General features: G+C 39.8%; 1 long non-coding RNA gene across 1 annotated transcript; it reads left to right on the top strand.

Annotated features, from left to right (window-relative positions):
• The first annotated feature begins 37,293 nt into the window (after positions 1 to 37,293).
• LOC309686060 lies at positions 37,294 to 48,121 on the top strand. Its single transcript, XR_014270511.1, has 3 exons — positions 37,294 to 37,631; positions 46,303 to 46,354; positions 47,794 to 48,121. It is a non-coding gene; the product is annotated as an uncharacterized lncRNA (long non-coding RNA).
• Positions 48,122 to 72,089: the final 23,968 nt, after the last annotated feature.

The following is a 72,089-nucleotide window of genomic DNA, read 5'->3' as shown; positions in this document are numbered from 1 at the left end:
TTAAAATAAGTTTAGCTTAAGCCACTCTCCCCACGCTATTTATCAGGCACTGATTTTTTTTTTTTTTTGGACTTTCTAAAAGATAAAAGTGTTTCTTTTTATTTCAGCTGTTCTGAAAGTCATCGGAGAAAAACTACACCCATTACTACCGGTGACAGTATGGAGCAGGGGCAGATCTGCCGGCTCACATTGAGGAAGTTGTTGATAGCTGTCGCACAAGAAGTCACTTGATGCTGACAACTGGACAATAATGGCCCACAAACTGAACTTCCACTTTGCGACAAAATTACTGAGAATGCTGTCAGGTTCAAGTATCTGAACAGAATAGCTCTATTTGCCCAAGCTGATCAAAGGACAGACATGGAGAGATCACAGTGCTCTGTTATTATTACCCAGGTATCCTCCTGAGGATTTGTAATGGTCAGGTACTATGTGATCGCAGCACATCTATAACCTTTACACCTTTACACACTGGTCATCAGGAGACACTGCAGACGCTGTCCTGTCCTCTACAAATCTTAGAGTTTCTAGCTTACTTTTTCTTTTCTAGAAATCTCAAAAAAAAAAAAAAAAAATCTGCTATTCCCTTTGACAAGTTTTGGTGATGTTTTGCTTCTCCTCCTGCTCAGTATGTCCGGAAGGTAATGAGGGAGGTTCATGTCCAGTGGGCATTTATGTGGAGGATGCTCAGTCCCTTTCAATCCAAACATGTCTGTCAAATACCTTAGCCATACCTGGAAGAGAAACAGGCTATGAACGAAGGCTATACCTGCTGCGACTCAACCTCACTAAAAAGGAGGTGGGTTGGTTGTAGAAACTCAAAAGTTAATCGTGACCATGACAGCTGCTGTCCCCAGGGTTTTTTCTGAGCGTGTGTATGTTGCCAAGGTGTCAAGCATGTGTGTACATGTCATAGTATTTTTTTTTTTTTCACTTGTTTGGTAAATTTGTGTTTCCCTTGGTACAAGAGAATTTGTTACAACTACATTCAGGAATCTTGACTTAAATCATCACCAGAATACAGTTCCCATTAATATGGGATAAAAGGGAAAATTCTATGGCCAACATTATGGACAAAATCATGCTAGATTATGTCCCCCAGTTGCCTTAATTTGTGGAAGAAATTCAAAGCTGATCAACAATTCAGCTGATTTCCATGGAAACAGGATTTCAACTCTTGAATCAAAATTGCATGAGGGCCAAAAATGCCAAACACAGATTATAAAAATATTTTTCCACATTGGGACCCTCAAAATAAAAGGCAAATAGTTAAGCAGAATAGGAATAATAAATTCACATGGGACTCATTTTTCATCATCCACACTATCTTTGTTTTGTATAGTGCATATCTACCCGGTATCCAAACATTTACATTCTTTGAAGATTTCATTAAATGCCCTAAATATCAACACATTTTCATGGTTTTAATACCTTTTCAAAACTTAACAGCAGAAAGCATCTATATGTGGAGAACACACATCAGCATTATGTTTAGTTCAGCCCCTCACCACAGGCTACCTCAAGATCTGGACTTAAACTTTGCTGGTTTCAGGGACTCGCTAAATAAATTTTTACTGTGTTTCCCAGTGGAAAAATTATCAATAGCATTCTCTGCTTCAGAATTATCACTCCTCTTGAATACCCACAAAAAATATATGATTATTCCTCTGGAACGCATTTGGAGTATATGATTTCTCTGAGCAAACGGGGCTCACTGTTAGAGCCTTAGTACTAACTGAGGCTCTTGCAATAAGTACTGGCAGCAATATTTAACATTGGCAGAGACAAAGCTGTGTAAGAATTAGGTTACTTCATAGTTTTCTGTATTGCACTGAAGGAGGTTTTGCAGTCCTCTTTCAGTTTACCCCATTTCTCATAATCTACAGAATAAAACCAAATCTGCAAATATCCACTTCAGCTCCAAGGATACAGAACAGCATGTGGTATTCTGCATTACACCAAACTGCTTAATTTGTTAACATCCTACCGTCTAGGAAGAACTTGTTCAGATCACGTAACTTGGAGAAATTTTACAACTGCTATAAAGATTGTGTAGTGTTAAGGACATGACATAGCTCATATTTTAAATATATGAAAATAAGAGAAAAAGTTTAGAGACTTCGCAACTTTGTTTTTCAGCTTTTAAAATAATGAACGGGAATTAATTCAATAGGTTTAACTGAAATTACTGGGAGTCCTTTCATGCCATTCAATGAAAATTTTGTGGCACATACCTGGTCTTTTGTTCATTTGCTTTTTCTTGCAAATATCTTTATTATTTGGTCAGATCTTTAAGATGGTTGAATATTTTTCCATCAACTTTTCAGTTTTATGCCCATTTTTCTTTTCTAATAAACCACATATACTGCAGATATATAATGAAACCTAGCAGAATACTTCAGAACTGTGTATTTATTCTGCTATGGTTTATTTATTCTTTCTACATATTCCTGGGTTTAAGAAACCTTCAAAGCACTACCCAAAATAAAATAGCAATGTTACATGAAATTTTTTAACTGAAGGAATCAGTTTTTCCTAAAGATAGCTACTAATGAAAGTCAGGGTTGGTTTTTTTTACACCACCTTTACTGATGCAATTATGTTTAATCACTGTTAACAGTCAAGATTTTTAGCAGCTAGATGAAGTATACTGTATTAGCTTAATAACCATATCTTTCTCAGCTTTTTTAAAACCTGCTTTTCTTTTCTATTGGAGCTGAGAGCTAGGGGATTGGAAACTTCCAGCAAATCTTTTGTAGACTGAAGTGGTTTAACCGTGTCTGCTCATATAAGACGACAACTCTAATTCTCACGGGTCAAAAAAGAGAACAAAAAAAACCCCACTATGTTACCTTTCTACATCAGCCAGAAGCACATATTCTCAGAGAGGAAACTGAACAGAAAACATTAGCTGCTGTACTACAAATATACAGGCATAAAATAAAATAATTCAGGAAATTTGAGACCCAAATCTCTTCAAAGTTTTATGAAAAAGAAAGCCCATGCATTTAGAGCTAAATTGGATGAATCCATCACTAGACTCAATACCCAAAAGAAAATGTGGCACACAGTATTATTAAGTTAATAAAAAAACAAACAAATGTACAGCTAATAAGTCTGAAAATTCAAACCTTAAGTTCCTCATTATAAAAGCCACAAGTGACTTTCTAAGCAGAACTACCCTAACCACTATGCTGTGTCCCTTGGGACAATCAGTTTTCCTTCTCATCTTCTTTGCTGCTTTTGTACCGATGTATAAAAGTTTAGTTGTCTGAGGCCCAACCATTTTCGGGCAGCTTTGAGCAGTCACCAGTCCAGTGATGTGATGATCATACGTGATGAAAGGAGAAGGTTAACTCACAATTTCTGAGTTAGTGTTAGTGTTTCATGTACCACACAATGAATAACAACGCAAGAGGCCCCTATTCTTCTAAAATATAATTGGCTTTTCTTTAGAGAACAGTATACAGAAACACAAAAAATGGGGTAACATTCAGGTCACGCTCAGATAGATTAACTTCCCAGTGCCTCCTTCAAACATTTTCTTCCTACTTCTCCTCTCTCTGAACCGTGGACAAGTCACCACAACTTTCCTTTTCACAGCAGCTGTTGTTCTTTTCATGCAAACGTTTGGTGACTAACTACAGGTTGCTAACCTAAAGCCTAAAGGCTGGCCTTCACTGGGGACCAGTTTGATTTCATGTTCCTTCATACATGTTGAGCTCCAGACCAGACTCGTTTCCTCTTCTGCTGGAGCAGAACTTGCTTTCACCTTGCCAAAACCCCATCACAGAACCACAGAATGGCTTGGGTTGGAAGGGACCTTAAAGATCATCTAGTTCCAAGCTCCCTGCCATGGGATGGGTCACCTCCCACTAGACCAGGTTGCTCAAAGCCCCATCCAGCCTGGCCTTGAGCACTTCACGGGGCATCCACAACTTCCCTGGGCAACCTGTTCCAGTGTCTCACCACCCTAACAGTAATGAATTTCATCCCAATATCTTATCTAAATCTACCGTCTTTCAGTCATACTGCCTTTTGGTTTCCTTCTTCCTCCTCTCTCTCTGGCCAAGGATGTGACACCCCACAAGGCATCATCCAGACACACGCTGCACAGTCACTGCTGAGTTATACCCTTGTGACTCCCTCCATATCAGCCCCTGAACATCACTTCGCTTTCATGCGTTGCCCCCAGTCTTCATTTCACCACCACTCCGGGACAGCTGCCTCCCCACAACCCGCTCACACTCGTCCTGCCCTCTGCCTCCCCGCTGTCCCCTGCCACCCCTGCCCGCAGCAGTGCGGCTGCCTGGCTGGCTCCACGGCCCCACCGCCCGCCCAGCGGCTGCTGATCCACGAGCCTGGCGCAAATACAGTTGTTGCGATCAGTTGCTGAAAACGTTATGTGGCGACCACTTTCTGCAGTGGACATGTGCTACGAGCTGTTAAATTCGCAGCATCCTTCGTGAGCCCATCCCTGCCCTGTTTTCTGGATTCATTTTAAGCGTAGCCTGTGTATTGCAAGCGCAGCCATCGTTTTGCTCCTTTCCCTGGACAGTTCAGCTGCTCTTGTTCTTTGATTCATTCCTTTAGGGTTAGATGTCTTTTTCTCAGCAATTCCTCCTATAAACTGGAATCACATGTCCCACAAATGATCCTGTCTCTAATTAGGAGATCTTTTATGTCTCTAAAGTACATGTGCGTGCCAGAATTCTCGGCAACATGATGCAAGCATCTATCCGCTTCTCTGCTTCTCGCTTTCGGGATTTAGGGATAACTATCCCCATGCTACCTCCTGTATATTTTCCTCAGCTGCTCCAGGGTTTGTGTATTCATTCCTGGTAATTTTACTTCACTCTTTCGTTTTGTCCTGTGAAAATGTAAAAAGGCCGTACCTTCATTTTGTCATTTTCATTCCCTTTGTCAGGTTCATATACAGACGCAATTCTTCCACAAACACATGAAATTTTCTTGGCATGGAAGTTTTGCATTCCTAGTGGTCTGGTTCCTTGCAGGGGATTAATTTGCCCATTTCTAGGTGCTGTTAATCAGATTTTTCTCTCTCTGTGGGTCTCCCTCAGCCTGCCTGATGCTAACCATGTTTCCATGCACGGTATGCTAGGTAAATAACATGAGGGCTCCATAGTTTTGCAGCCAACTTTAATATGGGTATTCAGAGAGCTTTACTACATATAATACTTCAGTCAGCTACAATGAGAATAAAATATCCAGTTTTTCAAACTAGCAAACTATGCTCCTCTTTCCAAGTTCCAGTTCGGCTGCCACAGACACAGTGACAGGAGGTTGTTCTGACAAGCTCGGCAGACACCTCCAAATCTTCTGAAGTATTCTCCCTCACCTCCCTCCTGCCTAAATGAAGTATTACATTTCTTTTCCTAGATTTCTAACAGCCATGTTTAAGAAAACAACAACATTCTCTAATGGGGAGGTTCCTAAGAAGAAGTGACGGTGTCAGTCAGTCTCAACTGCAGATAAATATTCTTGCTTGAAAATTTGTGGAAGCGTTGCTTGAACCTAACAAATCACCTAGCAGAATGATTTTTCTCTTCTGCAGCACAGCTCCTTGACTCTGTAGCAGACACAACCTGTCTCCCCATTAATTCATGCCTCAAAGAGTTTCTCAGCTCCATAAGCTGAAGGGAAATTATGTTTTAATCAAGTACATAAGCTTTGAAAAATCGTCAGAGGCTCTGTTCTGGGAAGATGCTAAAACCCGTAGGAATAGAGCTGCCCTTCAGTCCCTCCTGCTGGGCTGAGTTACTTTGCAGGCGCAGAGTGCCTCGCTGCCTTGGGTTGAGAAGCTCTACTGAGTCACCACCAAAGGTCCACCCGCCTGAAGCAGGGCGTCAAGAGTGCTCTCTAACCATGCACCCTCGATTCGTAGGTGGAGGTGGCCATTAACATTCAAATGACAGCCAACACTTCAAAATGGGTCACCCACAACCACCCCCGGAGGGACTGACACAGTAAAACAGACAGAGCATCCTTAGGTCAAGTACACCAGCCAAACCGTGCTATACTTCAAAAAAGTAAAAACACTGTTTAATGTACTTTGGGAGGGTAAGTGAAAAGACAGCAAAGATGTGAGAATTGAAATAATTTTGCAAAGTTACTGTATGCTTAATTTGATTTGGCCATAGAGGAACATAGTGAAGCTATGCCACCAAACAACGCCTCACATCCAAGTGGTCTTCTCTCAGGAGAACAAAGGTGCTGGTATTCAATATTCCAGCGCCTCTCTTGGAAGCATAAGTGACAGCAAATTTTAAAGGCTAAGATCTGGGATCAGTGCATGCAGGCCTTTCTTTTAGCAAATGCGATTTTAAGGCTCAATGTAATTGTGGCTAAAAATAAGGTAATAGAAGGGTTCCGGTCTTGCACTGTAATGAACTGCAGACTCAATTGTTTGAAGAAGTAAAATTGCATTGATGAGACCAGATCAAAGACAAATGAAAAATCAGATATTTCCTCTTGAGGGTAAAAATTTTAGGAGGGTCATGCTTTTTCAAGCAGCCCTTACTGCGGTTTAAAGGCAGAGAGATCTTGTAGTCAGATTTAATTTATTATCAAAACAACAACAAAAAAAAGAAGTGGGCACATGAAAACTCCAGTGTCAGAAAATGCTCAAAGAAAACCAAACATACCAGTTCCTATTACCAAGTGGAACGTGGGACCAATCTTGCTTTGTTTTAGAAATTAGCTGCAACACAGACAACAGAACGGCATTAGTAACAGCTACAACTGTCTACCATCCCCAGGCAGTAGACCTCCCGCAAAACTTCAGAGGCACCACCATTTTTAATTCCTTGCCAACACATACACTTGTCATGATTGTTGGGATGCCAACCATTTCATGACAGAATCCAAACAGCAAGAATTTTTAATCCAGGGAATACTCAGAGCAACTTATGTCAGTCACAGCGCCTCGCTCCAGAGTCTGAGAATAATACATCGCACAGCTGCTACTATTATATCTAACGTACACTTAAACTTATTTATTCTTTTATGCTTTTTTTTTAATAAAAATAATTGTTTATTGCGACCAGTTTACTAAATCTGAATTTTGTGGACACACAATTTCATTGCCCAAAAATACCCAAGAGAACTGAAATTAAAAAACAGAGCAGAGAGGCCAGATAATTGCTTGAACCCAGGTTGTACAAAATCAGTTTTATAGATGTACCTTCTGATTATATCAACTATCTTAGTAGCCCTAGAGTCACTTGTGATTTGTGGAGCTCTTCCACAGAGAGCTGAGTGGTCAAATGGCATTGATTAATTTCTCGTCTACCTGCTAAACCGCATCTAAGAATGGGAAAAGGCCACACTACACTTTCTTTCTATTATTATCCTATAATCAGTATTTGTAGTCAGAGCAGAAGTGCTGCATGAACCTATGAATTTAGAGCAGTCTGTGCACCCATGACCACGGCAGTTTCGCGTTTACATTAGAAATAACATTCCCTTAAATTTACTTTTCAACAACAGTGTGCACGCTGGAGTTTTCATATAGCAGAAGCAGTTCTCTCCCATAAAAATAAAGTATTCATTTAAAAAAAAAAACAAAAACAAAAAACAAACCCAACAAAATATGAGAGTCATATCCTGAATATCACATGGTTAGATTTAATCAAAGGATACCAGGTATTCATTTGAAAGGGCTAAAATATCTTCAACATACCACCTTCTCCTATTCACTACCAATCTCAAGAATTGCTACAGTCGCCCGACAGGCACATCAGGCTGGAACTGTCAAAAATCTTAAACAACATAAAACAAGAGAGATAATGACCTCCAAACTGGTAGGGTTTTACCCAGCACCTAAACCTGGTTTCTTAAAAGCATACCCAAAATGTCCCTCCTCTCAGGCCACCTGAAGAGAGATGTTCTTCATTCAAGGTCCAATGTAAAGGAAAAATTAAAGACTGGTCTCTAGGCAGTTCTTATGGGCCAGACTGTCTGAAGCAAGTGTTAGTGCTTGGCACCAACTGGTAAATGAGAACAAAGATAAGGTTCCTAATCAAACATAATGTCCGATACAATAAAAAGACAGAATTGTATTAACAGATTTGCCTGCCACCGATGAACGGCAATGTCATACTAACATTTCAAATTAGAACACCGGCACCTTTTTCACATCCCCTTTCTACCCTGATTTTGATCACTTTCTGTTAAGAAATAAATACACAAACACATATGCATGAAAAAGAAAAATGATGATGTTCACAAATTATGATACTTCCTAAAAAGAGACAGTTGACTTCCAGTTTTTAATCAGCTTTTTCAACAGAGAGAATTTAAAAAAAAAAAAAAAAATGCAACAGGAGTCAATCTACCATCCTGCTATTTCAAGACCTGATCCAACAGGAATAAGCTGAAGTACCAAAGTGTCTAATTTAGAAATAATACAGATGTCCATGGTGAAAGGTCCCAAAACACAAGAATGACTCTATGCTTTGGATTTATATAGCTCTACTTCCACTAGTTGGTTGAGGATGCTTTACCATCAGTTGCATATACAGGTACAAAACATTATTAGCAATCACCCAAGTAATTTTATTTTCAGTGTGGTGCCTATGAGGAATAGCCACACATTGCTAAAGCTCTTCTGAACTGTAGTGACTAGGCTGGTGTAAATAAAAATACAAAGCTTCAACACCAAGACTCTTCAAAATTCAGTACTGAATAATGTATCTGGAGTATATGATGACTTTTATTTCCTCGAATGTCAACGTTTTTAGCAAAACCTCACTGATGAGTTTTAATTTTTCTTTGCTGCTTGTATGTATTTAACAGTTTTTAACAACTAGGCCATTCTTACTTGTGACAGTGAAATGAAGAATCTTCTTTTTATTAGGAAGAATAATTCCTGTTGCATTTTGCAAAGCAAGAACATAGAAGACACTCATGCGTGTGACAGAGGTGTCCTGAATTCTCCTGTTAAAAGCAGCACACCTCTTCCCAGTCAATTTAACAGGCACTGGTTCCAGTCCCAAGCAATATGTCTGTGAGGGTCATAGAGTGGTTTAGGTTGGAAGGGCCCTTAAAGATCACCTGGTTCCAACACCCTGCCATGGGCAGGGACACCTTCCACTAGATCAGGTTGCTCAAAGCCCCATCCAGCCTGGCCTTGAGCGCTTCCAGGGATAGGGCATCCACAGCTTCCCTGGGAAACCTATTCCAGTGCCTCACCACCCTCACAGTAAAGAATTTCTTCCTAATAGCGAATCTGAATCTTCCCTCTTTCAGTTTAAAACCATTACCCCTCGTCCTATCACCTGATAGGTGATATCACCTCCCTGATAAAGAGTCCCTCCCCATCCTTCCTGTAGGCCCCCTTTAAGTACTGCACGGCTGCTCTAAGGTCTCCCCGGACCCTTCTCTTCTCCAGGCTGAACAACCCCAACTCTCTCAGCCTGTGTGAATAGGAGAGGGGCTCCAGCCCTCTGATTATCTTCATGGCCCTCCTCTGGACCTGCTCCAACAGGTCCATGTCCTTCTTATGTTGTGGGCCCCAGAGCTGGATGCAGTACTCCAGGGGGGGTCTCACCAGAGCAAAGTAGAGGGACAGAATCACCTCCCTCAACCTGGTCATCTGTGATGAAGTGCCTGAGCAGGCACTCACCATACCTGATGAAGAGGATATAGGCACTTACAGAAACAACCATTCCATCCATAAGAGGTTTTTAAAGTAGGTGGGAAAAATCACCCATCTCATTTCGTCACCTACAGAGAAATTATGCTCCTAGTACTTTAAATGCAGGAACTACCAACTCATTTGATGTCTATCTGTCTCAGAGGTTGTTTTAGCTGAGGACGTAGCTTCCAATGATGAGAATTCATATATGCTAATCATTGTTTGTTTGAAAATTCAGTTTCATTGATTACTAATATGAGCAAGTTATTGGGAGTACTCAAGTAATATTATGAGACTATGAAAATATTTGATAACCTCTTTGGTAATTTGTAAAAATATAATATTTATGGAAAATAAAGAATATGTCTTATAACAAAATAATAGAAAAATTATTACTTACCCAAAATACTCTAAAGTAACATTACTGCCTTTCTACCTTTTTCCTGGTTACCCAGGGAACTTAAGTACCTTCTCATGCTATTCCTTGCAAGCTCATTTTGTTCCTTAAATCTTCGAAGTAAAATTTCTTTTTTCAATGTTAGCTAGAGCTGAGCCACTTTTTCTTACAGATCTCTTGCACAAGAATTATGTACAGAGAAACAGCTACATACTGAAGACCGCTGCCATATTTATTTAAGCTTGTTGACATTTTTTAGAACCTATCAGAAAAACGTTTGAATCATAAGGAACATATACTCCTCTCACAATCAGCTGAATTGGAGATTCAATCAGCCAACTGAGTGTATGAACAAAGTTCTATATTTAGAGGACTGAACAGAAAAAGGTTGCAGTTAAAGTCCTCAAAATTTAGAAAATGCCAAAGGTAAGACTGCCCTCTTCTCAGAAAAAGCTAACTGTTTTGACTGAAATTGCCCTATCACAGTAACAATAAACTCAGCACTGACAGTTCACCCCAAATATTTTAAGTCTGGCAATATTCTAAGAAACTGATAACAATGCAAACATGAGGCAACCAGCTTCTCCTACAATTAACCTTCGCTGCTTTACTACTATAATTTTAGTTGGATGGAGAAAGTCAATACTTTCCAATGAACTAACTAACTTGCTGATATGTCTTAATCTTTATGTTACATACCGTATTTCTTTTCCAGCCCATTCATTTTCTGGAAAAAACCAAACAAACAAACAAACAAAAAACCAAAAAAAAGGATTATCAGTCATTTCCTGTGGACTGGAAAGAAATCCAGACTTGAAAGGCTTGCAAGAGCAACTTAATATTGGAGCAACCGCACTGTCCATTTTCGGTATTCATTTCTCACCAGCCAAGTCAAGATCTCTTGTGTACAAGGGAATCTGCTTTTCACAGGTGAGTCTAAATCTTTTAAAAGTACAATTATTCAATTTCTTGTGGAATTACAAAGAAAACTATAGCTGAGAAAAAAATCCCCACACAACCAAACCTCTTTCTTCATCTGAACACATGTAAATTAACTTGCATGAAATGTAACAAGCAGCAGGTCAGCCTTTCCCCTCTGCTGGTTTGAGGATTTGAGAACACCACGCTCCCTGAGCCAGAAACTAAGAAATTAGAAACAAGCAAATTTAATTTGAATCTGTGTTTGCCTCTGTTTTCAAAATGCCTCATTTCTCATTTTGCAACAGGTTAAGACAAGGCCAGATTTAGTGATTTCTCCTTCTATCTATATCTGGAGCAATGCAGCATCAGCTGACAGAGTCAACTGCTCATATCCATGACACAGGAAGCATGGGAGAACAGTTTCTCCTTCAGCTGAGAGTATCCAGAGCAAGTGTACTTGAAGGAAAGTTTATGGGGCATTTGAAGACTTTTAAGGTACGTTCCAAACAATCCTCCTCTGAATACATGAGAACCAAGAGAATAAGAAACAGTTAGAAGAGCTAGCCCAAGACACAAAGGTTAGTTTTCCCAAAATAAACTATATTATTACTGAGAAAACTGTGAAACCACACAGCAATAAAAAGAGAGCCTAGTCTTTATTGTACACACTGAAGATGTTCTGACTACAAATTTATTTTAATTAACTATTTGTGACAATATCATTGGGCATTACCTGATTCTATCATTAGCTGGGTTTTTTCCTCAAAAAATGAACTTCAACCTGCAGAGACTTTAACAAGACTTCATACATTAGAGTTCTTGGAACAGACCACTTCCTTAAAAATACATGAGGATCAAGTTTTAGAACATTTTAATTTTGTCTCTGATCTTGCAATTTATTCTGAGGTCTAGTCCTAAAGAGATACATGTATTACTTACGTACATCAGAGGTAGCCATAACAACTCAATATTTTCTTAATAAGAACAATGACCTCTTAACCAGACTGATTTTTCCTCTCTGTCAATTTTTTATAAGAAGATTCTTATGGTGAGCCATTTATGTTTTAAATTCAGTGTAAAATATGTGGACACCCAAATCCCAGCTTCTTAACACCACTGGCACATAATTAAAGACATAAACCAAGACAAAAATCAGCAAACTGGTAACATTTCATCAATGGGAGTCATTACTCTATACAACTATTTTAAGGCCTTGAAACTCACAATCCCCGGTACCTTTCCAGTAGATATGCACAGCCCCAAACAAATGTCCCTAGTTGTTGCAGAGATAAATGGGCTTCATAGCTAACAAATACACACCAAGCTGTGAGAGGAGTCAAGCCATAGACTCAAAGGGCCCTTAGAGAAACTGTGTTGCTGGCAACTCTCTTTCTTACAAACCAGTGACCCTCCAGGACCAACACTTCAGCTGATTTCAACTATCTCAGAACTGACACAAAAGATGCAAAACCTGTTAAAACATCCATCGCATACAGGGCTTTGTGCTCAGACACAGTAAATCCGGAACAATTTATGTATTTATACACATGTATGCATGAACACACATATATTCGCCCACATATATGTTTCCTATGCAACAAAGTAGTATCATCCCACGCCAGGATTCCTGTTCAGCTTTATCACTTTCTTGATTTAATCCATAGTTGGACCATGCAGGCTACAGATCAGTGCAATGGATTCATCAGCAAAAGGGTAATTTACACTAGCTGTCTCTAGTACTAAAACAATAATGTAATGGTTATATAAGCCTCTGCACGTTTTCATTACTATCTCTGGTGGTCTGGGGCGTGCACAGAATTTGGTACCAGTGTATAGCTATCATTTTTATCTACAGCATTTGGAATGATAACAAAAAAAAATAAAGTATGCATGCTTTTCCTTTATTGCAGATACACAGATGATAGGAGGATAGGGGATAACCAGATTTAGAAAAAAAAAGAAAATAAAAAAATCTGCATGCTATTGATTCTCCCACACTTATTACCGACTGCTATGTCTTCTACCACAAATATTCTCTTTGATGTTAACAAGAAAGATGAGCTGTAAAGGCTGCAAGAATACTTATGCCCATTACTGTCTTAATTATAAACTTGTCCGACTATAAACAAATGAAAAATAAATTGTTTGTATGCCCTGGCCAAATTCCTAAGGCTATAAAGTGAGCATTCCATTATTTGTATTAAGCGGCATTGTACATTACCATGAATGTAAACACCTGCAATATTGAGAACCGTACCCAATACACATTTAGACAACAAGGTCTTTGGCATGAATTTTAGTTCTATATATGACCTAAACCAGAAGCTGGAGAAAAAGATTCAGGTATACGAAAAAGTACTCATATTGCTTGGAAAATGCTCTTTATATGAAATACTATGACTACAGTCACAGAGAAGTATCCTCATGACACCCTAACTACCTGTACTAAATTGATAGAGCAATAAGGAAATAAACTGGAGGAATTTAATTCGCTAAATGTAAGATAATGGATACCACTACTGAATACAAAACAAAAACACTAAGACTCAGCGATTCATACTTTCCATACCTATGCTAAAATGTATTTTTCACAGTTAAACATTTCTGTACTTTGGCATTGATTTTCAAAAGAATAAAGAAAACATAATATATGCTTTCATTTTTAAATAGTAATTTCTTCACTTATATATATATATTTAATCCTGGTACTAAACTTGGTCTTACCATTGTTTCCGATTTCATTCTTTGAACAAATATTGCACTGAAATTTTCTTATATGGAATTGCTCCTATAGACAATTCAGAGGTCAATGAACACACAGTATCTTCTCTGCCCTAGAATTATACCTTCATGCTTCATATCGGCTTCTACTCTACAACTAAGTTGTTTGTTCTTTTTTTAAATCTTACCTGAAGTTTCAGAAGAATCTTCTAGGAGTCCTGCAAGCAATGTGATAGAAAACTTATTCAGCTACTTTCATCCAGTGTTTTGAATGACGGTTCAGATGAGGAAAAGCTTTTTCTGTGTTAAACTGTAATTCTTCCGCTGTAAATTTCACACTCCTTACAGGGAGCCTACATCCAGGCTGATACACTGAAAAAATAATAAAAAAAAATAAAATCTTTCACCATGCAGAAACATGTAAATATGTATCAACTGAAGCAGCAAACGTCTGTAAGGGTTTCCTTTTTCCTGCTTTTGTAACTCTGGGCAGGATCATCAATATTAGCTGTAAGAGAAAGGATGCCTGAACACTGCATTTAGAACTCAAACACACAAAGAGCTATGTACAGAACTGTGAGTCTAAAAATCAAAGTTTTACAGAAAACCCCATTTTTAAAAATTGGGTCTTATATCGGAGTGTAGGCAAGGAAGAACAAAGCATTTTTAGTGCACATTTTATCTTTGCAAGGGCAGCAATTCTCAAACAATTCCCCATACAACGATTTTATTCTTTTTGTGTCCTTTTTATCAACATGCTGCTAGATACTTCCCTATCTTAATCCATTAGCTTCGTGATCGCACCGCACAGAACGGCACTCTTTGTCAGGAGACTGCACTGTACCACAAGGAAAAAAGCAACAGATCGAGCAGCGGGCACATATATTTCCAACTGCTCTCTATACAGTAAGACAAACTGTAAAAGAAAAGAAGTTATCTGCATTGTAAAGCAGGACAGCAGTATTGTTTTGAACAGTACGCCGCATGCATTTCAGCGACGTGAAAAGGACAGACACCTGCTTTTTGACTTACAAGTCACGTAGTCTGTAAAATAACAGAGTAAACCTGATCTGATGAATTGTCCAGTACAGGAGTAACATTAACGGTTTCTCAAACATCTTGCGGATTATTTATTACAAAGGCTTTCTAGTATGAAGAGTAACCGTGTTACAGGCAGTGGCAGTACCTCACTTTGTAACTGTACAGCCTGGAAACGCACACTGGAGATTTCCTAAGGACACCGTGCAGCGTTCAGGAAGCCAGAGATGGAATCAACGTCACAAGCTTAAACCTAAGATGAAACTAATTAATGGCTGAAGAATTATCAGGCTTTTTAACTAGAGAAGGCCATCCTGCACAAAGCTCGTCTCTCGCTAAAAATCCGTTCTGCAGTTTGCGAGAAGAGGGGCCAAGCCTGGTGTGCTGGGAGAGACTCTTCCCCATCTGCAGCCTGTATGTGGAAACCAGTCATCTCGCATGATTCAAACCTTGAAGAGACAGGAATTCCTGGTGCCCTGCTCACCCAGACCCTCGTGGACAGCTCAATGGCTCCTTGAGCTGTATTTGAGTATCCTGACAATTTAAACTTTAGTGGTTGTTACAGTGCAAGACTTACATATTTAAAAACGCTTGTTGCGGACAGGTTAAATATGTATATAAACTCCCACGTGTGTTTAATAAAATTAAATGTATTTTGATATTTAAATTATATGTAATAAAATTAAATATATGAAATATTAAATTTAACTGTACTCGTGTAGAATACACAAACATCCAACTTTCTATAGAAACATATATGCTGTTGCACTCAACAAGCAATTTATATAGTGGCAGGGTGATTAATTTCAATCCATACTTCTAAATACATGTCTTGGAGCATTAACGTATACTTTAATTACCATGCCAAGCAGATGAGCACATAGCAGCTATCATTTTAGAACTTTACAGACACGGTTCACTATTTCAAAAAACCCTTCTTGGACGAACATGTGCCTGACAAAAGCAACAGACTCTTGATCTTATCAATTTTTCTTAATTTTAAAATCAAATCACAAATTTCATGATAGTCGGTATTGTTCTTAAAGCCCTGGCTCCTGCAGTTATGCAATTACAACACACTTAACAATTTTTAAGACTAAGTATATATCTAACCCTCGTGGTTTATGCTTAAAATGTGTATTTCAGCAGCTCAAAAAGCACGCAGCAGAGTAAAAAAAACTCTACAGTGTTTTAACATCTTACAGCATTTAACCCATGTCACGATTTTTGAATATTTTTCTAAATTAATACCTGAAATTAGTAACACCACGCTATTAACCCAGGAATCTGCTGTGAAGGCCGCGGCCAGGCCAGCCAACAGCATCAGCTCCTGGCAGTGCTTCTAGCTGATGGTCAGCAAAAATACCCGTATACCTTAGATGAGCTTGGAGAGAGCGGTATGGCTCATGTGCAGCCACCAAGCCCATCCTGGCTACAACCGTCACGTGGACCTGCATGTGATAGCCCCAGCAACGTTCAGATAGGCCTTCTGTGTCACTCATGAGCTTGCCGAGTATTACCGCAAGGTAGATCAATTAAGGAGGAGGACCCCCCAGGATGGTCAGGGGGGCTGGAGCATCAGCTCTGTGAGAAGAGGCTAAAGGAACTGAGCTTGCTCAGCCCGCAGAAGAGAAGGCTTTGGTGATAGCCTTTCCGTACCTGAGGGGAGGTTATTGAGAAGTCAGGAGCCAGGTTGTCCACAGTGGAGTGTGGTAGTAGAACAAGAGACAACAGGCGTAATGTGAAATACGAGAGGTTCAGGCTGGAAATAAGGAAAAACTCTTCTGCCATGAGGTTAGTTACGGAATGGAAGAGGCTGCACAGAGGCTGTGCACTCTCCATGCTTGGAGGCTTTCATGGCCCAACTGAATGAAACCCTGAGCAACCTGGTCTGATCTCACAGCTGACCCTGCTTTGAGCAGCAGGTTGGACTAGACACCTCTTGAGGTTCATTCCAACCTGAAGGATAATCCTATGATCATTCTGTGTTGCTGATCACTGCTGCCTAACTGGCATCTTTCCTAGAGTTAGTCACTTCTCACGAGATTTTATTTGCTCTGTTCATTCCTTAGAGCCCTCACTGTGACACCCTTCAGACCCCAGAAGAGTGTCTTATCTGATACCAGTGGGTTTTTTTCTTTAAGAACCAACTATTCTTTCAGGCACTTGAATCCCAAAGTATTTTAGCAAATACTCTGAAATCCATGAGTTGATTCTTGACTGTAATTGTTACTATCTAATGAGTAACCCTCCTACAGTATCAACATGCAAACCAGAGAAGGAACAAAATACCTGTAAAAATTTTTCCTCGTCATGAACAAAATCCAACTTAGGACATTTTTCCCTTATCTTTTAAAAAAATACAATGCCATATCTGATCTTCACATATCCTTTCTCACCCGGGTCAAATCAGCTGTTAAAACTGCTGGTATAAATGTATTTCCATTATTTTTTTCCTGCATATGTTCTACATTTTCAGCTCCCAAAGTATACTGCTGAAATCAAGAACAGTCCTGTGCAGGCAGGCAGCTTCCATATATAACAGAAAATCAAAGCACACGCAGAGCAAGGCCCATGAAATAGATCTCCACGCCTGTTTTTATGACTACTATAATACAGAGCATTATAAATATGACAATATACAAAGGAATTGGGAAGCAAGAGTGTTGAGCTACCTAGAACTTCCACCATCTGCCATTTGGAAACGCTCATTTGGCTCTTACATAAGGTCCTGGGTACATTTTGGTACACAGAGTTTATTATTCAAGTCTAGAAATAGTGAAATCACTGGAGAAAAAAAAAAAGTTACTAGGAGTAGTAAGAAATATACATTTATAACAGGCCACTCCAAAGCACTTCTAAGACACAGTTAACTATACTTTCATTGGAAGACCACCCTCCTAAAGCAACCAATTGTCATCAGATCCTGCAGTGCTTTTGCTTGATTTCTTTTTCTTATCCAGCTGTGCCCTAACTTCATTTTGCTAACGTATATAATTTTCCCTAAGAAAAGATCAAGTGGACAAATCAGGTTCCTATTTCTGGCACCAAGATATTACTGAGCTCCATAAGCTATCAAGGGGTTCCAAACTATGGCAAACGAGTCCCCCAAGGCTCACTTAGAAAAAAAATATAAAAACACAGGTCTAAGCTTGCCAGAGTGTCTGCCTCTTACAGTCATAGCAACCTGCCTCAGAAGAAAAAAAAAAAAATCTTTATTATGTATGAGGTACAGACCATCTGTGGTGGGCTTCAAGAGCCAACTTAAAAGTGGGGGGGCAGGGCAGCGTTCCCAGCTGCATTCACAGCCAGCAAAGAGCCTGAGACTCAGAAGCTGTTTGTGAGTAGGAAAGAGATGGTGGATTAGGATGAAAAAGGATGTACAAGGTCTGTCATTGTAAAGGATGCAAAAAACCCAACGTTGTTACATACATACTGTGTGTAGGGGTATATGGAGAAGAGCAATGAGAAGAAAGAAAACCTGGTGAAGACAAAAAGATCAGCCCATAAAAAAAAGTTCTCTAGGAGCGCTCTTTGCCTGTCGCTGTGGTGGAAGGAGCACACAGAAGGTAAGAAGGGATGACAATGTGGACCACTGAACTCCTCACGACATGGGAAGTAAGAATGGCAATGACAGTAAATTGGTAGCATCGAAGAATTTGGGGAGGCTTTCTTTTTTACTCTTTCTTTTAAAAACTTAAACACATCTTTCCATATTAGTCTTGTAAATTTTCTTAATTCTCTTGACACCTCTTTTCACTACTGCCACTACACATATCCATATTAGCTATTTACTATTATGCATGCCATACAGCTCAATAATGTTTCATTTCTGAAAAGGAAAAAATAACCTTGTTTTTTAATTTTAACCACTGAAACTGAGTTACATTTAACCCTCCCACCAAAAAATCCCCATGAGAACATTTTCTAACTTCTAGCAGCTTGCTATACATTTATGTGTTTGCAGTTCAATAAGCAGGAGATAGTTACATTAACTATAAATGAACTGTGACTAGGTAAATATGAGTAAAACTCTCGAAGTGACTGTTGCCGATTCTGTCAGGAAGCAAATCTATTTATATCTCTGTTCAAGCCAAAATCATCACAAGTATTTGTCCTGTTACGTAAAAATTTGCTGGCTTGTCAAACCTTACAAAATAAACCCTGGTTTCACTGATATCCCTGGATAAAACTGCTCATCTCTCTGGGGCCAGGATTTCACCTGGAATTTCAGTCTGTAATATGGGCTGATCCTGTAAAGACTTACCCACGATGGAAGTGGTACTGACGTTTGAGCTCTGGTGAATCTCGCCGTCACACACGGAAGTCACTTTTCCCAGCCGTCCGCTCCACCTAGCTGCTGGAGATGGGGGCTCTCCGTGCTGAGTCAGCACACGCAGAGCTAAGGCGTGCTCCAGCAGCTTAGCAGAAAAGCGATGCATTTCGAATGGGTTTGAGCCGAACCTGTGGCTTTTGCAATGAAGCAGCCAAGGTGTGGGCACACGCTCCCTCCTGCAAATTCTGCTGAGGAAGCACTAATCCCCAGTAAAAGGGTGGAGTGGGGAGTTTGGGGCAGCAGCAACTTAAACCACTTCAAGGAGGTTTGCCAGAGCTTGTCTGTCAGCGCTGGAGCTTTACTCCTGTAAAGAGTCCTATTGACTTCAAAGGGGCTGCGTGCACCAGGGTAATTACTGACGGCCACGCTTGCAGAGAAGACTGAAGCCTAATTAAAATACGTATTTTTAAAATGTGCACGATGGCATCACTTTCACTTTGCTGAAGTACTGCAAATACTGGGAGAAACAGAGCAAGGTTATGGTGCTTACATTTGCCTATTTAGTTAAAATAAGGTTAATTTTGTATAGGTATGCCAATATCCATAGAAAACTTACTAACTGCACCCCTGAAAATCTATGCTACTCTGTATACGCTAGCAGAAATTAAGATGAGCCCTTGCTGTAAAAATGCCTTTTTATCCACGTATCTAGGAATACGCTCATGCCTAAGCAGGGAATTTTAAGTTGTTTCCCAGACTGTTCCTGTATCCAACTGCAACCTGTTTATTTTGACCTCAGTTCTTAGAAACTGTTGATGCCACGGTAGAAATATGCTGTGTGTTCCAACAGGCAACAAACAGTCCTAATGACAGAATACTCCATCTGTGCTGCCAGAGCGTACAGCCTCAGTCTATAGCTCGTATATGCTCTAGCTGAGCGTGAATCCTCGAAACGCGGAGCGAGCGGGAACGTAACCTGCGCTGCAGCTCGTATTGCAAGGTATGTTCTGACATGACAAAACTACCCAAAACAGGCCTTCGTAGAGAGTCCAAAGTTAGCCAGCTTACATCGATACAATCCAAACGCACCAGCAGCACTTTTATTCCACCCTTCCTGTTCCGATTGTATTACGTACAGGCTTTTTAGTTTGTTTTTTTTTTTCATGTTTCAGAACTACAAAGTAAAGAAAACGGACTTAAAAATTGTCCAGTGCTATCAAAAGGTAAGAGTTAAAGCATGCAGAACACATGGCACTATTTACAGCAGGCTAACACACTGAATTCAAGAGAATTTTCCATCAACCTCGTACTCTGGAAAAGGTATGTTACAGAAAAATGCATGCGGGGATTGCATCTTCTCTTCTTATATGATGCAGCTGTGGAGCAACACCCACTGGTATTGGTAGCTTGAAACGGGGATCCTTTTCTTTTACCAAGGTCTGGTACCAATTACCATGGATTTAGAGGCACTATATAAAAGACAGTGCTGATTTGTTTCTAAATTTGTATCTTGATTAAACTGTCAGACTATAGCACAAAAGCAGAGCTTACCTGACTTTAAAATGCTACTACAATAAATTATCCAAGAACTGCAGTACAATTTGAAAATGCTTATAGATGGATCAATACTACGCTTCATGTTTAGATTTTAACTTTTGCTCATGCCAAATCAAGTGGAATAGAAGCAGCATATTTTACTCAAATTTTAAACTCAGTATGTTCCAAATAAAAACTGTATTTAAGGAGAGACTGTGAAGCAGGATTTAAAAAATCAGCAAGTTGGCCACGAGAATAGCAACGGCATTATGATTTTCAAAATTACTTTTAACTGTATTTTCATACACAAAAAAAGCAAATATGAAAGGCCAAAACTCATATTCTCAGGAACACTGATGTAAACCTCCATAGGTCAGAACAGTGTTTTTCAGCATTTACCCTTGTAAACAGAGCAGAATTTGGTCTCACTCTGTTAAAGCAAAGTCATTTCCCCCAGAATAGCATCAATGATCAACTTCCAAAAAGTAGTTTAGGAATTAAACTATTGTTATTAAAGCTACTGTTATTAAAATACAGTTATTAAATCTTTACCAGTATACTGATGTATAATGTATAATGCAAATATTATCAAAAAACTAGAGATTTGTTTTCAATCATGATTACAAGTCATTGCTTTTCCTAAAGTTTCTGCTTTTTTGCCAATGTTCTTGTATGTACTAACACATTTTTTCTACTTACTTTATACATGGTATCCATGTAAGAAAATAGTTATTATAAATTAATTAATTAGCATGCACCCTTCCAGAGAGGGAATATATGATAAAAGTATTACACAGTGAGTTCAGGCATATTTTTATACCCTCAAAATGTGGGTAATTGATCCTCCCCTCTCCCCAGTTTCAAATGTGGAACTTGGCTGCTATGGGTTCTTTCCCACACAAATCAAGCCTTAGCTCTTTTGAATTGAAACAATATGGGATGATTATTGTGGGAAATTTTTTACTGTTACTGTAATTCAAAACTTTCCGTACCCAATTTTGCATTTTCTATAAATCAAAAACCCATTTCACTTAGGGCTACAATTAAACAGAGGAAATCAAAGACTAACTTCTAAGCAAGTCTTGCTATTAATCATAGGATGAACTAGTAGTACAACTACTTTTACTGCAGTTTCTTTCTGCCCGAGAACTACATTTTAATCTAAAGCTTGAGCTCTTTAGAAGAGACTGTGTCACAGATGAGACAAATTAAATAAAGGTATACTAAATGGTATAGCATTGCATGCTATTTAAGATGGAAGAAAAAAACCCCAAAGCATACCGACTTCTGTAGTAACTCCAAAACAATCACTAGCTCCAATACAATCAATCACAGTTATTTATAGAAGCCTCTCTCACCTTTTGACACAACAGAAGCCTGCAAAAATGTATAGCGCTGGCAATGTTTGCACTAATGCAATGCTACTACAGAGACAACTACTCAGGGTCTGATGCTGCAATTACAGAAAGTATCGTGCTTTTTCCTTCACCAGAAGAAGCCACAGAGCCACGTAATTCACTTTATGCATCTGAACTGAAATGTATCTTTTTCTCCTTTGTAAAGAATGATTTACAAGAGCAACTGATTTCAACTTCAAAATTTAAATTTAAAATAAGACATACAAATGCAAAATTAAAATACTAGTGAAAAATGAAACCATGTGGAATATGTAAACTCGGGGCTTCTGTTTTTTCGAATTGGAAGTCAAAACGATGCATTTTTATTCCCTAAAAAGAAAAATATGCATCTTGATTGCTAGACAAAATAAAATATGAACCCTTAAATCAACAGAAAGACATGTTTCACCCAGCTGTCTTGATTTTTCTTTTCCTCTGTCTGTTTCTCAAAATTTTTTTAATGTCATTACTGTTTCTCAGTGCCCAGACATTTTTAGGGAGAGGTTTAATGCCTACGGTGTTACTCTTTGCAAAACTCCTACAGATGTACAAGTCACTTCATTATTTGCAACAGTACATCCACAGTAAGAATATGCAATAATAGTAATTTATTCATAAAATATGTACTCAAAATAAAAATTGGCTTCCAGCTAAACACAGTCTGTAATGTGTATATTCCATGATAAAGAGAAACCTTTTACTGATTGTGAGGTAAAATTAAAATGTGTCTTGTACAAATTCCCTTTTTTTTTTTAAATCAGAGACAAAGAAAATAGCTGTGAAGAGTTTGGCGAGTTATTGGAAGAGCTTCTTACAATAACAAAACAAAAATCTTCCCAACACTGACTTACTATTGAAATACTGTGTTTCAATAGAACACCAACAGAAAAGGTTTCACCTCTGACAAGAATTAGATTTAAAAAAGTAAATGACTTACTGAGACTACAGATTGAAACATTGTTTTACTATTGATTTTCTTCCTAACGAAGATTTTTAATGTACTTGCAGATCTCATTATCTCTGACAATGAACTCCTGGAGCAATCAACACCTCTGTTTCTCAAGAAGTGCATTCAAAACATGTCATTTCATCTGTGACACAATGAGTTCCCAAGTCTTTACTTCAGTATGCTGAAACTTGCTAATCATTTTGAGCATTACTGAGCTGAAGGAAAAGGGAACTTCTCATTCTGTCTTCCTCTCTGATCTGAGCATCAGGCAAAGGCAGGTACTGATTACACAAGAGATGCACAAGCCAAAGCAATTCTTGGAACCATAGCCTTGCCTACCAGTAATTTTGGAAAGACTGGATGTAAATTGACCTAAAGAGTAAATAAAGAAAAAGTGGCGATACCCCCAAAATCACACACAGAAGTATCAAAATCTTGTGCAAACAGCATGAAAAAAACCTGGATGCTTACTCCATTTAGATGGTTACAAACCCTGCCCAACTTGGCCGTCCAAACGACAACATTTGACCCTTCTCTTTTTCTCCTCAGGTTTATTACGCTAATTTCTCCCATTCGATCTCAAACGATGCTGTAAACTGAAGAGGGGACACTGCCTACCCTGGCTAGCTTACACTCCTTGGTGCTGGGGATGCCTACACACATCTTGGATTGGAAGGCTTCTCACACCACAGGTAATGAGAATGCAAGCACCTAAATGCAAGCACCAGAACATCACTTAAGGCCCAGCAGCACTCACCCAAAGATTTTCAGCACCATTAAAAATCAGGCTACAAAGCTCTCAAATTAGGCGGAGGATTACTAGGAAACATTTCAGAAAACTCTGGAGGCAGGTCTCCTGTATTTTCACTTTGGGCTCAAAGCAGTGTTTTTCACACAGCCCTTACCAGGAGGAGAGGAGAGGAGAGGAGAGGAGAGGAGAGGAGAGGAGAGGAGAGGAGAGGAGAGGAGAGGAGAGGAGAGGAGAGGAGAGGAGAGGAGAGGAGAGGAGAGGAGAGGAGAGGAGAGGAGAGGAGAGGAGAGGAGAGGAGAGGAGAGGAGAGGAGAGGAGAGGAGAGGAGAGGAGAGGAGAGGAGAGGAGAGGAGAGGAGAGGAGAGGAGAGGAGAGGAGAGGAGAGGAACAGAGTCTGGCACTACCAGTGGGTGCAGAAGTAAGTCCTATACATGAGTACCTGCAGGATTTGCTTGTCACAGGCACGCTTATTAAAAACGTAGGGGAAAAAAAACCCCACACAGCCAGTTTTTACAGTATTCATTAAAACGCAGTTGGCCTTCTGCAGTAACTGGAGCAGTACAGCTTTAGCTGGCTTGAAGCTGTCCACATGGTGGAACCAGCGTGGCTCTCTGCGCTCAGTCCAACCCTCGCCTGCTTCCCAACTCTGTGCATCACGTGTGTGTCTGGGGCACTCTCCAGCGTGGCTGTGCCCTTGATGAGACTGAAAATTGTAGACAGGGTGACTGAGAAAGCCTGCCCACTTGAGCTGACTGTAATTTGCGACACAATGCCTGTGCTGCACGAACCAGGCACACTTGCCTGTCTTCTAGAAACTAAACTCTCAGTACAAACAGAGGATAGATTGCTGTAAAAAGAAATAAATCCTAAACTCAACTACACTCAGGCAAGCAGCGGGATAAAAAGAATGGACTTATTAGAGAAAAAAAGAGTCAGCAAACAAAAGATTTAAAATATGCCAGTGCCTTTATTTTTAAAAGTTCCCTCCCAGTTTCTATTCTGCAGGGAGCACATAAAACATTATAATTTCTAAGTTTTACTTTCCATGGTCATTGTTTAGTATTCTGTAAAGGTTTGGGGTTTGGCTTTTTTTATTTTTAGTCAATGATCTAATTAACTTCCCCATACAATCTTAAGATGCTATCAACATACTGGATTTTAATTATTTGCACAGCAGAATCCTAAACTGGAAGGGCCACAGACCAGGCAGTTTCACAGCACCTTTCTATTGAGCTGTTCTGATCAGAGTTAGTCTTTGATTTGGGGTATATCCATGCAGATGCTGTGTGTGTTGCAATCTCTCCTGGTACTTATGAATGCATAAAACAGAGCGACTAATTTACAAGATGGTGGTGATGAAAAAAACCTCATGGCAAGTAAGCAAGAGACCACATAACCTTCCACTTCAGTAGAGAACACTACCGAATTCTGGGAGACAGAGGAGTCGCCTCCTAAAGCTATGAGTGAAAGTCTCCATTCAAAGGAAGTCAAGGACTAGAATAGCAGCTGCAACACAGATCTAGACTACGAGATGCCGCCTTGCGCAAAGCAGTATTTAACCCCTTGAATTCTGCACGCACCGCATTTCAAAACAGTCCACAACTTCTCCCTTCTCAGTTCAGTGTTCTGCACGTGTATGTTGTACACGGTTTATTCAGACATCAACTGTTTCCCACAGAAGAAATCTTGTGGGCAATGTCAGATTTATCTCCAACTTACAATAAGAGGTACTGAGGCAGAGGAGGAAACTTGAAGAGGCTCTTACTGGTACACCCAAGGCTGAGTGCAAAAGAATCTCCCAACTTCTTACGCATTTTCCCAGACAGGGGCACCACGACTCCCACATACGAATACTTCATCAAAGCCTACTTTCTGGGTAATAGCATGTCTAAGATACATAATTTACAAATAAAAGGATATAATATTAAAGGATAGAAGATTAACTAGACAAACTCTTGGGACTGCGGATCATATTGATCGGAAAGAGTTAACATCATTGATTTCAATGACATAATAAAAAAATACTTTGTCCCCAGTATTTCTCCAAGTGGCTTCTACAGCAGTAGTTCACCATACATAAAGGACATAAAAAAGCTGTGCACTATCTGAAGTGGTTTGAGTGGGACTTAAACTCTATGCAGGCCTTGAACTAGTCATCTGCAAAGAGCTGAAATTCACTCTGTGAAGAATGGCTTCACTTTTTTTTAATTGCCATGAGGAGTAATACCCACTAGACAGCGATGTGAAACACAGTCATTGATCACCTGGATAAACCTTTTCATTATAAGCGTTTTTCAAAAATACTCATACGGAGCTATAATGAAGTCTGCAAGTGCACTGGCACAGTAATTTTTCAGCTTGATCTCTTGATGTCAACTGAATTGTGAGAATTTGTTCTTCCACTATTTGCAACTTTAAAACTAATACACCCAGTTAGGGCACAGGCCTGGGTTTTTTCACAGATTGAAAAGCTTGTTAGCTCTTCTTACTGAACCTTCAATTAATCCGTATTTCAGGTTAGATTGTATCTCAGGAGTAACACATGGATGACGAGAAAAGCTACAAATACAGGGATTTGATACTGGCTCACTCTCCCCCTCCCCTTTCCACCTGAAGTTCAATCCACCACCAGGCGGGTGTGTACTCTTTCACCTATTCAGCTCAGCAGGCACCCACAGTTAAAAGGCTTGGAGCAATTATTTTGACAATAATGGAATTTTAGTGCTTCTGTGTCCAACCCAGAACCTTATATGGGTGCAAAACTGCCATATCCAACTGACAGTGTAAAGAAATCTATTTTGGGAAGAGAATTATGCTCATACTTTAAGTTCCTTCAACTTGCTAAAACTGATGGCAAGATGTGGACTGCAGTGTCACAGACTGAAGAAATATTCACCAGCAAGTACCTGTGTGCGCATTCAGTACCCTCCATAAGCATGGAAGTGTCTTCATAAAATTACAACCATTTCATTGTCGCTCCTGACTTCCACACTGGCTCACTCTTTACAACAGGCATAACCACCTTTGAGTTTGCTTTTCCCTCCCAAATCGGTCCTTCTTTTCCAGAAACTCTAAACCATCTCGTTCCCTGTTGGCTGTATCTGCAGCCAAGTGCTGTTCCTTAAGCATCACGGTAAGTTTTGACTCCTGAAAGCATTTTGGGGCCAAAACTACAAGCACCTGATGGATACCATTTTTATCCTGTTAAACACAACCCCCGCGAGCATTTTATGTTACAGAGAAGAAAGTAATTGCTACTCTAAAGTACTAAATAGCAACTTAAATGGGTACACGTGAATATTACATGTTCAACTTCATTTTGTATTTATACCAAATAGGAGTGCATCCATACAAAAAAATACTCTGATCTCATACATGAAACATATATATTGCAGAGGGGGTTATACTTTAAATGAAATAATTTTATAGAGGCATTCAGAAGGCACCAAGGAGACAGTAGAAATAATTGTTTTAGTATAATTTAAAATGTAAATGTCATGTAATATGTAATTTAAATGTAAATCTGCACCTTAAACCTTCAATCCATCAATGTAAATCTCCATTTAAGAAACAAAATTTCCATGTGATCATGTTAATTCCTCCTTCTATAATAATTATAGAATGAGAAATGTATAACCTCCCATAAAAAAAATGGTAACTAACTATCTTCATAAGAGACAGAGTTGGAAAACTATTTAAAAAAAATGGTTACTAATAAAAACAGATTTAAAGATGTAAATGGTTAATTCATGTAATAATGAAGCAGCAAGAAACCCCCTATATTTCACACTACATTAAAAACAAACCCAAACCCCATGATGAACCCCTGCAGCAAAATTTATATCTGCATGCCCTTCGGGCCTGTAACAGAGTTTCCATCCATCTTGGGATAATATGATCAATTCCTTCCCACGCACCCTGCAATTCATAAATGCATGCTGGAGTAGGAAGAATACCAACGCTGTGTCCCTTAAAATAAGAAAGCAAGACTGACGCTCCTTGGTTTAAATTAGACAAACAAAGAAGGTAAAAAAGCTAACTGCAGAAGTCCGTAAGGTCATGTAGAACGTAGCATTCTTTAAATGCACTTTAAGAGTCATTCGAGGTCAGACTTCCTGTATCAGGTTTTTAAATTAGTGTTACTTTGGTTTGAGAGTATAATCCAAAAGCCTCTGATATCTGTGGGAGACTTTCCACTGACTCAGGACTGGATATACTATTTTGTTTCCTATAGACAAATAAGACAATGCACCTCATCTGCCAAAGGTAACAAAAATATCACGAGAACGCCCCTTTCTTTAAAAAAAAAAAAAAAAAGAATCTGCAACCAGAGAGAAAAATAAATATCAAAAAAAAAGAGGGGAAAAAAAAGAATGATTTATCAAAGACTAAAATCTTTTGAAAATAATACTTGCTATATATACAAATGTAGAAGTAAATACACCAGAGCTCTTTGTGTATGGGTAGCAAAACAAATACAGTGATCAAAATCTCTTGGATGCAATCAAATAGCTCTCCTACCCTTTTGCACACTGAATTCCAATAAAAAGCAAGACTAATTCTGAAAAGATTGCCAACGCATTTAAAAGTCCATGTCGAAGCTTTGTGTTTACCAACTCAGTACTTCCTGAACTGAAGCAAATAATAAGTCCATCTAAAACACTGTAAATATTTGGAACTTCTTTATGGTTATTACATCTTGCAGTTGAAAATGCAAATGAATTCTTCTACAGTTTTATCTTTTGGCCAGAACAAAGTCTTTTCTATCACCTATCCTACTGCAATTCTGTAAGACCAGTTACTGTGAGCAATGTATTAGAAAGAATAATGTAAATTGTGTTGAAAAATCAGTATGTAGTGTATCACCTTCACAGAACCCCCAAACTGACGTCTCTCTCTGATGAATTAACTTCAATGTGAAGTATCTTGGCCTACCGTGGTTGTAAAACACAAAAATGCCATCACGTATTTCTCTACAGTACTCAGTGCCACCACCTGTCCCCTCACCCCAGCATTAAAATAAATAGACTTGGTGGTGCTGCTTCTTGTTTCCTAGGTCCTGAGATTAACTGTTTCCAGTGTACTTTTCTATTTTTGAAATTACCTACAACAAGAAAAAAATAAATAGAGAAAAATGAAGAAAACAAAACCAGTTTAAAATAATGCTATTTTTTCTAATTTGGCATGTTAAGAGTATTTGTGTCTGTTGTTATAAAAGCACATGAACTCTTTTATTATTAAAATTGAAGCTGCCCTCTCCTTCTGGAAATGCCCACTTACATTGGCAAAAGAATTTCAGGAGCTGAATGAGTGCCACAGTAAACATATCTGTATGCAGGCATCTGAATACATGGGCAACATGCTAAGTGTATCTCAGATTTGAAGTGTTGCAAAATATCAGTCAGCAATTCAAACACAATCAATCAAAGGCTATAGAAAATGATGACTTAATTAATATTTAATAAAGGTATATTGGTTATTATAATAACAAATTCATTTTTTCCTTAGCTCCTCTTCCTTCCCCTTTGCAAAATCTTCAAGCGGGATCCAAAGCAATTTACTTTTCTGTTTGTGTTTTAACAAGTTTCAGAAGAGCAAATCACTTTAAAACTCCAAAGAGATTGCACAGGAGCTAAATGTTTTCCTTGGCAGATAACAGGATACGATGCTTGAGGTTAATTTAAACTTACATGTATAAAAATAAATAAGTAGTACATTGCCATCTTAAATCTACAGACTCCTTCCAAAAAGACTGCCTAATTTAAATAAAGAATGTATAAGGTAATGTATCAACTACATATCAAACATAGAATCAACATTTACTCTTTTTTTTTATTCATAAAACTCTCATTTGGAGCATCAGTGAGACGAAGTTCTTTGGAGCCCCCCTGTTGTGTTGTTGTTTTTTTTTTTAAACAAAACAACAAAACATGATCGATGCTTACACATGTATTTTGGAGTATCACGTCTGGACATTTTTTTCTGAGAGTTTTGCAAAGTTTTGCGGAAGACCCTGAAAACCACTATAGCAGTCAGATTATTATTGCAAACTATTATGTATATAGGCTTAATCCAAATCCCATTTGAAGTCGATAGAAAAACCGCCGTCGCCTTCAGAGGCCTTTGGATCAGATCCTTTGTTTCCAGAGGTACGGCATAGCAAATTTCAAACCTATGCAAGAGGGAAGAGTATAGAACTACTGAACTACCAGTAACACTAATCTTCTGTGAAAAAAAGACTGTTTTTACAAAGGGCAACTCAAAAAGATGTGATCTTATATTCGACGGTATATATTTTTAAAAGACAGGCTGCAAAGGCCCTGATTCTGGGCATTTTATTCCTGCATATCCACCTACAAATCAAGGCATCTGAAACAGGATTATGTTCTATTTTTGAAATATAAGTAAAATTTTAATGAAATCCTACTAGTACTGGGTCACCAGATTTAAAATTTTCTACCTGAGTGCAGGAATATCTGTGGACAAAGTTCTGCATTGTTCCTTGGAAAATTACAAATTGGTTTGCTTGCTAGTGAGAAGTTACAGGCCAGATTTACTAGCAATTCCACAAATGTACATACATACTATGTTAGTGAATATCTGGTTAGAGGGGGAGTGCTCCAAAGCCCATCAAACTCAACAGAATTCATCCTATTGTCTATCAGGCACAGAGTCAAATGCATAAACAAGCACAGATTTGCACGGCCAGTACAGTTTACAGTCGTATAAACTCAGGACTTGCAAAAGTGCGTGTGCACTTGAAAACATCTACCCCGCCATTTTACATCTACTGGGATCACTCCACTTATGAATGTCTATTGTGCTGGCTACAGGGATTTCAACTTTTTGTCTTCTGGCTTCAATCGTAAGTCTAGCTAGCTGCATGCATACTGCATAAACGGATACCTATCTTTGCGAAAATCAAATGCCTTGTATAAGCGCGCACGCTATATGAACAGGTATGTAAAGAAACACGTTCTACATTATGCCTTCCATGAGAAACAAAGATATGCAATCATATTTCTAAATTATTTTTTTTTCTTCTCAGACAGGTACAGGCGCCATAAACCACAATTAAAACTGTATGGCAGCATTGCTTTGGTTTTTACATATATATATATATATATAAAAAAGACCTCCACGACAACCACCATTGCGGGGGGAGAAGGAGGGAGGGCTGATTACCTGCACCTGTTTCAAGCTGCGAGCGACTGATGCAGTTAGTGGGAAAAATGCCTAATTAGAGTGCATTTCCATTTTCTTGACGGAAGGCGTCACGATCACAGGCCTGCCCCTGCCCTGAGCACCCATGTGCACAGGAGACTTGGAACACTGCCCGACGAGGTAGAAGGCCCTGCCGAGGTTTCTCACGCCACAAGAATATGTGGCACACGGACGAAGGCCCATTACCATGAAACCATTCTGCCTGCAAGGGAGCTACACCCCTCCCCCCCATCACCCCCCCCAAAAAAAAAAAATTGTTTTTCAAAAGAAATCTGGATGAGACAAGGCATTCCTTCCACCCCTCCTTTTATTTCTCCTTAGCTGCTACAAAATGTTTATGAATACTTGGCACGTACTAGGAGGAGGCAGCGCTGTACCAATACAGCCATACAAAATATAACCCAGCCCGAGAGACTTCTGTTATCTTCCATAGTCAAAGAAGAAGAGAACTCGGGACTGCACCCACGTGTGAAAGTGGTAACTCCTGCTCCATTCCCTTTCCCTTTCTTCTCTCCGCCTCCTCCCTTCTCCCTCTCCTTTACCCACAATAAAACCTCCCTTAACCCCATCCAAACCCGGCAGCGTTCATCCAGACAAAATCCCAGTTAATTTTAAAAAGTTTAGCCTAAATAAGGACACCACGCGTCCCATTTACTATCTGGGGAAGTCACCCATCACGGCGTAACGTAACCCACCTATTTGTGTAAAAACGCTGTGGACGACGCTCCTCTTGTCTCCTTGCAAGCTGCTCTCTGCCTTGCACGTAACAGTGCTCTCTGTCGAGCACTCTCTATTACTCACAGGCCTAGAACATATGTACCTTTCCCTCCTCTTCCCTGCTTTCTCTGCCTTAGCATCAGCCGGTAAAAGCCGTATTTTTAGTCAAGATAGGTGGGAGTTCAAGAATAGGCTGTTCATTTATCAGCAACACCTTAACTATCCTTTTGGAGGATAAAAATCCATTTGGAGGATGGGGGTGGAGGAAAAAGGCAAAGTCTGGAGCAAAACCAGTGCATCTTACGTTGTGTTTTCACTGTGTTTCCCTCAATTATTATCTGAAAATACACAAAACTTCATCCTAGCCAGCTACAAAAAAAATAAATCTTTCAATTAAGCGAAGTGTTGTCTATGCTTTTAATTTTTCATTCCATGCACCAAACATCTTGTATGAAAATCTTGGCAGTCCAACACAAAACACTTTCAAAATGTAAATGCTCTAGCTCATGTGCATAATTCCTGAAGGCATTCATCTGAGGGGCTGAATATTTCTACCAGCAGTTATATTTCAAGTTACAGACTAAAAATAATTTAAAATTTAAAACCTGGAGTTCACCAGTCTAATGAACAGATTTTAATCCTTCTTCAATTAACATACACGTGATCTTTATGCACTGCTATGTTCATTTTCAGCACGCTTCTAGAAATTCTCACTGTGAAATAAACCAGTAATAAGGCAATTCTGCTTCTTTTACTTTCACAGCGATCATTTCTAGCAAGCCACCACAAAATAATGAACTAATACACCAGAAGCAATTTTATATTCCTTTAAGTGCTAGTCCTCAGCAACAAAACAACCCCAACAAGTATTACAACCTACGAAAAAGAAATCCTCTTTAGATAAACAGCATCATTAGGAGCAATATCATTGAGTACTCTGAAATTTTTCAGTGCAGAGTGTTTAGTAGTTTGTGATTTTATAACAACTACTACAAGTTAAAGCCCTCCACTAGTATTTTATTTCCATTGTATTGTGCAGCTACCACAGGCCTCTAAAAATTACTTGGAAGAAATTAATTTTAGCTATGACCAAGCCATACGTTCTTAAATTCCTTTCTTAATCTACACAGTTCACTAAAACATTCTCTACTTACTTTGAGCTCGATCGGCCAATAAATACTGCTTTACTACTTAAAGTTATGAGTTGTTTTTCAGTTTATGTTGCCATAAAACAGTTCAAAAGCAATGCCAATACGGAGATGGTTTTGATACAATGCTGTCATGCTGTCAATGGCCTGAATTTAAAATTATTTTTGTACAAGTCACTAGGTATTTTCTAAATTTTGTGGAGAAAAAAAAACCCTGAAACTTATTTAGATTTGTTATTTCCTTTCATTCATAGATATAAATAAAATTAAAGGGAAAGGATTAAAATATTTTACATTAAGCGTCCCATTTTTTCAGTGTAGAGGAAAGCATTTTGTTTTACAAATATATATGAAAGGACTAGTTTTCTCATAAAGTGCCTTTAAAATATATTTATTTCCAGATATTTTAATTTGAACATGCACTTGTCTATATAAAGAATACAAAGTAAGTACTGTAAGTCTGGCAATTTCATAGTAGTAATAAATCTTAAGTGTATAACCATCTGCCAAATTGTGCCTAACTCAGTACAGCTATATCCACATGCTACTTTGATCTATAAATGGCATTACTCTAATATTTAAGTATTATACTTAAAATAAATTCCTTCATTAACACCCGTAGAGCAAGAGAAAGAGAGTGGGAGTGTGCGTAAGCATGTGCCCGTGTGCGCACGTAAAAGATAAAGAAGAAAATACACTTACGGCACTTACGGACCTTTAAAGGCCACCAAAAAGAGTATTTTTAAAATAAATTATAAGAATGGTAATAATAAACTAATCCTGAACAATTCCAGGTATTAAAATTTAAATACGAACCCTGAAAATATTTATGTCCAAATTCACATTGGTAAGACAATCAGGAAACGTAACTGTAATGAGATACAATTACTGAAGATCATCACATAGTTACCTTAAAAAAATATTAGTTGAGAAATGCGAACACGTACCCTCGTGTATACACACACAAATGGCATAAAGCCCTACGTACTTGTTAGCAGCTGTGTTAGAACTGCTCTGGACATGGATGTTTAATAACGTTTCAAGCATACTGAAATATTAAATAAATATAAAAACTTGCACCACCCAACTTTCTTTTCTTCAGCTTCCTTCTATTAAAAAAAAAAAAGGGGGGGGGGGAGGGGGAAGGGGGTAAATGCCATTCAAGAAAAAAGCTATATTGTAATCAATGAAGGCAAGACTGGCACAAGTCCTAGAACATTTGCATTCAGAAATAAAAGCTGTGATCGACCTTTGTCTGCTAAGAAAATGAAGCTTGCTGGTTTTAAACAGGCTAGCGAAGGGAGGGGCAGACTTGATAGAGAGGGAGAAGAGAACCTAAAAAATAGCAACCATACCAAATATTAGTATATCACATCCCTAATAGCCAGCAAGCGATCATCCTGAACGAGCCTAAACCTCGCCGGGCTGATAACGTACTACTGGTTAATAATAAATTAATGGGCAGACGCGAGCCAATTTGCCGATACCCGCGTAGTTTCTGAAACTTAATTTTCCTACTTGGCAATGCCTCGCCGCTCACGCCATCCTAGCAGCCCACAAACACGAAAACGCTGGTGGCACGTCAAGGGGGAGCGGGGAAGCGGTGTGAAAGCCAGCTTACCCCTGCGCAGGGTGGGAAAAGCCATCCAGCCTCGGGGAAGCCGCCGATGGTGGTGGTTGGCGGTTGGGTGGGTGGTTGGTGTTCACCTTGCAGCTCTGCAGTCTCCTGGAAAAGCAGGCAGAAGGCACTGAGGGAGGCTTGGGTGGCATTTGTCGCCCTTGCGAGTGCATGCAGGCCTGGGAGAGGAGGGGAAGGCGGTCCTTACCTAGCAACCACCGGCGCCGGCTCCTCTCGCTCCTCCGCCCGCTCCCCTCTGCCACAGCTGCCCCCGGCTGCCAGCGCCCGCCCGGCAGCAACAATGGGCGGCTGCGAGGGGTGGCATGAAAGGGAGGGAAGGGAAGGGAGGGAAGGGAAGGGAGAAGCGAGGGGAGGGAGACGGAGGGAGGGAGGGAGAGAGGGAGGGAGAGAGGGAGGGGAGGGGAAAAAGAAGAAGGAAAAAAAAAAAAAAAGAGAAGCGTGTTAAGCTTGTCTGGTAGTTAACAAGTCTTGAATGAAGAATGTTAGCAAACAGACAAACAGCATGTCTGATGCATGCTAATAGTCCTGGCTTCACCACTGACACTATGAATAATTCAGTAGAAAGGAGGGAAAAGGGGGGGGGGGAGGGGAGGGGAAAAAAAAAAAAAAAGGCACCCTCCACCCTCCCCTTCACGCTTTCAAACGTCTGCAGAGAAGACGAGAATAAAAAGTATGCCGCAACTTTCTCCTTTCCACCCATCGCTAAGAAAAATATTCGGCAAAAAGGCCTGTTAGGCACCATCACTTTCGCCAGTACTGCCTCTCGGAGATTTTCGATTCCTATTTTTGTTGGCTATTAATTCTTTCTCTCCCCCCCCCCCCCCCCCCCCCGCCTATTTTACTTCTTTTGTCTAGGAGCTGGCACCTGTCCCAGAGACGGCATTTTACTGCACATCCCCTTTTCCCTCCTCAGCAGAGAAAGAGGGGGGCGAGCTTTGCAAGGACGAAACAACCCCCTACACCCCCCCCCCCCCCAATATTTCCATTTCAGCCATGGTCAAATTACAAGGGGTTTGGAGGGATATCATACGCCCTATTTCACATGGCGCAGATACCTAAAGCCATTAAAAATATATTTCTATTAAAGAGAAAGCCAGCGAGAGCAGCTCGTTCCATAAGCAGCACTATGCACTGATTCTCGGGGGAGAAAAATCACAAATAAAAGCCTTCATTCTCATAGCATACAAACTAGCAAAGCCCGACTCATTGCTCAGTCAAAGAAATCAATTTCTTTAACGGAGGAAAAAGAGAGAGAGAGGAGAGAGAGAGAGAAAAGGATCAGCGGAGGGGAAAATACTTGGAGCTTTAACCTCAACATTGCGATATACAGTACAGCCGAGCACAGCGCAGGAGAGACGGAAAACGAGCCCCGTTCTTAAAAGGGTGGAAGAGGAGGGTTAAATAAAGCGGAGGGAAAAGAAGATCCTATTTGCAGCGTTTTTAAAAGTTGTGCTCTGGCAAAGGCCGTCTGAAGGGGAGGCCCTTGCAGCAGGAATGCGAGCAGCAGCAGCAGCAGCGGCGGCAACCTTTTTTTCAGAGTCCAGCCTCCCCCTTGTGAGCGACTGGAGCAATCTGGCTAAGGAAGAGGAGGAGGAGGAGGAGGAGGACGTGAGCTAGCGAAACGCAGAGGGCTAGAGCTGATGATGAAAGAGAGGCACGGCCCTGCGTGAGCAGGCTCGTTTTCATCATACGCAGAGAGACACGCAGAACCATCCATCCATCCATCCATCGGTCCGTCCGTCCGTCCATCCCTCCCTCCCTCCGCGCACAGCGCCGCGAACCCAGCGCCCCGCCAGGCAGCGGCAGCCGCTCCCGTGTCCCCGTGTCCCCGTCCGCCGTCGTCCCCCCCCCCCTCCTGCGGGGCTTCGCATGGGGACGGCCCAGCCGAAGGGGGGGTGTGGGGGAGCCCGGGGAGGCAAAAAAGAGCAACGCGGGGGGGGGGGGGGGGGGGGGAAGGCGCTGCGCTGGAATGCACCAGCGCTATGGCAATATGCTTGACGGTGCAGTGCGGCTAATGAAGCTCTTGATTGGGATTGGGATTGGGACTGGGATGGGGATGCGGGGGGGGGGGAGAGGAGGGAGGAAGGTCCTACGGAAATTTCTTCCGGGATTAAAACGGAGAGAAGAGGGCTCCTCTTTATATTTACACGTACCTAGACGCCTCTCTGTAGCAAAGCAGTCTGCCAGGACCACGAAACTGCAGCGCGCGCGCACACACACACAAAAATACAAAAAAAAACCCCACCAAAACCACCAAAAAAAACCCAAAGCCACAGAGCTGAAAATGGATATTTGAAAAAGTAAATACTGCATGTGACAAAAAAACTTGGGTGATTTTTGTTTTCTCATGCCCTTACTTCTAAACCAGCTGCACAGCCAAGCTCAGGCTGCTTGGCCCTTATAACTATCTTGGCAGCGAGTCAAAAGCTGATAAGCATTTGGGCGAGACAGCTCAACTGCTGTGCTGGAAGAAAAACAGCTGCCATGATTGCTGTTTGATTGAGAGCGCTTACACACACTCACAAAAAAACATATCGGACTGCAAAGACGGGCCACAAATGCCTGAGGATTCAGCTTCAGAGGATCACCGCACATTTCCTTTATAGAAAAAAAAAAAAAAAGTTTTATATAGTTTCTCCTCCGTTCCCCCTCCCCTTTTTTAAAGAAAACGTACTGCGTCGACTTGCTTTTCTTCTTCCCATCCCCCCTCCATAACCTCAAGCAAACTCAAGGAATTGTGCCAAAAGTCCCGTTGCTAGTTACCAAGTGCATTTTTTTAAACGTCCCTTTGATACTTCTTTCCCTCGTGCTTGCCATGGAATATGCAAGTAAAATAATCTTTCCATTACTTACAAGAAGTAATTAAAAAGGAACAAGAACTCCTAGCTCAACGTTCCTTTCTCTTTTTCTCTCTTCAGGGGCAAAAGGAGGGAAACGAGGGGGAGACGGATATTTTTTCTCTTTGCCGAGTCCAACATTTGGCTTTTTCCATTTGTGGCGGATCACTGTAACGCTATTGTAAAACAACTTCCTGCCCCTTTTGGCTCATGTTCCAGAAGCTGCTAGGCTAAGTTCATAGCACAAACTTTTTTCCCCCTTGCCGAAGAAGAGAGACAAAAAAAAAAAAAAAAAAATTCCTGCAAATTATTTTTCCCCCTTTTCTGGCTAATGGACTCACAAGGTGAATTTATTGCAGCTCTTTAAGAATGTTACACAAGAGACGTCGGTATCCCAGCTGGATAATTCATAAGCTGAAAAGGTGGGGTCATTATGAATATACGTCTGTCTGCGTCTGTGTGTGTGTGCATTTTAATTCTGTAATTTTGAATTGTAAGTCTTAATACCATCAGGTGGATAATGAGCTAAGCTGCTTCATCTGTTGTACTAATTTGTATATCTATCATAGCACAGATCATTGGCTCGCTATATACAGCCTCCTACTTTCCAATTGCTTTTGTACTCTAAGGTGACCTGCATCTCTCTCGCCTTCCTCCCCTCCTCTAAACGCTCGGGCTAATGAAAATACCCACCGAAAGCTTCTAAACCCTTCCTGCTAGGAACGGGAGATGCTGCAGTCTCTCAGCTATAAGCCCAAAAGGAAAAAAAAAAAAAAGGCCTCCACAACTTGCTCTCTCACGATCTCTCTCTCCCTCTCCCGCTCTCTCCCTCTGTTTCTCTCATAGCAACAGCATTTCTTGGTACGCCTGCTTTGGCATACATCAGCATTTCTACCCGTCCAAGTGTCCTTTTGCGTCACATCTCGCCATTTCACTCAACCAATGAAATCTCCTTGTTGCAATAAAAATATATATACTTTCTCTGTTATTGGTATATTCAAAAAAAAATTTTATGTGCTTTCCTAACAAAAACATTGTCGAGCATTTGATTTGCCCTACGTGAGGGGAGGGGGGGGCGGGGGGGGAAGGAGACTGTACAGGATTCAACCTTGAAGAGTCGTCTTTGTGGAAAATACGTTACTGTAAGAAAAGAGGGATTACATGGTTACTTAAGGAAAGTCATAGTTGTCCCTCTCATTTAGTATTTATTTTGCATATACTATCATTGCTTTCCTGATGTACTTTTAAAACACCTAGGCAGTTCCAACTACTTGGAAAAGTCAATACCACGTGTTTCTAAGACACTGTAGAATCTTCTTCAGGAAAAAAGAAATTAATTGATATTTTATTCCCCTAAATATTGATCATGAGGTGATAGGAAAAAATGCAATGGCAAAATGAAACCGGTAGATGTGAGCTTCTATCCCTTGCAACTCTCAGCTCCCATCCAAAGAGGCGGCTCTCCAACCTTCTGCTTAAAAACGCACTATCCTGCAAAATGGAGCAGAGGTCTTTGGAGTCATAGCTTTTTTCCAAGATGTGTTTCCTCCTTAGATAAAATCGCATGATTTAAAAAAAATGCAATATTGAAATGATGAGATGTGGTAATGATAGTGACAAAGACTTAATACTATTTCCAAGGTATGAGAGCTTGTAATACAGCCGTTCCACGAGCTGTATGAACTCTGCCTAACAGGTAAGACTGGCAAAAGCAAGCACTACTAAGAGCAGTATATACTGTATTTGATGGAACACACTTTCTACCTATACATCATCAAGTATATGAAAACCCATCTCATTGTTTTCAGGCCTGACTTTAATCCCATTTGCTCTATGAAAATGCACAATAATAGCCAAGATTAGAAAGTACAGGGTGGCACATGGGGGTTTCTCCGAACTGGCTGGCTGTGCCACATCTTGAACGACTGCTGCAGTGGCATATTTAAGGAACTTCTGTTACACATTTTTACCCAGCCTCAAATCTCAAGAAAATGCTCAACCACTGGCATTCTGAGGAGAATAAACATTTCTTTTGTAAGCCAAAATATATGTTTTATGGTTTACCCTTACCAACTTTTTTTTTTTTTTTAAATGGTGTGAAACCACAAAATCGTTTTAGTATTTATTTTTAGGGAATTATAGTAAAAGCATACTAGAGATTATCAGGACATAGCTGACAAGATATTTAAACAGTAGCTTTCCCACATATTTTTATTTCGGTAAAATGACACCTAGTAATTCTGACCTCTTCTAATAACTTTGGTATCTATTGCATACAGACTGGGGATGCAGAGGATGCGTATGCATAAATTCTGGGCGGTTAAAAAGTAAATGCAAGCAAAATTGCTGGATAACAGACTTAGCAGCAGAATGCCATAATGTCCAGCTAAAACTCTTTAAAAAAAATGGCGTGACATTTGTAATAGTATTTATTTTAACAGAAGATGCACAGAGGAGAGTGTTAACCCTGCACGGGGGGGGGGGGGGGGAAGATATTTATGCAATAGTGCATTCAACAACTTTTAATGCCAATGTAATATAAAAGACAGACCTGGTTTTTAGGGAAGGATGAGACTAAGCTACACGAATAGCTTAATTGATAGTCTTTTACTTGCATTTAATTGGTTTTCTGAATGACTTTCCCTCTTTTTTCTCAGACACTATTTTTAGCTCCTTATTTATTCTTGTATTTTCTATATAAAAATACAGATCTCCTTGCTCTTTACTATCCATACCTATTCCTTCCTTTATCACTTTTTGTATAAATGTGGAAACAGCTGAGTTTCATCTCTGCTTTTGCCTGTCTCATAACTGGGATAATTCTGGTGCATTTGGAGGGTTAAAAGTGCATCGCCTTTAGACAATTACGGCTCAGATTCATTCACTGAAAGTTATCATTCCTCAAGAAGATATATAAATGCATTATATCTGTCACCATAGTTGTAAAATAAGATTAAAAGACACCTAACTTTAGGTTACTGCAGTACTAAAAAAATAAGGATTCAGAAAGAGGAAAACAATTACGTGAAGTCCAACTTGTAAGCTTCGCTTAATAGAAATGGAATTCAAAAAAGGGAAGTGGAGGAATTATTTTAAGATTCCCCATACATGAATAAATTCAAATTATGTAAATAGTAGTAAGCCAATATTTTCACACCGCAATTTATACTATTACATAATTTTATAACCTCTCACTTTCCCCTTATCGCAAGTTCTGTCTATTGGAGACTCGTTATAGATACTCCTGCCATACACTAATATTTTAACTCAGAGTGGTATCTCTTGTTCTTTCATGTCAATTTTGTGTGAGACAGACATGAACAGTAAGGTCAGCTCTAAAAAGATTTGTGATTTTTTCTTTCTAAATAATAGAGCTTATTTTCAATATGGGGTGGTTTCTAATCTAACAATCTCCAGAAACGTTTCATAAAAAATGATCAGGTACGTGTTTTTTAAATAACACAATCAAACACATTTCTTTTTTAGGATTAAGCTGTCCAGAAAAGTGTAAATTAACATTTTTACATTTTTTTATCATATAATTAAAATAATTCCAGTATGTTATAAGAAAGATCGCCAAGAATAGCTTTACTTAAAATTTAGAGAGCGCTTCTTTTTAAAAACACTCTCCAGTGATGAAAAATAATAATAAAAATAAATATATATCTGTAAAAAAGCAAAGCAGTCTTGTCCATCATTCCCTACAGGGACCAAAGGTGCTCTGTGGGATTATAGCTGGTGTACACATCACAGAAAGGACAATAATTACACATTGTACAGGTTACTTTGCAAAGTTCTAGTCTACTGTTGAATAATTCACATTAATTCCAATGGATCAGTGGCATATTCAATTATGGGGGAAAAACATTTAAATACCAAATAAAGACAGTTTTGAAGTAAGTGATTTGAACTGTAAAGGCCAGCTGAAGAAGGGTATATTTCCACATTCTTCCCTTCAAAACATAACGAAGCATTTTGCAAAAATACTTCCTTCAGCACACTGTACTTTAACAGTAATGTTTTATAGCAAACTTGGCATTAAACTGGTATCAACACAAATGAAACTCTGGCAGTAGGACAAGTGTTTTGTTTTTTAATTTTTTTTTTTTTTAAAGAAAGGAGGCATTAAACAGTGCATTGCATTAGCAGTTTTTTAAAGAGTGTTGCCGACACAATTTTTGTTTATCTTGCAACTATTTTTTTTTCTTTTTTTTTTTTTTTTTACTGTACAGAGCTGGACTCTTGAAACTGATGGTATTAATATTTTGCTTATACACCATGCTTAGTGATGAAAATGCACAGCAGCAGCACCAAATCGAAGCCCAATACAAGATTCCAATCACTGGCTTCCACTTATTTATCATAAAAACCTTACGAAGTTGCAGGCAGCTAACTGGACTGCAAATACATGTTTGTGAAGGGGGGCGGGGGAGGGAGGGCAAGCTAGAAACTAAGCACTGGCACAGTCCCGTCTAGTTTTACGGCTAGATGAGAAGCAACCACGATTTTATTTTACTGAAAACGCCACTAAACTTTGACAAGAGCAGCGCCGGGGGAAACCGGCTGCAAGTCACGCTCTGACGGACTGTAATGTATTCTTCACGCTGGCAGAGGACAATACGTGCTCCACGCCCGGGATCGCGCTCTCTTGTTCTTTCCCTGCTAGCCCCACGCCGCGCCGCGACGCCGACCCTCTCCCCCCACCCGCCTCCCCGCCGCCCACCGGTGCCCGCCCGACGCAGGTGCCGCCGCCCCGGCCCCGCTGCCGGCTCCCTCCAGCCGCAGGTGAGGGGCTGCCCCGCCGGCCTCCTCCCTCCCCGGCTCCAGCCCGCACCTCTCCTGCTGCTGGCTGCAGTAGCCACCGAGCTCGCCCAAGGGCCAGCGGCGGTCACGCCTTGTTTCACCCTGACCCGAGGAAAAGCTGCAGATTTCTTCTCTCAGCAGCGTTCTGCCTGGGGACGCGCCCGGGGATGGGCTGGACTAGCCCAGGCAAAACTCAAAAGCTAAAATATTAAGAGAGATTTTTTTTTTTTTTTTTTTTTTTTTTTGCATCCGCTACTTCTGTACCCTCAGCAGTGCCTGGCATTTCTGGTTCTCCCGCTGTAAATACCCTGTCCTGGCACTGCTTTTCTCCTGGTGGCGTTAGCACAGAGTTAACACGAGCTATTGGATTTTAAAACACAGCCCTGCGTTTATTTTAAATGGGCAGGTCTGCTTAAAATTGGATGCCTTGCAGAAATAACTACTGGAGGGAAAAAAAAAAATAGTGGGAGAATTAAAAAAAAAAAGAAAAGCGGGAGAAGAAAAAGAAAGGTAAATAACACGTAAAAAAAAAAAAAAGATAATTTTCAGAGAATGATAAGATGCAAAAAGTAAGCAAATGTACCTGATGAAATCTGTAATGAAAACTGAAAATTTCTTAGGTCTAAAAAGCGATTAAAATATATTTATATCAGAAATTACTTAAAGGCTTTTCAACTAGTCAAGAGTTGTCCAGTGACCAAGTTCTGTGCTATTAAGAGTTTCTATTTTTTAATTACAATAGAGTGCTACAATCCTGAACAAAGTGAATTGTAATGGGAACAAGAATGACATATAACAGAAATTCCTTAGGGTTTTTTTTTTAGTAGTGAAATATTAATAAGGATGAAAAACGTACATAAATTATAAGAAAGTAAAAAGGTGTGTCCATTATGGCAACACATTCGCAGCATACTTGCAGTTATTTAGTACATACAGAGATACTTAATCCAAAATGGTTGCAGAGACAGAATTCATAGGGACACAATCGGTTTATGAGCTGAATATTAGTATCATATCTATTTTATATAGCCAACTTCAGTTTTACAGTTCAAGTTCATATTTCTCTTTAACCCTTTAAAACTAAAAAGTAATGTACATAAGGTGCATCTTTGATTGATCTATCTAGCTTGGCTATCGAAAATATCACTGGAATCTCACACGCTAACAGAGTATATTAGCACCAGCAAATTAAAATCCCTATTCTTGAAAAAAAAAAATTCCTAACATGATCGATATTGACACATTATTGTTATTATCATAAAACATAATGTCAAGAGAATAATGAACCTATTGCAAGTATTCATGTTTTTACCGGGGCAGATAATACAGGCTTCTACATTCGTTATGTAAGTTGCAGGTATATGTAACAGTCATGCAAAAAGAACACCATCTTCTATTTTATACCTCATAGAATTTGTGTTCCATGAATTGTCTTCCCGGGAATCATTTGGGTTTTATCTTCCCGTCTGTCATGTTATACTTACTAAACTTCTCACACTTGCATTATTAAATTTCTTATGTTTTGAAGGGATGCCTAAATTTACGTATTGGGCTTTAACAATATACTGCTGCTTTTTAGTTTTAGTAAACAAAATGTCACACACACACGATTCTGTATCTCCCTCGTCCAGAAAGATGTATTCCCACAGAGAGATACATTTAAGCATTCCATTTCATATTTGACAAAAAAAAAAAAAAAAAAAAAAAGACAGAGTACACAGAGAGGGTGTTGGCACATTAGAAGGGACAACTGCCCCTCTCCCAAACACAGCCTGTGAAGAAGGCACAGCATCAGCAGAAGTTTAAATTCACTCCGCTACCAGCAGCTGCAGCGGTGGAGTGACGGCTCTGGGACTCCAAAGCAGATGCAGCAGCAGCAAGGCCTCAACTCAGAGCATCACGCTCCGAAAGGAACCATTTCTGTTCGTATAGGAAGAAGAGACCTTGACATTACATGGCATACGTAAAATGGTTTCCAAAAATAGAGGGTCATTTCGGTGTTGCCAGCAAACCAGAAGTTTATTGAAAAAGAAAGTCTTTTTTTGCAATTTCCCATTTTGCTTTTTTAAATCCAGCACCTATGCAGCATCTATGGAGGTTATTTTAATGCAGTTTATTACAACCTGACAAGACCAATTCAAGCAACTCTTATAAGGAAAACATTCAATGGAGTTTTTATTATGCTATCTACACTAATAAAATACAGTACGAATGACAACACTGGCATCACCAAAAAATTTTTTAAAAAGGGAGAATTGTGAAAAGCTGCTTCCAGACTTATTCAGCGAACTGTGTTTTTCATTTGTTTAAAAAGCACTTCCTTTTCAGAATACTGAAAATTCCCAGGGGATATCAGTGACTAATCCATGGAAATTTCAAGTTTCAAATTTAACCATTTTTTCCTAAGGCAGAAGTGCATTTTACTGGAGATTTTAGGTGGATGATAAAAGCACTGAAGTGTTAGAAGGTCAACTCTTAAATTTATATTCCCTGAAAACATTAGCAACAGAAATGTAATGCACTGATTTTTTTTCTTGGTCCACCAAAAATTTCAAGAAAACTGCACAGTGTGTTTTTCTAGTGCAAATAAGTAACTTAATAAGAAAACTGTGCAGGGGAAAAAAAAGACAGGGAGACTTTTTGCCTCTTGGCAACAGGACAGTGAGACTTGGTTCGAAACAGAGAACGCTCCCTGACTCAATTAGAAAACTTCAAAACTTTTGAAGCCAAATACCAAAATCAAAGTTGTCATCTAAAGCCCATATTGCTTCCGTCATTTATTTGTAAGAAAATTAAACAATTCCCCTTTCTCCCAACAACCATTTTAACAAAATCACGTACTTCATCTTTTCTGCATGTGTGTGCCCACACACATACACGTGTGCTCTGTGCAATATGGTAGAGCTGTTCATATGTGTGTGTATGTATGCATTTATGGTCTCATGTTACAAAAGCCCAGTAAGTATGAATACTATTAGAGTAAGACTGTAAATTAATATTCAGTTTACATAATACGGCTCAATAGAAATCACAGTATTTTAATAATGCAGCCCAAAGATTACTAACGAGGGGTTACATTTGAATTACAACAGGAACATCATAGAAGACGTGGTTCGGGACTAAATTTTTTTTCCAGTTATACAAATAAACACGTCATTTAAAAATATATTAATATATCTAAAATATAGAGTGAGAGCTATACAAAAGAAGTTGATCATAACAGAGCTACATCAGCAGTAGCTTTACACCTTCAGCGTTATCGTAAGATCTCATCACTACATTCAGAGAACACGTACAACTGACTGACTGCTCTGTGACCACCTGAACGTAAGACACTGCTCCTGTACTAGACCTGAAACAATTCAGGAGACTGACATAAAGATCAGGGATTTCGTCTAATAAAGCACTGCAAGACGTACACCAAAATGTTGTTCCAGCACTCAGCTGGCAGCGCTCTGAGTTCTCAGCACAGAGGGGAAAGCAAAATAGATACTTAAGATTCATTGTGGGGACTTGCAAAACCGATTTTGCTTTAATACTGTACTTACACACGTGCTCCTATAGCACATGGGTATCCCATACATACAGGGGAAGATTTTTATAGGAATATCAGATTTACTGTATTATTGTTCAGCTTTTACTGGCCAGCTAATGGCCAAAACCTTAATCAGTCTAAGAAATTTATTGGAAATCTATTGGAAAAGGCCATTTTGTGCTGGAACTACTATGTTATGCCAGCTTTCGTCTTTGCCTTTCCGAACAGAGAACGCCATTTTGAGGCTGTCATGCATTTTTCTTTCTAGAGCAGATAATGCCAGTGAAAAGCACAAGGATGGTATCCTCGTACCACAGAAAAATATAGCAATGCAGTTTCACAGAGAAGTAGCATTTTTATTTTTACAGGTGCAACTGAAGTCTGTCTTTTATTTTCTGCCCACCCTAATATTCAGTTAAAAGCCACACACACACATAACTGTATGATATGTAGCTATCTGTATCCATAGAGCATTCTGAAACTTTCACATTTATTTTTATTCAAGTATTCAATGGAAAGAGGCAGAAGAACAGATTTGACCGGACGACAAAATCAGACAAATAAGCATTTACTTGAAATTAATTTTGCTGAGTTACACTGGGCCTAACTGTATAACCGGCAGTCCGGTGTTTAGAAGAACGTTAATCCTCAAAAAGTAAAGAATAGACTCGGTAATTTTCATAGTGCAGCTGAAGCCTGACCAAACCCATATTCTATAAGGCTATTTTTTAATTTTTCATTTTTTCTCTCCTTAGATAAGCTGATGTATTGCAAATCATTGTCCAAAGGATCAAGGAAATTAACGGGGTAATAGAAATGGCTTAATACTAAAAATGGAATAATAGACAGGGGTACAACAGTTGCTTAACAGAGGAGGCTGTTAAATATGAAAGGTTCTTACTTAGTTGTCACTGCAGGGGTCACATTTGGAAATAATTTTGATAAAGCAAATTTAGAAAAATAATACAGGAGTTCATATTTCTAATTTCAGTAACATCTTTGTCTAGGAAATGAGAAAAGTCTTTACCATCTTTAAGCTTTACCAGGTATGCTAGCTGGAGAAATCACTGCCAGAAATAATAATGCTGAGGAATCAAGTTCATGCAGTAAAATTGACTACTCTGACCATTCTATTAATCCAAACTTTGTCAGGGATAAAGCTCTTTTTTAAACAGTAAAACAAAAAAAAAAAAAAGAAAAAAATCCTGGGACTTTTGAGTCAGGAACATCCAAAGCAAAAAATCTCCAAAAGGCCTCACTTAATAAGAAGCTTTCAGAAGAGGCACTTCTACTACCACATCTTAGTTTATCATATTGCACGTTGAAATATTTGACATGCAATCAGAAAAATTAGTTCTCATTTCAAGCAGACACTTACTATATTTATCGTAAGGTTCCAATATCTCTTTGAGGAAAAAGAAACATTTTAAAATTTTAGTATCAGCTGAATATTTGCTCCACTTTTTTCTTCTTTTTTCTCTAAGCAGCTGTACACATTTTAAAATTCTCTTACAGCTCATCATGTCCAAACAAAGCACAACCGTATCAAAGCTTTAAGGAAAAAAAAAAAACCCAAAAATGAACACAACTGACATTGGCTTGACACTGTCTTTAGTCTTAAAAAACCTGCAGATAACAGAAACGCAATAATACTACTAGAATGCATGTTAAAAGGGGATAGACCTTGTATTTTCACTAGTAAACATGCTAATTATAACTAATTGACACTAGTGAGGAATATACATATGCTAACTTGATAATACTATTTTTATCGGATAACGAGTATAGTAAGTATACCTTTCTTCTCTGTCTTCCATTAAAATCTAAAGCTAGTGGGATTTCAAATAACGAATAAAGGACACCGAAGGATTGGTTTCAGTATTGCTGTAGTGAGCGTCACTTGCTGCTCACGTACTGACTCTCTGCTGTTCACGTTTGGCTCAGCTCTGAATGCAAGTTTTCATTAAAAGGGAATGATGTTTGAGTTGCTTAGCCACATCCTTTGTTCAAACAGCTTATTTTGCTGTATTATGGAATGCACTTTTAAATCTAAGAGTAGGTGATTGGAAGTGTTTGTTTAAATAATACAACTTCAAGAAAAACAAGGGAAAGATGTAACATTTTACTTTAAATGACTGGAATGCAGAGAAAAAAAAATAAAATGAGGGAAGAGAAAGAAAGAGATGAAATTTTGCTGTCTTACACAAGAGAGTTAGCATACTAGATCAGGCAAATCTGTATTACAGCACATAATCTGAAGAAGAAAGGAAAAAAAAAAAAAAAGCTTGGAAGTCTGCAACAGTTAAAGAAAGTGGCATACTCTCTCCTCCAGAGAGAAAAGGCTATTAGAGAAGGCAAATCTGCATAGCAAACGCAGCAGCACGACCCCAGGCTCTCTGTCCTGCCCTGCCCTGCACCTTGGAAAAACCTGGGGAGAAGGATGCTCTGAGCAAGGTGGAGGTGCTGGGCATCTCCTGCCCACACACTCCTCCCAGCCCCCAGGCAGGATTGAGCCACTTCCAGTGTCCACGCTTCCAGCCTCCCACTCCACGAGGGTGGACTGAACACAAGAGGTGCCCACAACCGTACGGAAGATACAGACTGAAGGGCATCTATTGGATGGCTTCCTGCTTATGACTAGAGCGGTCTAAAAGGAGTCCAGAGAAACACAACTGCAAACAGCACAGCAGCCAGCGTTTGCGGGATCGCACCCTAAACCAGCAGTAACATCAGGTGAACCCACCCTGCACTCCAGTATGCCAGTATGGTAGAGTCTTCCAGGGATTTATAGTGGTATAAAATATGGGAAAAAAAAAAAACCACCAAACAAAAAACCCAACAGCAAGCCCAAAAATACCCAAGTCTGAGAACTAAAATTTACTGTCGTACACATTTTTACCCACACACATTTTTACCTTGATCCTGTTCATGTCGACAGCCACAGAAGCCTCAAACCTTACTACCACACTATTACTTATTTTTGTGATGGCAACATTCTATGTTCTCCTCAATACACACACATCCCTTGTGCTCAGTTTTAACCCTGCTGTGTTTTACACAACTTGGCTATCATCAGCAATAAGGGCTTTTTTTTGATACAAAGAAGAAATGTGGAAAAGCAGTATTTTGACTGAAGATATGTGTTTACAGTTTAGTTATTGTATGAAAGACCACTGTATTTTCACAGATTTTACTGCTGAGCAAATAATAGCAGAGATGAAAAATAATAAACATCTTTCAGTGAAAGGTGATGGTTTTCCACATAAATGATCCAGCTACCACGTTTATCTATGTTCCCGTGTCACAGCAACTACAAATGAGATGCATCACATTCTGCCACCAGTTACTTCTGAAGCCAAAAAAAAAAAAAAAAAAAAAAAAAAAATCAGCATTTTTGCATAAAATTAGTGATAAATGTGAGGCCGTCCTAGTTCACTTTGGCTTAGTACCCCACGCTTACCATGCTTGGCTTCATAGGGCTCTGCGTGCAGGCATGCAGGCGTGTGTGTGTATATTTACTTGGTGCAACACAAAGAAAATGTTATGAAAAAGGTGATGAATACAATCTGCTGGGACACAGCACCGCATTTCCTTACAGGCTGAGAAACAATGCTTATTTTGAGACCTCAGAGGCCCAAGTTTAATGCTGCAATTACCATGAGGTTTCTCCCTTCCTTTTAAGAGAAAAATTCTCTGATTTTCACTAGTCTAAGGCATCTTCATTTGGAACAGTCCAGTGAGGCGAGGGGGAAAAAAAAAAAAAAAAAAAAGAAAGTTTAAAAGCTGAAAACAGAGAAACTGAATTACCGCAGCACAGGGGGGAAAACCCAAGCAATATATTTAGTTCAAGGAGGGATTAAGCGCCACAGCCATTGGTAAGTCAAGAGCGAATACGTCCCCTTTGAAACAGTTTGACTTTTCCTCTCGCCGCCGTGACTGCTGCGCGCTGGGGAGGTTGGGGTGAGGCAAACCTGATACTCTGCCATTCTCCGCCAGCACGTGCCTAAATTAGTTCTCCATTTTGCGGTGGCCCTCGGAGAGCAATTCCCATTGAGAAGCGAACAAAGGCCGCGACCCCGGGGTCAGAGTGTAATGCAGGAAGCATGACCTCCCCTTTGTTCCCAACAGCGCTGTTTACTCTGCCTAAGTAAAGATCACCAATACATTAACTAAAGAGGATTAAAAAGGTCATATCCCTAGGGATGCAGCTCACACAAGTGGCAACTCTCTTCAGTCACTAAATCATTTGACGTCCCCCTCCTGCCCCCCCTTCAAAATAGAGACACCTTAAGCTGCCAAGGCTCAATGGCACGTTATTTCCAGAGCAAAAGGCTGTACAAACTTGATGTGGTCTTCCTTCCAAAACCAGGTTAATTTCTGCACAGCTAGCCAGCTGCTTTGAAGTTATTTTTAAAGTTATCAGAGTATTTTAAGTGAAAACTATCATCTCGCTACAGGTTTGTTTTGTTTTTTTTTTTTTTCATCTCCTTTTGAAAAGTTCTGAGTTGATTTAAAAAATTGTTTGGGTCTTAAAACGGTTATTCAAAAGTGCAATCTTTTGTAGCTGTTATAAATGTGAATATTAAAATACCCTGGAATAACTGGACAGGCAGAAAAGTTGTCTGTTGCTGTAGACAATTGCTAACTCCAGGATGGCTCACTTGCAAAGAAGAAACCAAGGAAAATAAAATGGAAATTTGCTGCCTATGAGAATTCACGTATGTTGATAGCTAGGCTTAATCAGGCTAAATAAGCAATTCTTGTGTCTGTTATCAACTTTTTCATAGTATCTTAGAACGTCATTATTAACATGAAATATATTAGCAGAAGCATCTCTTGAAACAGCTAAATTAATGCTGCATTGGTAACATACGGGAGGCAATGCGGCCAATTAGACAGCACGCTGGATTGTCTCCTTTCCATTCTCGGCTCTAATCCACTGATCTGCTGGCTGATCCCAACTTTTGCTTTGTGCCTTGGTCTCCTCATCTGTGGTGATACTGCTCACTGGGATGCAGATGTTACCATCAGTCACTCAGCCAGGATGGGAGAAAAAGAGCATGTGGAAGGGAGTGGTCTAGACGAAGATATTTTCCCTTCTCTACCCTCAGGCAGAAGCACTTCTGTTGAAGCCTAACATTGCTAGAGGTTCCAGAAGAAAATAATAGGAATAAGGCCAGGCAGGGTGTCCAAGCTGATCAAAGGCTTTGCACAGGGAGCTCGGCACCACAGACAAACCCCACAGGGGCTAAATGCAGTTGAAATCAGCACTAGATCACCCATCGGGCCAACGACTTTGAAAGGAGGACCAGGAGTGCCAGGCTCCAAAAACCGAGTTCCTACAACAGCACAGTAGAGGGGTTAGCTGTATGGGGGGAGGGGTGAGAAGGCCTCCTTCAATTCTCAGACACTTTGCGCCAAATGGCTATTTTTGAATCCACAACAATACATGCAGCTTTCTGGTCTCTAGCAACATGAATTAATGCATAAAGTGTGGCAAGCTGGGGTCTCATTATACCCAGCCTGCATTCACACTGGTACGCTCTGCCCTTTGCCGTCTCTTCTGCTAGCCCTGCATCCTCAAGCATCAGGCAGGACGAGGGAGGAAAGAAGACTCTCTGCCCTCCTCCTCAAAACACTCGAGAAGTCACTTTCCCTGTTTGGAGGCTTCTTCGTAGCAGGAGTCCACGCATTTAAAATGTTTTTAAAAGGATCCGAACAGAGAAATGAAATCGAGAATCCAATAAAAATAACATTACGTTTGCCTTATTATGTTCTCTCCGTTTGCGAAAAGAATCACTTCCTTCTTCACCCACCACTGCTGTTCCTCGCTCCTATGGTTTCCTATCTTTCCTCACCCCAATAGGAAGAGAGGGAAATTTACTGTCATCAGGAAAACCAAAAGGAGAAAGCCCTCTTAGCGTACACGTCCCACTGGGGAGCACAGGTTTAGCCCACGTGGTTCACAACAGATTCCAACAAGGCCAAGCATAAAGAAGAAACTTCCAAACCATGTGTTTGCACCATGATGGGCAGTATTCCCACTGCAGGTGGGTGAAAGACTGGCACTCCGTATAACTCTCTTTTACGTTTTCTCACCTGTCCGCTTCTGTGCCTCCAACAATTGAATCTAATAATACCGTTTCTGGTGATTGCTCTTCCCCGAAATCTAATATAAAAGCATTGGGCTTTTTATTATATACCAGGAGTCAAAGAAAGAACAGTGGAGTCAGAAAGCCTTGACAGACAACAAGTTTAGAATAGCCTGTGTCCAGAGCAAAACAAGCATCTAGTGAAAAAAACAAAAATATACAGCAGGTATTTAAAATAAGCTACCCAGAAATGCAGTACCATATTGTCACGTTACGTGTTTATCAGATCTTCCCATTGACTTCAATGGGAACACTCTGCTTTTTTGCATGAAAGATTATGCAGGCATAGCATATCCGTCAGGAAAAAAAAAAAAAAAAAAAACAGTAACAAAATCTCCAGACAGAGAAGTAGTAGGTGGACAAGGGCAATCTGAGTACTGAGAAAAGCTTTGTAATAGGTTGAGGCAAACAGGTACCTTTTCCAAAAAACAAAAGCACTGAACTGAAAGAACTAGAACAAAGAACGTACTTAGAAAGTAATATTAAAAAATGGAGATTAGGAGCATAAGGACTGAACCAAAGACATAACGACAATTTATTCACATACATTAGAAGCCGGAAGACCGCACAACAGTTGTCTGGCAAGTCTGAAATAGTACCGGGAAACAAAGGGAGTGAATAAAGTGGAGGAAAAACACTGAAGAAAGGATAACGGCTGATTATCACCTTGAGATATTTAGTCATGCAAAAGAGTAAATTCACCCTTTCTCTGATGGGGGGTATTAAAAAAAAAAAAAAAAAAAAGATCTGTATACCACTACTTCTTCCTGTGGAAACTCAAGATTATACCTCCTAGTCTTTCATTTTCCAGTTCTCTTTCACCCTCACACCAGCCAACAGCACTCTTTCCCTCCAAGATGAGAAGCAAGAAGCACACTCTAGAAAGTCATGGAATAAGATGTCCCTTCTCTTGAATCCGAAACAGAGGAAACGTGACTTTGTGACACAAAATTCTTGCGTAGTCCATTTTTTGGAGGGTGGAGCAATATTGACCCTACCTCATATTCCTGGACATACCTCTTTATCTTCCAATGCCCAGAAATCCAGACAGACCCAAAGGTACCTTTTAGCTTAAAAAGAAGCTATCGGGCTTAATACAGGTGGAAAAATCTATGATACTTAAGTGAACAAATTGTTGTCTCTGATCCCTCCAGACAGCGAATCCCATTAAGCAATTCTTTTGCAAGTAAAGGGTGAAAGAACAGCAAATACCAAAACAGAAAGTGCTGAAATAACTGGATAAATTAAAAGGCAAGCCATTTTGAGGACTAGATACACATGCAGGAGTTCTGAAGCAGTTCAAGGTTGGAGACAGGGTTTCCAGTAAAAATATACACTCTCCTATCAGGAATGAAAGAGTAGCACTCCTTAAAAATAGCCACAAACGATGATCCAGATTACATGTCAATGAATTCTAGCATTTAGTAAATTGGAAGGCTACTTTAAAAGATTATAACTTTAATGCCTAAACAGAGATTACATAATGGAGAGAAAAACAACATTGCTAACACAATGAAAAATAAGTCTTTTTTAACTTGGAGTGCATCCGCAGAAGAAATTATTATTTATTTGGCCTTTCAAAAGGGCTTTGATAATGTGACACATGAAGACCATAAAGAAAACAGAGTAATCATGACTGAAAGTTGGAGTCACAATTAAAAATAAGCTAAGCAGCCAGAATTAAAATTTAGGAATAAAAATACATTTTAAGAAGAAAAACGATAATAGTTGTTGCATGCAGAGGCCATGCTGGTATCAGCTTTTAACTTTAGTGGTCTGGAAAGATCAGCTGTAAAAAACAGTGGCAAAACTGACAAGTGAGGGGAGTGTATTTGGGTTACTGAAAGGTTTAACAAAGTTGAATGAATGTGAAACACGATAAATATTTTTTGCTATAATTGCTAAGGAAATCATATTTCAACATTCTCGGCAAAGGGAAAAGACCTGGGTGCCACTACAAGTCGATGAAAGCTTTCATATATACACAGCAATGTCAAATAAGCCAAGTTTTACAATGCATGCAAAAAACCAGAGAATACTGTATTGAAAACATTACCCTTCTAATATATGAAGGGAAATACCTTCATGGAGAATGCTATCTACAGTTCTTTTTATTTTACCTCACTAAAACTACAGAAGTAACAGGAGTGCAAGGGCAGGTGACCAAAATGATTTGACTTACAAAGAGACTGCCATATACAAAGACATAAAGTGATTAAACTACTTATGTTAGCAAGCACATCAGCAACAGGGATACATAGTTTGAAAGTCGGGAATTGTAGTCTGACTTTCTCGCCTTACTTCCAGTCTTGAATGGGAGACTACTCAGTTAAATTAAATAAGCAGTAAGTTCAAACTATAGGAATACGTTATTTTACAAAGTGCAGGCTGAGCATGTGAAAATCAGCGCCACAATCCATCATTAAAGGACATCAGTGGGATTCTGAAAGAATACGGTTCTATTCATAGCCTACAAAAATATAGTGTTAAATGGGATTGTTTGCTGGAAAGACCATAAAGACCTTCGCGCAAAGCCACGATAAAGGCATTGGCCAAGGATCTAGCTGGCCCACTTTCTGACAAGGACAGGGTATTCCAAAAGGATCAAATGTTGGTTGTCTTAGCCCTCTGTTCTCTTACCAATCAACCCTTTGTAAGAACTGTCAGGATAGACTTGGCATTAATTAGACTGTGGACCTGATCCAACGCAGTAGTTTCTACTTTTAAGCGTTTCCTATGGCCAAAACCAAGGGCAAAAAAAATGGACAAGTCCACTTCAGTTAAAGTGAAATCATTCATCCTCTATGCTAGCTACTGTGCCTGATATAATGCTATCAATGCATCGCTCAAACTTCACACGTCTTTAAGTACTTTTATATTTACTTTGCCACCTGCTCTTCCCCTCCCCGCAAATAATTAGCAAGAGCCTACATTATAAGACACTGTTTTACTATACAAATAGGTTTCCTTGTTTATTTTATTATCTTTTTCCCCATCCACATGTCATTATTTGCGAATACCATTTAATAATTATAAGAGATTCCAAGATGTGTGTCAGATTGCCACTCGTATGGTGGTTTGCTACACTTCGCCTTCAGTCTTGTGGCTAACAATTCACCCAAACTGTGATAATACCTCACCACAACCCACACACTGCTGCTCTTCAAAGGAAAACAAGGATACATAATTAAGAGATGATGAGCCCAAACATAAGACAGGAGATGAGGGAGCAGATTCTGTAACCACACCTGTGAGTGGTTATACTACTGAAGAATTTTCTTCAGCTCCCTCTTCCCTCACACTATCAGTAGAAGTTACACGTTTTCAAAATGCATTTGCAGGAGCAACATTTGCAGCAGTAGAGGAAAAAAAAACAGCTTTAACAGCAATTATACAGAATTAAGATTGTAAATAAGCATTATTAACAAATAGGCCTTGTAACAAGACTAGGTCTTAAATATATATATATATATATATGTGGTTTTACTGAAAGTACTGTCAAAATCTCAACCCACAACCTGAAAACATTCTCACAGTCTCATTCTAACCTTTCATGATCCTGTAATTGCTGTCATAGTATGGAGAACTACAGATGAAAATATCTGTGTGTGTACGTGCCAGTTCAGGGGTTAATGCTGCAGCATACGGCATGAAAATAAAAATTAAGAAGTGGGTACAGATACATTCTAGAATTTAAAAGATCAGCCCCTTGTTGGATATTCAGAATAAACAAAACATAAAACCACTTTCCTTATTATTCTATAAAACTGGAACTCGTTTTTGCGGTTTTTGTCATTATTAGTGAAAGAGCTGAGAAACCTGGAGCGAAACAAGATGCGAACAAAGCCACCGAACTCAAGTGAGGACAACTGACCACCCTTCAGAAATACGCATTAAGAAATAACAGGATTACATGCTTACTTGATGTCCGATTAAAAGATAATTCTTTTTGGTTTACCTAAAAGAAGTCTTCATTTTGTTGTGGTGAAGGACAGCATCTCCACGAGCCAGTGCCCATTTGCCAGGCCAGATCCTCTAAGCGGCAGCCACACCCTCCTCTTCCTCATTTTTTTCCACTGACCATGAAATACTTTCTAAGCCAGGCCCTGAAAAAAAAATCATACATTTTTAAGGGACACTAGATACCACATTGCTGATTTAATTAAGCAGGTTAGAAACAAATAAATACACCTGCACATGTACATTTGTATTTTCTGTTTCATTTCAAACAAATTTGGTAGGCCTGATTTGACTCTCTATTCAAATCACAGGAAACATCATTAAAAAGTGTTCTATACTGACATCAGAATCAAGCTCTCTATCTCTTTTTATAATTTAATATAACACATTTTCCATTGGTACTGTAAAAAATAAAAATCACAAATCAGAGGCTCTTCAGAACATCTTCGGACAAGCCTATGTATTTTGTAATAGCAAACAGATGCCACCACAAGACAAGCTTAGAAATATATACCAGAGGTTGGCTCTTCAGTCTATGGGGTTCTATGGATTTGGACCTCAGACAGATCTGTTTAACTCTATTTTTTACTTTTTTTTTAAATAGTATTTGAGTAAAACTTTCCCATCTTATGTATCACTCAAAACCTCACCCAGACTATCAAATGATTTGGATCACAGTATCTTTAGCACAGTTAATAATGATACTGTGTAGCGAGCATCACCCAACATGTCCTTACTCTCATTACATTTCATACAATTTATTTTATCAATAATTCAGCAGTACATAGAACTATATAGAAAGTGATTGTTGCTATAAACTGTTTTGCATATTGTATCATCTGCTGGCTTTAATTCATTATTTAAATGCCACTGTAATTATACTACATTTCATATTTTATTTAACCGGAGAATATTGAATATGAATGCACAGTGATAAAACCAACTTTTTCCTGTATCTCAAAAAACACCCACTTATTCTCAAATAACCATCGCCAGCATTCAACGACAAAGCAAAAACACGGTATTTAGGGTTCAGCAACTTCAGCTCAATTTTTTGCAAGTAACTGCAGAAAGATATTATTGTTCAGCTATCAATAGGACTGTGAAATTAATATCAAAATAAGTTGCTTCATTATTTAAATTTAGAACTAAATATGTAACCTGAATCCACAGCTTCATGCTATTATGTTTGCTGAAAGAGCAAACAGATATTAAAATAAAAACATCAAGGTTTTATTGAGAAGTGTGTTAGGGGATGACAACATGTATTACAGTTAGTATATTAAATAATGCTAAATCTAAAATAATTTTGTAATCCCAGCACCTACTACATATTTATTGATGTATGATTCCGTACCATAGAGAAACACTCTTACAAACAAATGACACACTTTCACTGTTAGTTGGGGTGTTCACAGTTTCACGTAGTCCTACTACATCGTAGTACGTTTAAAATAAACAATTTTGAAATCTCAAAGCCTGCATAATGCAGGGTGAGATAAAGTACAGATGCTGTATTTTGCACATACAATGAAATACAATTAACTTGCAAAATAATATCAATACTATAGTATTTGTAGCCACATTTATTCATGCAGAAATCTTTTTTCTCTAAAATGCAGAATATTAGGTGGTACATCTAACTTTCCCCATACTGGAGTGCTCCAATACACAACATTGATTTCTAAATCCAAATACACAGCAGGAGAAAGTGTTAGCACATTAGTATTTTACTGGTCTATAAAGATTCACCCTGCAAAGCCCTCCCATCCATGTATTCCGTGTCAGAAAAGCACACTTACTCCAGACTGTTTGCATTCGTATTTATGAAGGTGCTCTGCGAAAAAGGGAGCAAACAGAAATCCAAGGGTTAACAGAAGAAAACAAAAGAAAACACAACACCAAAATCCCCAGCCATATTGATTTCCTTGCAAGAGAAGGAAAATGTTCAGCAGATAACAGCCTAACAAATAGCAAACAGAGAATTTAGTGTCTCGGTACAGCCTGGGTATCAGTTTGGGATTTAGGCAGCCTTGGATTATAAGGACTATTCCCTTGAAAATCTAGCCCACAGTTCCTGCACTCTTTTCTACCAATACCACATCCAAACTGTGACTAAACACCTCATTATGCTTCTCTGGCACTGTCTGAAGCAAATATATTCTACAATTTTATGTGGCCCCTAAAAGCGGAGGAAAAAAAGAGGCTATTTTCTCTATCAAATGGCAACGACATGACAAACAGCAAGTCCCATGCAAAAACTTGCATGATCAGTAAATGGTTTTTCCCCCCTTTTTCTTTCTGTGGTAGGCAACAGGTGACAAAATACAGCCTCCAATCTTCAGCTTTAAAAATAAGAAAATTTACTTAGTCTACAAGACATCTATAATAAAGTGTTTATCTCTTTTTTTTTGTTGTTAATTAAAACGGAATGAAGAGGTTTAACTGGGCCTCTACATTGGCTTCAGGAAGTAAATGCCTTTCTTAACATTCACTTGTAGATGTTTCATTTAAAGAAAATAGAGCCCTCCCAGTTACAAATAATAACCAGTGGTTTTAGGCAACAATCTAATATTGATAGATCTTAAAAGAGAAAGCCCAGACTGCATTTTCAAAGGGACTGCATGCTTCAAATACTTCACTACAATCTCTTTTTCCAATAACTTGCTAATTGATCTTAAGTACATAGATGACTTATGAGGCAATAATCTCCAACTTTCTTAGCTCTTACTCCAGACAACCATTATATTCTGATTTATAAATATTTGAAATATTTCACTTGCTGTTCGTGGCACTTAAACAATTAATCTAATTTATGAGAAGTAAGAATACCACATTAAAGATTCCTTCTATTTTTGCCTTTATGCTTCACCACTTCAAAAGCATTTCTCCCATCTATTATTATTTAGAAATATTATTCCTTTGTGCACTGGACATATTACTATAGTTCAGGAGGCCGTATCAGCGACACGATTCCTTTGCTAGTCTCCATGCTACTCATTAAATGATTTTATTCCCATACGTACACAGGCAGCTGGTCCAGTGCAAGAAATGAGTTTGCTGCATTCAGCTACATCTCGTGCACTTCCACAGCAAGTTTTGCTAAAAAAAAAAAAAATTAATTAAAAACCCACAAGGCTACAAGCTATCAGCTTCTATCACTGTCCATTTCTGAGTCTCTGCTCACACGACATTTCTAAAGCAGGGGTTTGCAGCGCTGTAGCAGTACACCTGTGTCCCTTTTTAGCGAAAAACCCCAATCCCAGCAGGCTACAAACGTTTCAATTCTGTTAATACCCGTTTCTCAATTTGCAATTAAAAAAAAAAAAAATCTTTCTTTGAAGACGCTATTTCCTGAAATATTTAAAGGCTTCAAAAAATCGTTCTCTGTTTGGAAAGCTTTGCAGTTTCTTCCCTTTACAAAAATACAGCTTTGCAGCACCAGCGAAGAGTACCCGGTACAGCAGATGGTTAAAATTCTGCAACATTTTTAATAGTCTTAAGAGAGCACTGCCTTTTTTTCGGGGGAGGGCGGGGGTGGGGGGGGGGGGGGGGGGGGGGAGGAGAGGAGAGAAAAAAGCTGAGAACAGCAATTTGCAGCCTTTTTTTTTTTTTTTTTTTCCTTCTTCCTTGACAGCAGCTAGCCACGCCTCAGTCTGGCCCTTCCTCCAACCTCTGCTAACCTAAAAACCAGCGCCAACCTGGCAGCAGGCCATATATTCAAAAGTAAACATTATTCTCCTGCCATTTTTCAGTGGTGTTTATCATACCCTGATCGTCGTCGTCTTTTTTTTTTTTTCTTTTTTTCTTTACTCCCCCCCCCCTCCCCCCCGCCCCGCGCCCCCTCGCTGCTGTAGCTGAAATCCCCGTCTTTGCCCCAGTTTGTTTCGCTTTGCGAACTACATCAAGACATCAAAGCCACGCTCTTCTCTAACATGGCAAACTTGCAAAAAACCGCGTTAAGAGGGATGTTACCTTCACCCAGTGAAGCAGCAGGCTATTTTGGAGCGGGAAAACCAAAGCCAGGCGCATCTGTACGTGCAGCTGTCCCGCAGAACTGGATGGTACCTTCTTCTCCATCACTACAGGAACGGGCACACGCTTCTTTCAAAGCCTCTAGCTGCAGTTAGAAACCTGGCTTTTGCTTCCACAGCTTTTCCATTTTCTTATTTAATTGCTACCGGAGTGTTTTGGGTTTGTTTGTGGGTTGTTTTTTTTAATAAAAAAAATTAATCAATCTGTAAGCCACGGTGAGGGCGCACATCCCGCACTGCACCTGACTCTTTGTTATCCTTCACCATCCATTCCCGGTCCCTTCCGCTCCTCGCTTCCTCCTCCTCCCACCTTGGACTGCTCCTCATTTATAAAGGCTCTAAAAAAAAAAAAAAAAAAAAAAAAAATCCAACAAAACAGACTAATTAAACTAGTTGCCCGTTACTGTTTTTGGTTTTTGTTTGTTTTTTTTTTTTTTTATCTAGTCGTACACTGCATTGAATGGGTAGTTGACATACCGGCAGGAAAAAAAAAAAAAAAAAAAAAGGAAAGGGAAAAACAACAAAAAAAAAGGAGGGGGCTTAAAAATAATCAAGCGAGAGGGATGCTGCCGCTTCTTGAATCCTGCGAGCCACCCGGGTGCTGGGGAGGAGAGCCGAGCCCCTCCGCTCCGCTCCGCTCCGCTCCGTCCCGCCGGGGGCGCGCAGGCGGCGCATCGGCCATGTTGTCCGCGCCGCCCCGCCACCCCCTGCCCCGTGGGAGCGGGCGGAGGAGCCGCCGGCGCCCCACGCCGCCTCTCGCAAGGGCCAAGTGCGGCGCCGTTTACCGGGATCGCGTCAGGGTGGGGCGAGGTGTGTGTGTGGGGGGTGTTATTTTTATTTATTTTCTGGTGAAGAGATGCCGCCCCCCCCGGTGCAGCGGCAGGCAGCGCCCGACGGCAGCAGGTAGCTCGCCCTCGCCCCCCCCCCCCCTTCTCTAGGCGCTGTACAGTACAAATATCGTGGAGTGGTTTAGTCAAAACAGTCATGTGCGAAGTAGCCCGGCAAACAAAAGCCTTTATTTATGCCTTTCGCCGGCGCGGCGACGAGGAGGAGCCTTTGTGCGGGCCAATTTCACAGGCGGCCGCGGGGGGGGGGGGGGGGCGATGCCGCCCCGTCGCCCCGCAGACACGGCGTGCCCGGGCACGCCACGGGACAGCCCGCGGGTTCATTAATAATTGCCAGTGGCTCGCCATCTCCGTATTTAAATTGCGAAGCAGCGTATGATTAATTAAGAAGAAGAGGAGGGGGAGAAGGCGAAAGAGGGCAGGCCTGTCCGATCCGGGGGGGGGGGGGGCGCCCGCCTTAACTCCTTCTTTCCCACCGCGGGCTGGCGGGACGCTTCCCACCCCCCCCTCCGGGGCCGGGGCCTGGGAACTCGCCAGGAATATTAATTCTGCGATTTTTGTGTCGTTCGGCAACCACGTGAGCTCTCTCGCACAGCTTTGAATAGCCACAAACTAATGAAGGGAATTTGCTGCCATCCGCTCATCATTAGCTTTTCATTTGGGGGGGGGGGGGGGGGGGGGGGGATAAATAAATAAATAATTGCTTATAGATTTTAGCGTGATTGTAAATGAATGTATTTCCATGCAGTGAGGTTGAAAGAATATTTACAAAGTTATTTATGTTATTTATATAAAGAAACATTGCAATTAGAACCCAGTAAAATGTGTAATTTAAACTCATCCGAGCGCTCCAAACTAGGAAAATATTTCACATTGAAATGCTGATTAACTTGCAAAGTCTCAGATCCTCAAACACAAAGGAAGACAAGTAATATATGCTGTATACAGTAATCAAAATATTTAACACTAATTTATCAGAGAGCTTAAACTTCAGATTATTCTGTTTCTCCTTAGTATTTAGTTTTCAGATCTAACTGTAAGAGTATGGCTGGATTTTTTTTTTTTTTTTTTTTTTTTTGGCCTCAAGGGCAAAGGCTGCATTTCTGACTGCTGTTTCGTTACGGAAATACTCTGTAAGGTTTACCCTATGGAAACCCAAGCTGCGAAAACCCACGTACCAGCGACCAGCACTCCACCAACCCCCCTCCACCCCCGCCGTAAGTGAGGCCGGGCCCGCAGGTTACGAGCCCCCGACGGCCCCGAGGCGGGGTTCGCTCGGGCGCCCGCTGCCCGGACCCTTCGTTCCCAGCGCCCGCCCCCTCCGGGCCCTGCGCCGCCCGCCGCGCTGCGGGGTCCGGGGCCGGCCGGCGGGGCGGGCGGCCCTGGGCGCGCACACGCAGACACGCACGCGCACGCACCCGGGGGCGGGGCCCGGCCCGTGCTCACGTGACCGGGGTGATTCAGCAGCCTGCCGTCATCATGGACCCCCCCAACACACACACAGATCTCACTCACACACACACACTCCCACCCCCCCCGCCGGGACGCTGTCGCTGCGTCCTCGCTCCTTTTCTTGCCATCCTTCCCTCATTTCAAAGCCAGTTATTCCAGAATTTCATCTGTAACTGTTGGGTTATTTATCCCCATTTAATCTTCCATTTCCTTCATTGATATTTAGCATTGCCCAGCAGATGCAAAGCCTTACAATTTCTTTTTCTACAGACGAGCAGGGGGCTGTGCAAAATAGATGGACCGTGCACCAAACCAAAGTTACCTTTTTTTTTTTTTTTTGTTAAGCCAAGGACATAGTCATTTGACTTTCTCACAGAATCAGAATTCAAGCTTGGAAGGGCCTTTGAAGATCATCAAGATCATCATCCAACCCCCCTGCCATGGGTAGGGACACCTTCCACTGGACCACGTTGCTCAAAGCCCCGTCGAGCCTGGCCTTGAGCGCCTCCAGGGATGGGGCCTCCACAACTTGCCTGGGCAACCTGTGCCAGTGCCTCACGACCCTCAAAGTGAAAAATTTCTTCTTAATACCTAATCTAAATCTTCCCGCTTTCAGTTTAAAACTGTTACCCCTCATCCTATCGCAACACTCCCTGATAAAGAGTCCCTCCTCATCTTTCCTGTAGGCCCCCCTTAGCTACTGGAAGGTCGCCCCAGAGCCTTCTCCAGGCAGAACAACCCCAACCCTCTCAACCTGTCTTCACAGGAGAGGTGCCCCAGCCCTCTGATCGTCTCTGTGGCCCTCCTCTGGACCCACTCCAACGGGTCCACATCCTTCTTATGTTGGGAACCCCAGAGCTGGACACTGTACTCTAGGTGGGGTCTCACCAGAGCAGTGGAAGGGCAGAATCACTTCCCTCGACCTGCTGGCCAAAACACCTTTTTTGCAGAGTATGAATTCTGGATATTACTTGCCAGGCCACTCCAACAAGCCAAGTTTATCCAGGCATTATCGCCTTAGTATGGTCAATTTGCAACCCGGTACCGAGTCTGTCCTAATGAACTGTAATTCCATTGGTATTATTCAGCATATCAATTAACGTTCTGAGCTGGGATAGAAAGGAGAGGCTGCAAAATGAAACAGATTCATTTACAGGGCCCCAGTTTTAGGACCCACTAGATGCTCGGTATTAGAAATTTCCCCCTTCTACATATTAATACCTGCACGTCCAGCAGAGTGCCTCAGTCTCCTCTAAAGCATTTGGTAACTGCTCCAGTGACAGGGACTAGGGACAGAGCTGAAACACCAGCAGTCTGAGCAGGGATGACAAATTTCTGTCTTTTCCTTCCCGCTACCAACATTCTATAAAAGTTTTTACTGTGTGTAATCTGTTTATCCTTGTAATACGTGAAGCCACACTGGGCAATTTACCAAAATCATTCCGTAACTACCACGTCAAGAAAATTTTCACCCTCTTCACAGATCAGAATAAAGTATATTCTGCCGAGCAATATGAAGAGCAACTTGTTATACCCAAATATTTTGCATTTGGGTTGGCATCTAAAAGTAAACAAATAAAAAGCATACCGAGCAAATCCTAGCCCACAAAAGCTTATCAAGGCAGGCCCAAACTATTCAGATATGTATTTTTTTTTAGAGGCTACAGAATTCTTTTGAGGATATAATCTTTTACCTATAAAAATGTTAATAAATACTTGGTTTAAAATGAATAAAAAGCTTGCTGTTATCTCTTAGGAAGCTTGCTAAGTGTAGTCACAAGAACAAATACAAAATATTTTGTTAAAAAAACATAAAAGTCGCATATGTCAAAATGTTCTTGATTATTAGCATTCTCATATATTTATTGCTTTTCTCTTATTTAAGGTAGCATGACGTTGTCAGAGCTAATACTAACCAAATACACAGGCATGGATGAAACATCAGTAAGATGTTAATTTCTCATTCTAAAATATTTTTTAGGACATTTGAAAATATGTTTTTAAAATAGAGGTATACTGAGGGTGTTAAAACTGGAAAAGCCAGTAACAATTTTAGTGTATTTTTTTCTCATTTCTTACATACATGTTCTAATACAGACTTCCCAGTATTATGAAGCTTATGTGAACTGGCTAGTGATTCCAAACTTGACGTGCTTGCTTAAAATGATCTCTCTGTGCTTTGTAGCTCAAGGAGTATGAGGAAGCTGCACAGTTGTACCTCACTAAATTCTAACAGGAAAAAACCACCCTCCCTTAAAAATCTTCACTACATTATTAAATGATCCAAAAATATTATAGGGGAGGTGAGCACAACTGCCAACTCTTCTGATTGCCAGATCCCTCCTATTCTAAGACTGCATTTTCAGTTGCTTAAAAACTTTGCCAAACTGAAACTGTTTGGCTGAAAATTTCCCTCACCAGGTGTGTGCCTCAGGGATAACTTATTTGAAAGTGTGCAGCCAAACAGCTTAGGACTTTCCAAAAATGAGCCTATCGAAGCATCAATTGTTTGGTCCGTGCTGCCAAACTACAGAAATCTTTTCTTTGAGAAGCTCCTGCATCCCCAAGTTTGGAGCAGAGGTTAGGACAGGAGGCAGCCTGTTAAGGAAGCTGGTTTTGCCACTTCATTCTAGCCAGGCTGTAAAGGTTTGAGAACTTCTGATCACATCCACTTGCTAGGGACTCGCTGAAGTTTAATAGGAAAAATTCCCAAAGAGCTCACCCTCGCTAAACATGCTGCTGCTTCCTACAGCTGTCCAGGTTGACAAGATGGCGTATGAACCCACCACAAGCTCTGCAGCAGAACTAGGTAATTCAGCCCTGTAACGGTTGGACTAGGCTCCGTCTGAAGCACTGATCAGGGTGCCACGAAACAAGCGCCTTTGGCTCTTAATACTTCTCCTGCTTGCATCCAGAGAGCTTAGTGGAAGTTGTTTTGGTTTCAGCATGAAAGAACTAAAGATATCAAACCAAAATAGAAGAAAAAGAAGGGAGGAGGACATTGGTAAACTGACAGAGCCCGGCAGAGCAAGGGAGGCAGGTTGGGTGCAGAAGGTGGGAGTAGACTCAGTCTGAGCAGGGAAGCTAAAAACTATTTGCAGAAAGAAACTGGACTTCTTGGCTGGCGAAGCAAATGGGAGCAGGTAGAAAAAAAGACAGTGCTGAGAAGTCAGGACATTGTCAAGAGAAAAGAGGAAATCACCGACAACTCTGTGTTGTTTCTCTATGTAGGTGCTTTAAATAGAGAATTATCTTCTTATTGCCATCAGTTGGCTCAAGTAGCAGGGCACTGTGGGATGGCTCAGAATATTCCACTCCTCCTGATGACTCACTTTTGGATGTTAGTAGACTGCTACAAGATAAAAATCTCTGTTTATGCAATTTGCTTTTAACCCCCCCACAACTTGCAAAAAAAAAAAAGACATGCACAAGCATGTGCATTCACACACACATACACATGCATACACGTGTTAAAACTACATTAAAACAAGGGTTAATCTTGTTCAAACACGATTAAAGGGTGCAGAATCAAACAGAAAAAATAGGAATAGAATCTACTGTGCAGCTACTACGCTTACTGTATACAGCCCTCGTAGGATACAATTTTCACTCACAGGCCTGCATTCCATCTTTTCTGCTGGGTCCCAGCTTCATTAAATGGATTGAATAAAACAATGGCAATATTAGCAGCTACTCTATTTTGTATTTGCCTCACTGAGCCATGTGCAGCCCCACGGCTTATTTACTGGATGCTTCTCAAACTATCCACTGAATTACAAGGTATTCCTGTGGCACTTCTTACCGTTGTGGTCCTTGAATGCTACTCATAGATCCACTAATTTATCTTTACAAAAATCCCATGAGTTGAAGGAGAAATACTACCTTTAAAGAGTAAGAATTTGGCACAAGTATCCATCCATTCTGGGTGCCCAAACTGAGAGATGAAGAACCTGGCTTTTCAAGTTATTCGGCTTTATAAAGTACCACATATATTGGCATTGTATGCTGAAAGCACCTTTCCCCTAGATTTCACTGGCAGTGGCAAATGCTTGCCATAGTTTGTAACCAAATGAGAATATGAGGAACCAAAATTAACAGACTTATGATTTGAGCGTGTTAAAAAAACAAAGTAAAACACCTGACCTAATGTATTTCTGCCACATACACACCTTTCACAGGCAAAGTTTTTAAGCAAATACTACCACGCGTTAGGGGGCTACGTAACATTTCCCATTATCCCAGTTTAATAAAACTTCTTTTCTTAGCATTATAGTATGTTTTCTGATACTATCAATTAAAAAAAACCCAACTATTTTCTATCATTCTATCTTCATTTTAAGTATATATTAAGATTTGGGGGAGGTTTGACTCATAAGTTTTGAACTGTGGAGTTGGCAATACCAGTAATGCCTTAGGGGGAGGTGTAATACGTTGCTGAGTCTTCTCTTTTTTTGTGTTTGAGCGGAATACAATACGCATGGGTTATGATTCACAGTAACTGATGACTGCTTAGTGGTCCACATGGACTGACTCAGGTTTTTTGACCCGAGGGCAACTGCTCACACTACCAAGTGACCATCAAAAATACTTGCCAGGCCAAAGCACCATCAACATCCCTTGTCATTTCTCACTAAAGGAAGACTGAAAGACCGCAGAGAACATGCATTTCTTTTGCACTACCAGAGGTGGGAGGATACATGGTCAGGGCAGCAGGGGGAAGGCCATAGTGCTCTTACTGGAAAGTCTGTCAATACCAGAGTTTGTTGTTATTTCGCATGACTATAATTCTAGTAGCACTTTGTTCAATTTGTTCTGCATCTTCTGAATTATCATCCTTTTTTTCTTGAATATTTAAAGTGTTTTGAAGGGTGCCTAGAGCTGAAAATCATTACTCAAAGAAACCTGTATAACATGAATGCCAACATTAACTTTTACAGGCATCTTTGAGACACTCCCAACTGTGGTTAAGGCAGCTTAAACTAGCTATGGAAGCAAAACTCTAAGTGGGATAAATCCAAGAATCATGGGGAACGTGAATTGTGAAGTTAAATGTGACAGTATTTGAAAAGAAAACTGGTTTTCAAGGTGAATGATCTTCTAAGAACTCACCGCAAAGAGATCTAACCATATAAATACCTTTTTCATAGCAACAGGAAACGAGCACCAAAAGGCAGGCCGGGTCTTTGGAAGAATAAGCTTCTACATCTTAGCATAATGATGCAAACAGCAAAGATCTTCAACTAAAGATGACAGTTTCCAGTAGGAGACACAATATGCTTTAGTGAAGCAGCAAACAGTTGCCTGAAGATATGCTATACACAAATTATTCTCAAATTCTGATGATAATGGGCAAAATGTTGATAACAGGGTTTCCAACACGAGAAGCACCATCTTCTCAATGGAATAGTCATGGCCGTTTGGCGTGAAATGTTCTCAGTACAATGCTATAATCTGAAACCAACCTTCCTCAGAGCAAGCTTGACTGAGGCTGAAAAAATGATTCCAGGAGAGAAATAGTTCAAATAATCCGAACAGAATTTTTAAGGAATCAAGTATAATTTTGAAGGCACTCTTCTGATCAGGAGAAATGAAAAGTCAAGTTCTTCCTGACAAAATATTTTTTTCATTCTTGCCTCATCTCAGGACTCCTATACAACTTCTCAAGAAATGCACTCATAAAAAACTATGCTAAAATCACTTTCCGGAATCCTAGCTGACCTACATGGAAGAAATGTCCCAAACCAACTCAAATTGTTGCTAGTGTGTGAACATTCTCAATGAAAAAAAACCCCAAGCAACCCGAATGAGAAAGCAGCTCTTTCATTTTCTAATGTTAGGTTACTTCTGACAAAACTTTTACATATTAAAAGTCTGTTTCTTTGGAAAAGGTACAACTCACCTCCCTGCACTCTCATAATTAGGGAAAAATTAATCTGGTAAGTGATCTAATGAAGAAAAAGCAGGAAAATGAAGAGTTAAAGTTGCTATGTTTACGAAGTACACTTAATTTTGAAAGGTGAAAAGGCAAGCAAAAAAAGGCGTAGGAGATGAGAAAGTACTGGAGCTTCCTTCTTAATGTGGTTCCCAAACACTCAACTGCGGTTTATACTCTGAATAAAAGTCATATTACTCTTATCTAAACCATCTAAGAGCAGCACTCATATATTCTGGAACAAGACATACACTCCTGGGAAGTAAGGCTGATACCTAAGTAGAAAAATAGTGGAAGAAATGGAAAAAAAAACCCAAACAGTCCTCTGTTCAATGAATTAAAAAAGTTAAAATCAACCAACCAGAAATCTAAACTGATCTAGTTAAGTGTTAACTTACTCCCTAGCTTTTGTTTCTTTTTCTCACAACCTTCATTATTACTGAAACATGGCTTTTTGTTTATGAATTTACTCCTAGGATAGGAGGGCTTGACAAGTAATGTTTATGCATTTTGTCATATGTCATTAGTTTCTTCCACATAACTATGCATGCTGACACTAAAAGATACCTTCCACATTTTTTTAGTCTAAATAGATTAATTTTAAAATTATTTAAAAATAAGTTAAATAATGAAAAAAGCTGCAGAGTAGTGAAAACAATGTTAATTCAATTGCATTTTTAAAGTTATTCTGACATTTGAAAAAGTGGCCACGCATATTCTGCCTGCTTCTTTTTATACACAGATACATCTGTCAGAAATTCATGCACAAGCTTGTATGGGACTCCTAGTATTGTGTCTGTTGTAAAACAAATCTGTATTGGTCTGCTCCCAATCTAAATATACTTGTGACTAAAGCTCTCGCATGCAGATATAAATCTAGCAAATCCAAGTCTGTTTCCAGGAGCTGTAACTTACTGAATTTATATACAAAACCTAACAGGTGATGAAAAAAAAATACATCAAAGATTACTTTAACTCTACTGTAATACAGTTCTACCATTAGATCTTATTTTACTGAATGATTCATGCCTTATTGGCTTTTCTAAATTTGCTTTTATATTTCCGCCTCGCTATTTTAAGATGTATTATCTTTAATCCAAAAACTGCCATCCTACCTAAATCTACTTGGAATTTTCTATGATGAAATCTCATTGAATGAAGATTAGTGAGAATTATGGAATTTTCACAGTGCAGTCTGAGGGAACATACCAACCACAGCACAGCATAACCCAAAAATGTCTTACCTTTACATTTTCTAATATCAAGATTTAAAGCCACAAAATACAAGGGTTTTTTTTTTCTTCACTGAGCAAAAATAATAGAAGACACACTGATTTGTGTTCAGCTTGTACTTCATAGCAGAAAGCTGCATGGCTTTTATATATTCATGTTTTATTTGTACTATGGACAGAACCTATGAAATGGTGTGGTGTTCTGTAGAAAGATGCTAACAGGGATTCAAATCTCAGGATGGAAGGGAGCTTAAAACAGGACAAAACTCATCTGGAACTTGACTGCTTTGTAGGAAATTCTCCTATTTAGAGCCACCACAGATGTTCTGCCTGAATCTGTCTGCACATGCAATTAGCAGAAAATGAACAGAAAATTGCAATTATTTGGGAAAGACCAGAGCAATTATTTTAAAAAGTAAGTGGAAGCTTTTATATCCAGTACTTTCTGTTCACTTAAGATACAGCACCACTCCCCATTTAAAACCTACAAGATTTTTTTTCCCTCATCATTTAAAGGAAACTGGAGTATACTGTGCAGTTTGAAGTTCTCAGAATTACTGAATATTGCAGTAATGCACAATAACTGTAATTTTGGGCCTGACTATGTTGCATGCTGAGCAAAGACAAAGACTTTGATTCTCAAGCCTTTAAGGCTATGTCCTCTTTACAAAATAAATTAAAAAAAGAAATCTTTCATATTTTTTAATATACAATCTCAATTTTTAGTTGAAGAAATAATATTTTAAGGCTATTCCTCTGCAGTCCAGAGTAGTCAACAGCAGCTACAAACAATTAAGTATTAATTACAAAAACCACTCTAACTTCAGCACCTTATTGACTAAATTAAACATTTTCCTTTTTAAAAATACATATAATGGGTTACTCTGAAATTCCCCCCTCCCCCAAATTCTGAGTTAGTGCATGATTATTTTTAAATGGAAAATCTCAATATGCCTTTTCTGCAATAAAAATGTTGAAAAGATAAAATTCTTTAGAAGTATATGTTCTTACATTGGTAAGTGCAAAAAAGTAATAAAAAGAACAAGATACTTTAGTTTGGTGGTTGTATTTTGTATTCTCACACTCACCCTATTGAGTTCAGCATATTTTAAACAGAAAAACTTAAGATTAAAAAACCCCCGCATGTGTGAGGTTGGTTTACAAAAAAATCCAGTTATTGCTCAGTTATTCTTTATATGTGTGGATGGGGAGCACATTCATATTACTTTGAGACAATAGCTTTTGTTCTTGAGATATATTTTAAAGACAGAAAAATACTAGTTGCAGCAGCACTATGAGTTCTTGATATATTGAACAGTAGAGGAAATAGTCTCAGAAACTATGTAAACTGCTTCCAGCCTGAACTTAGCAGGCTGCTTTTTTGCCAGTATTTCAAAACATGTTTAGCTGAACAAGCATATTTTCGACATTACAACAGGGTGTAATCACTTTTTCATCTGATCTGCTCTTCATGTACACTTTATTACAAAAAGGTGGAAAGTTACACATGGAAAAAAAAAAAAAAAAAAAAAAACAGGCATAAGGAAATTTAAAATCAAAAAGGACTATGGAACATTTTCCATTCCCCCCCTGCACCCTCCCCAGTAAAATGCATGAAAAACCCTCATGTAAATAATGAGTGCGTGGCTCACATAGGAGTTTCATACAGCTTCCTCTTCTACCCTAAGCCTCACTGGGATTCTCTCTCTCCCCGGTACTATCTACCACATGGTGTATGGATGTTGTTTGAGATGTTTTCTTTCTCCTGAAGTGAGCTAAATGGCTTATGCAGCACTTAATGAGAAATCACTCCTTTCCCTCCACCACACCAGCCCAGCGCCAGGGAGTGGGGGTGCGAAAACTCAGGTTTCCCAGCAGAGAGAGGTGCTGGCACCGAGCTCTCCTTGAGGAGGCCTCCTGCCAAAACAGCCCAAACCCTCAGCCGGAAGGAGCTAACCTTAGAGGACACCGCACAGACCATTTATCTGCCAAGGCTCAGAAGAATACTGAAGGTTGCAAATGGGATACAAAGCAAATGTATGTCAGTATATAACTGTCACAGGTCCGATTCTCCTCTCCAGTCGATGGCCTTACTCCTTAGGACCTGAAAGGCCTCAGTATTTCACACAATGAAACACTTGTTGAGCTCCAAAGGGAAAGCCTGCTAAAATGACAAAGCAGAACCCATATGAAGCAAACTGTACAAAACAGCTTCCTTACTCTTCTCTTTCCAGACTTCAGAGGAGACCCCTTGCTTGGCTAATGTAAATACCTGTAACTCAACTAGAATAAGGTTGTTTCACATCAGCCTGGGACCTGGGCTGTGCAAGGCGGGAAGCAAATATCTCTGTGAGGGCAGGTTTGATGCAGTTCGGTTACCTTGATGGACAAAGACAGTGTCTGGGCTCGAGATGTCATTCAGTTTAGTCATCTGGTGTGGAAGAGCAGAGCATCTGGTTCAGGAATGCAAGCTCGTACTTGTTTGTAAGTCATCTCTGGCTAAGACCTAGATACAAGCTCCGCGATGAACATTTGAACACTTACAAAGACTTTATGCAAAAGAAAGGAAACTGTTTAATGAAAAAAATGGCTGTGTGCATCTATTGCGGATTAAACATTTTCAGATTGTGTCACTATTTATAAACAAAAACCTGGCAAAGGCAGTGGTCAAGGTACGAAAGACAGGACGGCAAAGTGCAGTGCATTATACAGCTTTTCAACTTCTAGTCACTTTTTTTTAAAAAAAAAAAAAGGGTTCAGTTGGCATTAATTATCTGTTACCTGCTCCCCAGAATTTACTATCGATACTAATTAGCACTACAGGAATATTTCAGATCCCTTCTGAATTTTAGGGCACTGCTGTGGTAGGGTACATTTTGGAAAACCTACAGGCTTAATATAGATATTAATGAGGAGAAATATACTGCAGGGAAAG

Source organism: Vanellus vanellus (genome assembly GCF_965231255.1).
Source record: "Vanellus vanellus genome assembly, chromosome: 1".
Classification (NCBI taxonomy): Eukaryota; Metazoa; Chordata; class Aves; order Charadriiformes; family Charadriidae; genus Vanellus; species Vanellus vanellus.
Note: the sequence above shows the minus strand (reverse complement) of the source record. Positions and strands in the feature narration are given on the sequence as shown.